This window comes from Cololabis saira, chromosome 1 (assembly GCF_033807715.1).
Source record: "Cololabis saira isolate AMF1-May2022 chromosome 1, fColSai1.1, whole genome shotgun sequence".
In the NCBI taxonomy this organism is placed as follows: domain Eukaryota; kingdom Metazoa; phylum Chordata; class Actinopteri; order Beloniformes; family Belonidae; genus Cololabis; species Cololabis saira.
This window is the reverse complement of record NC_084587.1, coordinates 21,632,517-21,683,258: the sequence shown is the minus strand read 5'-3', so window position 1 is coordinate 21,683,258 and position 50,742 is coordinate 21,632,517. Positions and strand designations below refer to the sequence as shown.

The 50,742-nt window shown below is 40.5% G+C and overlaps 3 protein-coding genes across 8 annotated transcripts in view; all 3 read left to right on the top strand.

The window, feature by feature from the left end:
• The first annotated feature begins 864 nt into the window (after positions 1-864).
• Positions 865-5,843, top strand: gprin3b (GPRIN family member 3b). 2 transcript variants are annotated; one of them, XM_061730634.1, is made up of 2 exons: positions 865-996; positions 3,070-5,843. In XM_061730634.1, exon 2 carries the CDS (start codon positions 3,154-3,156, stop codon positions 5,269-5,271), a length of 2,118 nt encoding a protein of 705 aa, XP_061586618.1. In that variant the 5' UTR covers positions 865-996; positions 3,070-3,153; the 3' UTR covers positions 5,272-5,843. The 2 variants fall into 2 exon arrangements, with proteins under 2 accessions (XP_061586618.1, XP_061586609.1); XM_061730625.1 differs by having other exon boundaries at positions 873-1,304.
• Positions 5,844-19,383: 13,540 nt separating this feature from the next.
• On the top strand, positions 19,384-43,529 carry zgc:154142 (uncharacterized protein LOC555481 homolog). The gene is made up of 25 exons (XM_061726498.1): positions 19,384-19,516; positions 22,468-22,592; positions 23,544-23,637; positions 23,876-24,016; positions 24,147-24,244; positions 25,167-25,293; positions 25,725-25,934; positions 27,517-27,732; positions 28,793-28,933; positions 30,915-31,160; positions 31,265-31,450; positions 33,179-33,282; positions 33,450-33,550; positions 34,378-34,655; positions 34,876-35,039; positions 35,143-35,326; positions 35,431-35,649; positions 38,110-38,244; positions 38,343-38,564; positions 38,688-38,870; positions 39,578-39,690; positions 39,780-39,874; positions 41,332-41,621; positions 42,205-42,365; positions 42,876-43,529. The coding sequence occupies exons 1-25, from the start codon at positions 19,384-19,386 to the stop codon at positions 43,074-43,076; spliced, it is 4,167 nt and encodes a 1,388-aa protein (XP_061582482.1). The 3' UTR covers positions 43,077-43,529.
• A 2,501-nt stretch (positions 43,530-46,030) lies between these two features.
• Positions 46,031-50,742, top strand: part of fam13a (family with sequence similarity 13 member A) — a 61,776-nt gene continuing 57,064 nt past the window's right edge. For 2 of the 5 annotated variants that reach the window (XM_061718015.1, XM_061718008.1), the window contains exon 1: positions 46,031-46,289. In XM_061718015.1, coding sequence (XP_061573999.1) covers positions 46,263-46,289 — 27 coding nt within the window. In that variant the 5' untranslated portion in view covers positions 46,031-46,262. The remainder of the gene's footprint in view (positions 46,290-50,742) is intronic. The other 3 variants (XM_061718028.1, XM_061718021.1, XM_061718035.1) reach the window with 3 other exon arrangements.

Below are 50,742 nucleotides of genomic sequence, written 5' to 3'. Positions count from 1 at the left end.
GGAGAGTATGTATTGCTGTATTTGACATCTTTCTCTTCCCCGGTCTTCAAAACACCGAATGAAGGACTACTTTTGGGAAGAATTGTGTTTTATCTCTGCAGTAAATCTTGAAGAAACAACGCCGAGAAGCTGGTCTGACAGCACATGATGGTCCAACATCTTACTGAGACACGTTACATGGTTTTCCCTCTTAGCCAGTGTCGATTATATCAAAAATATTAATTAAATGCATAAGTCCCAATAAAAAATCCTAGTTTAAATCTTTACAGACAATTTTGGACCAAGCTTTGATCCACAACAATTTTTGCTTTGGTTTGCCTCTTTAAGTACAGAAAGCACGACTGCAGTTCTAAGGTTGTACATGTCTGGAAGCTGTCCCTAACACTGTTTTCTTTTTTTCAGTCAGTTTTAGAGTCATGAAGGCTCTTCAGACTGTTTATTAACAGCCACCAATCAAGGAAATGTATCCACTGAGGGCAAATTAGTGATCACAGTTTTATTTGAACCTACTTCACCGCATTGGCCACATTTATCAGATGTGAATAGCCTGACAGACTTCCAATACCATCTTAGATTTCTCATCCTACCGTATTTATCTCACTTAGACTTTAACATGAACCAAGATTCATCCTCGAGACAGGCATATACCAAATCTAACCTTCAGTATGTCCTTGTTATAAAGTCATTTATCAATCCCTTAAGGCACACATAGAGGCAGTTGACTAACCCTCCCCTCCTCCTGCATGTATATTTGTGTCCATGAGGAATCTGAAATAATCCATTTGCAGTGCAGGTGACCCTCCTGTGGACGCCTGCGGCTGCGCGCTGCGTGCATGCTCTTCACCTCTCCCATTCATCCATTCATCCATTCATCCGCTGCACCACGCTGCCTGCCCTGCGAGGACCCGCTCATGCACCGCTCTGGGATACCAGATGGGAAACCACCGGCATGCCGCTTTTCATGAACGCCTCCCTCACTGAAAGCGTGAGCCATAGGTAACAAAGAGCTCGGAGGCAGCATCCATCCATCCATCCATCCATCCATCCATCCATCCATCCATCCACCCATCCATCCATCCATCGGTCGGTCGGCTGTGACTCATTGCGCACAGCCAGTCAGTCAGAGTGCTTGAATTTCTCACTTGACTGAGGAGGATCGATACCTCTTAAGACTCATTCTGGTGGAAGGCGGGGCTTGGTGTCACCGACATAGGGTTGAATTTTCCATATTCATTTCTAGGATTTAGTCTGATCTCACAAACACGGACGCGCAAAAACGGCGCCCTCCAGCACGGGACATCACGGTAAACCATCCTTTTTATTTATCTATTTGTACATGCATTTAAATCAGACTTGTATTCTGACCTTATAATCAGTGCATTTATGTAGTGCATTTATTCTACAAGGTCAAATCAACTCAGCAATTATGGTGTTGACCAAATGAGAGGCATGACATAGATCTTAATTGGCCTGGATAGGTGGAGTGCATCACTTGAATGCCGCATGTGTTGTTTTTTTTTTTTTTGCATCAATTTAACATTGTGCATGCATTCGTCTCCATCGCTGGACAAACTACTGCAGAGAAATAGGAGAAGAGAACAAATACAGGCACACGGGCGTTTAATTAACGAATACCCAAACACAGTCGGGATGTGCTTTCCATAAAATATGCGCTTTGAGGACAGACAGATTCGTGCAAATGTCTGAAACCTGTTCATGACCCAAACCAATAAACCGCTATTTTGTGTCTTTCGATCCTCAGCTGAAAATAATGCCATAAAAAAGCATATATGACATCAATTATCAGACATGAATATAACATAAAATTAACTATTTTGGTTGCTGTCCATCCCAAAGAAGAAACAATGAGACTTTAGTTTCATAGAAGATGAAACATCGCTCAACTATCGATCCGTGGTCCTTTTTTTCTCTTAAAGTAGTGCTTTATTATTGCAGATTCGTCTGATTCCCCATGTGTTTGATGTCTGATGAGTGACAGCGCACTCTTTGCAGTATTGCTCAGATGTCTTGGCATGTTCAGGAGTCAGACAGTGATGAGACCTTCATGAAGCCTTGGAGGGAAAATGTGTGTGACTGCAGTTCACAGTTTAGAATTTACATCACAATCATTACTGAATAAAAGAGGGATCTAAAGACAGATTTTTTCTTTTCGTTTCTTTTTTTTTAATGTCAAGGCAGCAGTAGGTCAGCTTTAAATGAATGCTTTCAGTGTGCAGTCGACTGACTTTTGCAGGATTATTTATAAAAGGTAAGCAGGGTAGATCAAAACCTACTTCTGGTAAACACACAATGCTCTACAATAAATGTTTAATGTGATTTTATTATTCAAATAATGATCAACAACAAACAGATTAATGCAATGTGTTTATGTGTTTACTGTTTGGTATTTATCACAGAACACAGTGATGGACGTTGGATTAAATCAAATTAGTATTACTGCCGTCTGAGGGTTTCATCTCATCTTTGAAGTTGCTTTTAGTGTCCCTTTATGTGCAGCAAAATACATTATTCAAGGTACATACCAACCAGCACTGATGCACTCCACCAAGCGTAGAATATATCTGCAGTTCTTCATCAAAATTTCTTTCTCATCTGCATGCACTTCCAGATGATACTTTGCTCCTTTTACTCACAGACTGGTAGCTTTGCTCCAATTTAGTGTGACACAGCACTTTCACTGCCTCTTTGGGGATATTACTGACTTTTTTGTTAACTATTCCCTTGTCCTTTGAAAGAGGTTAAAATATGTTGGAATTACATGACTAAAAAATATAGTAGCTGCATTTGATGAAATTAAGAAAAATATAATAATATAATATATAATATATAATAATGTGAAGTTTTTTGATAATTGGAATCACAGCTTATAATGATTAGATTAGGTTATAGGTAGTAGAATATTCTGGTGCTTGGCTCTTTATTCTACCAAAGATTATTTTATATCCGTCATACATAATCTAAAAGTCTTATCTGTGTATAATCACCCCAGTAATTTAATGATAAGTGTAAGGGTTAAACTGTGTCTCTGTTTCTGCTTTCTTCCCTCAGGGGACTGCATAAAGTGGCCGATTGCGCATCTGTCTCTGTCTTTGGATTGTGGCAATATTTAAAGACTGAAACACGGAATCCGACATGGGTACCAACCCAAAAAGGACAGTGACGGTCCAGATGGTGCCTCATCTGGCTGAGGTGGATTCACAGGGAAATAAAGAGTCTAATGCCAACTGGAGCAAAGATCCCCACCTCAAACTTTCTCAGGTTTGTCCAAAAGCCACACTCACAGCTCCTGACCAGCAGGATAACCTTTCTCTAATGACTGTTCCCACCGACCTCATCCCACATGTTCCAACAACAGCTTCCGAGGGAGGTGAGCTAGTCAACAGCACTGTGACAGACAAACCAGCACCCGGCAGTGGAAACCAGACAGAGTGTGAGGCTGTGACAGGTGGAGAGCAGCACCTGCCAAAATTGTCACCAACAGGCCAGTGTGTGGATGAGGCAGGAGGCGAGTTGAGGGATTCTAATGCCAACATTCAAAAGTTGAGCCCGGCTGGTGGAAAGGATGTGTGTCCGGCCGGTTTATCATCTGCTGTAACTGCAGCCTCAAAAGTCGACACGCATAACAATGACTGCAGAGTTAAAGAGCCGAACACAGCAGTGGGGCAGCAAGCGAAGCCGGCGTCCTCGACCAGAGATGCAGCGCCAGAGAGCCGTGGGAAAAAAGTTACTTCAGATGACAAAAATCTTAACATCGTCAGTGAGTTTAATAAAGAAGCATCTGGTTATCAAAAGGAAATTATGGGGGTTGTGTCAATTCCAAGCACGGATGCACCTACGCCACAGAAAACCGAAGCATCAGATCACTTACAAAGGTGTTCACCGAGCTCTGTTCATGTAGCGACGAATCACAAACAGAAACAGGAGCCTTTAACTCCCCTTTCTTCCACGACACCATTAAATGAGGGTGAAGTAACAGAAGGGATGTCCCCGAACGAGACTACAAGTTCAGCGCATCTAGAGAAGGATTCTCCAACACAAAAAGGACCACAAGACTCCCAAGATAAAAATCCGCCTGTGCCCTCACAGAAGGACCCCTCCACTCTGCTGCCGGTGACACAAAACATGCAAGCGTGTGGGCAGGTGGCTGAGGCAACCTGCCAGACTGTCACAGCTGTCTCTGTGCGAGAGCAGGAATGCAAGCGTTACAGGGAGGCTTCAACTATGACCTCGTCCCTATCGCCGGCCCCGGCCAAGAAGTGTCATGACATGGAGGTTCAGGCTGTGGCGAACACAACCAGTAAGGCCGTGGCTACAAGTCCAAGCCTGCTGCCCTGCGATGCGATCCGCAGGCCTAGCGCTGGCGCGGTCCACTGGGACGAGCCGCAGAGTTTGGCCGTGGTCTACCAGGTTAACGACGGCGTGGGTCTCCACCAGATCTACACAACACCCATATCCAGCTCCACTGATCAGACGTCAGAGAGACTCACTGTCGAGGCAGAGATGTGCCCTAGTCAAAGTACTGGTTTCCAGCAGCCTGACTCAAGTCTGGGAGCCAAACCGAAAGAAACGGGCTCGGTTCTGTGCAACATTCAGCCGGTCTATCAAATCAACATTGAACACAACAGTCAGAAGAAGCCGGGCGAGACAGGTGACCCGCAACATAAAAGTGCTGAAGCTCCTTCTCTCAAAGCGGGGACACCCCTGGGGACGGCCGCTGTTTCCAAATCTGGATTTGCTGACGGTAGCAACGCTGCGCTGTCTCAGGCTGTTGTTACGACCAAGACCGAGCAGGCCCTGATCACAGTAACCACAACAGCAGCAGCAGCACACCTCACAACCAAGTCAGATCATACTAAAAATAAGACTTCGAGGGTGACGAATTCTGGCCAGCAGAAGAAAGGGCCCCAGAGAAACGACAAGAAGGAGGACCAGTCAGGGAAGCAGAAAGGAAAAAGCGTCCATGATGTCCTCTGGGATGAACAGGGGATGACTTGGGAGGTTTACGGGGCTTCAGTGGACCCAGAATCCCTTGGTTTTGCCATTCAGAGTCACTTGCAGTGTAAAATCAGGGAGCAAGAGAAGAAACTGATAGCCCAGACCTCCTTCCGTAAGTCAATCTCGGCTGTTGATTCGCCGCAACTTGGTAAAAAGAACAAAAGGAGGCAGCAGAACATTTTCAGGTCAATGCTGCAAAATGTCAGACGGCCCAACTGCTGCGTGCGTCCCCCTCCCTCCTCTGTTCTGGAGTAGCACAGAACGGAGGTCGCCAGTGGCAGACTCCTCCCTTTCCCTAGAGGTCACCGTGTTTGTCCTCCCTTCGTCACGATTGCAATGCCAAGTGAAACAACGGGGCACCGATCCCCGTGAGTACGTATACTGGAATGTTGTAGCATAAAGAGTCAAAATATTTGTGGTGTCTGTGATCAAGCAAGATAGGATATAAAAGCATAAAATGGACATTTATAGACCTATTTTATAGAAATAGATGTTATCAAAAGAGAGAAAGGAGATTTTAACAAAGGCAATAATAAAAGGCATGCATCCTAGATTCAATGGCAGTTGTATGACTTAAAGTCCAGATTTGACCATAAATCACTAATCATGAGGTAAACAAATCATCTTATCATTTGTGCAAATATATATCAGCCAACATCTCATTATATTTGGTGCATTTTGCATATGTTTTTGAGGTGTTTTGAGACCCTAAATTTCTAAACTGGCTGTATTTTTTTCATGCATTCATTTGTTCTTGGCGTGTAAAATAAGGGAACTGTATGCATACGTAAATGGGCTGTCCAATTGCTGTTATTCTCTGGTTTTTCTATTAAAACAAGAAGAAAAACTATGCTGACTTTCACATATTTTTCATTTCTGTTGTGAAACTTTAAGCAGATTCAGTGGGACTCAACAGTGCCACTGCTAAGATAATAAGGGTTGATTAAACTGTGAAGCAAATGAGACGAACAAGAGAGAACAAGCAACAAATGATGAAACAGATCTAAATAGTTTCAAATCCTGGTTTTAAATGGATGTAAAGGTATATGTGTGTTGACTTACAGAAACTAAGCGGTTTTTCCAGTGTTTCTCATTGTTTACTTGTAGGAATTCAAGCAAAAGCTGATCACTTGAAAAACTAACATTGTGTGACCAGTTGGAATGGGGCATCATACATGTTGGCAAACTTAAATTTAAAACTTTACAAACAAATAAGAACAACACTAAATACGAACCTGTATTCTATAACAAATGCTAAGCACACTATTTTATGTTGAACACAATGATGATCAGCCTGTTATCAATATTATGGCAGAATGATCAACTAAATCTAGATGTCTAAGGGCCCGATTTACTAAGATCCTAAATAAAGAGTACTAAATTGCGTGTGCACTGAAAAAGTTTCCACGTGCTGTTGTTGTGTGTTTTGCGGGTGATCAACTAAGTTTGCGTGCGCAATTGATAACAGGTGCAAACAGCAGTATTTAAATGAGGTGTTGCGTTTCTTACGGTTTGCGAGCGCAAAATGAAATTTGACGAGTTGGAGTTAGAGATATTAGTGGAAGAGGCAAATTGTTGTGCCGTATTCAGCACCCCTGCCGTGAAAAGCACCCCCTCGTATATTCAATGATAAGTAGACCAAGAAAAAAAACAACACACTGACACTTCAATATATTTATATATACACACTCACACAAACACATACTTAGGAGTTTATATTATATATATTTACAAATATTATGGAAGACAACACAGTAAGCAGGCTATTAATTGATGACATCAATAACCATTTACTCAATTTTTGTTATCTGTGACTGTGATTGTGGGAAAGTATGACTATTGTGGAATCCATGAGCGCATTTAAACATGAATCATTAACACAAAACTGGACGCTAAACAGAACGTGACACAGAATGAGAATATCATTTTTGTCAGACGAGGGGGTGCTTTTCACGGCAGGGGTGCTGAATACGGCACAACACCGGGGTATGACTGCAGAACAAGTATAGGCGCACAATAAGAAACACTTTTTTCTCCATGAAAACACGTGATTTATTTATTATCACAAATAAAAAAATGAATGTGCCTCCTGTGGCAACCTTTTGCTGAATAATACTCGATTTAACATTCAAATAAAATATTTCTCCTTTTGCATGTGGAGAATTCTCACCACAAGTTGAGCCATCCCCACCCCAGTCCTCAAATCAGGCACCAATGGCATCCCTGCGTAATACTGGGCAGATTAGCACCTTCCTTTCGAACGTATTAAATACAGACGCAATCACAATCCCCGCAAAAACTTTCAGGCTTGGTAAATCTCATTGCGTGTGGTAAAAGGAGATATTTGCATTTTCCCCTCCCAGTATTTAGCGATTTCTGGCAGGTACGCCCCATATTGATTATTCATCAGGGCAAAAGTACTTAATGAATAGCGTGTGCTATTTTGCTCATTTGAGAGGCGCAGTCCTCTTTGCACGCTATTAGTAGATCAGCTTGCACATTGGTTTGCGGGTGATGTCAAGTTTGCACACGTTTTTACGCACGCAAACCTTTAGTAACTCAGGCCCTAAGAGTGGAGGCACAGGAATGTCTTAGATGAAGTCCAAAAAAAGAGGACAAATACCAAAAGATTAATCAATAACTCGGTAACATGGTGTTTTTCTCTAAAATCAGGGTGCTGGCTGGCTCGATTCCTGGTCTTAACCCTCCACATGTGAGTGTATTTGGACAAGACACAGAGAACCACGTTGCTTTTATTGGTGTGTGATTGTGTGTGGCAGAGAAAATCACTGAGAGAAAAACTACAGTGGGTACGGAAAGTATTCTGACCCCTTTAAATGTTTCCCTCTTGGTTTCATTGCTGGTATTTGCTAAAATCAAAAAAGTTCATTTTATTTCTCATTAATGTACACCCAGCACCCCATCTTGACAGAAGAAAACAGAAACGTAGACATTTTTGCAAGTTTATTAAAAAAGAAAAACTGAAATATCACATGGTTATAAGTAACCAGACCCTTTGCTCAGTATTGAATAGGAGCACCCTTTTGAGCGAGTACAGGCATGAGTCTTCTTGGGAATGATGAAGTTTTTCACACCTGGATTTGGGGATCCTCTCCAGTTCTGTCAGTTTGGATGGTGAATGTTGGTGGACAGTCATTTTCAAATCTCTCCAGAGATGCTCAATTGGGTTTAGGTCAGAGCTCTGGCTGGGCCAGACAAGAATGGTCAGAGTTGTTCGGAAGCCACTCCTCTGTTATTTTAGCCATGAGCTTAGGTCTTTGTCTTGTTGGAAGGTGAACCTTGGGCCCAGTCTGAGGTCCTGAGCACTCTGGAAGAGATTTTCTGCCAGGATCTCTGTACTTGGCCGCATTCATCTTTCCTTCAATTTCAACCAGTCGTTCTGTCCCATAGCATGATGCTGCCACCACCATGTTTCACTGTTTGGATTGTATTGGGCAGGTGATGAGCAGTGCCTGCTTTTCTCCACACATAGCGCTTAGAATTAACGCCAAAAAGTTCAATCTTGGTATCACCTCACAAGAGAATCTTATTTTTCTTAGTCAGGAAGTCATTGTCGTGTTTTTTGGCAAACTCTATGCGGGCTTTCATATGTCTTGCACTGAGAAAAGGCTTCTGTCAGCCCACTGTCAAGCCCCGACCTCATGATTCTCATTTGCTCTGACGTGCACTGTGAGCTGTTCGGTCTTATATAGACAGGTGTGGCCCTTTCCTAATCAAGTCCAATCAGTTTAATTAAACGCACCTGGACTCCAATGAAGGAGCAAAACCATCTCAAGGAGGATTAGGAGTTAAATTTAAGGAGTTAAATATGCTGGGTGTACATTAATGAGAAATAAAATGAACTTTTTTGATTTTGGGAAATGGCTGCGATGAAACAAAGAGGGAAAAATGTAAAGGGGTCTGAATACTTTCCGTACCCTCTGTACATACCGAGCATGAATATGAGCGTGTGAAGAGCTGAAAGTCTCTTAAAGAAACATTGGCGAGTGAAAACAACCTTGGGTCTATTAACAGATCTATTAACAGGTCTATTAACAGATGGGTGTAAACTTTCAATAGCGACCAAAGAGACGGGAATCTACTGCAAGAAGTTTTATATGAGAGTGGAGTATGTGTCGGGCAAAATGCTAATTATTGTTAACACAGGAGCCAAAGGGGCTATGTCAGAATAGATAGCTACTCTGAAAAGAATTTGAGACTCTACAAATCCTTTGAACTATACGTGTACATAAAGTGCATACAAACAACTGATCATACAGGAAGGTCTCCTGGTCCCAGCCACCATGTCACAAGTCTAACTACTTTCAATAGAAACAAGAAGAGGAGAGCTTTTGCCCTTTTCTTTCTATTTTGACATACATATCTAACCTAACCCATAGTTGAACTGCAATTTCACTTAAAATAGCAATTTACTTTTGACATATCCCAGTTTCCCCTGTGTTAATATTATTGCTGTTTTGCTGCAGAAGAAAATTCCACTCTCACTCAAAACTGCTTCAATTCACTCTTTTCTGTTTGTTTTTTTGGTCCCTGATGGAAGTTCAACTACTAATAGGCCTAGGGTTGTGTTTAACTCCAGAATGTTCATTGAAAGTGTAAAAGTGCTTCGAGCAGTGAGGAAGACTAGGAGGGCCTTACATAAATGCAGCCCTTTTAACATTACCATGTCTGCTACGGCTGCAGGCAACACGAGGGCTGCTAACAGGAGATGGAGGCTGACAGTCTGGAGCTGTTGGAGCTGAAGGTCGCTCAGTTTTACACTGTGTTGGAGAAATTAGCATCAAACAGAATTCTTGATCATTAACAGGTCTGAGTACTTTATTAATAGATGTAACTTTTCTCCCAACTATTTCCTTTTCATTGACAAAGAAGTGACTGTAGCCCTGCAGTTTCTTATTAAAGCCCACAGACAAAGATTGTAAACACTAATTCAGTCATGGAAAATATTCAAAATGACTTGCTGAGGAACACAGACAAACAGTTCAATTTAGCAGAAAAAAAATAGATAAAAATGTCAGCGTGAAAAGCTCAAAGGTAAACTTTGAGTGCAAAATATTGTACAGTTACTGTGGTCAGTTAACCAATAATCGTAGATAAGTGTGGTGCAGCAGCGTAAAGCTGTTATTAGAGTCAAGTAACACCCAAAAATACATGTAAAGTAAGAAGTTTTGTATCATCCTATGTGAGGAAACAGCATCGTCCTGGTAGTTTCTGTAAAATTACATAAAACCTACAGCTATCCTATTGAAATGTGCTATAAACCCATATACAGAACAATACTGTTGAAATAATAATAAATAGTAATTATTTATCAGTCAATGCGTTTACATGCACTAAGAGAAAGTCGAATTGTTGCCTTAATCCGACCGATATCACATTTTTAAAAGCCATATATACACCTTAGCCGCGCTGTAGTCGAAACAAACTGAAGCTCTTGAGATCTAACTATTAGTGCCAGATAATGCGTCGTAATTCCAGTTATTCCGGCATGTATACGCAACCCAAGCTTAGCCGAGCTCGTGACTGCCCCGTGCCTCCCCCTTCCTGAAGTGAAGACACTGCAAAACCAGAATATCAACACAGTAGGAGAAGAAGAAGACGACAAAAGTGTGGGTGGCACCACCTAGCATCGCGGAGTTATACGCACCTCACTCAATAATCAATTGTCTTCTCATGTACGTATACTTGGATTTCTGGGATGAGAGATGAAAACATTAAAGATAGGGTAAGAGATTTCTGGACGATATCATGTCTGGATGACGTCACATGCCCCACAAGAAAACACACTATGGCTAACTATGGCTAGTTAATGGATGGTAAAGATGAATTCAGTGCATGTGGGAAAAAGTTATTATGGGTAAGAAACTGTTGTATTTCTTACCCTGTCTTTAAATAAACTTAACTGAAACTGAAAACTGAAACCAGCAGAGACTAACGCAGCCAGGCAATACAGATTAATGTACAGCATTATGGGTTTCCTAAATCAAACAATTCCCAAAGAGGAAGCAGCTTATCCCATTTCACTTCAAGAGTTTCTGAAATTCTTCTGTCTGATTCACTGCAGTCTTAAGGATCTGCAATGTAAGGATGAAGTGCCCATTGCAGCCGTTCGAATATCTCTGTTTTCTCACACAATAAAGTATAAATACGCGAACGAAAGGCTCAGTCATGTGGAACGAGAAGTGTTGCCGCAGAGCAATTTTCTCCTTGTGATTTTCAATCAGACTCAAGAAAAATAGTCTTAACATTATGTTTGGAGTGGTCAAAAGAAAGAAGGCTTAGAACAAAAATTGCCGGCTTTAGTTTTATTTTATCCCCCCCCCCCAACATAGGAAATTGACTATTGTTTTATTGTACCGTCAGTAATAGAGATTTTAACAATATATTTCTGCTGCAGCTTATTGTCAAGAGGTTAGCAGACAAGATAAAGGACAGGATTGCAGCTTAATTCAGGATTTTGAAGCGAGACGAGTGAAAACAGGACAGTCACTGGAGCAGGGAGACGCTCAAACTGCATGTGATGAACAGAAATACTTGGGTATTTGAGTTTTGGAGCGATGTTGAGGATGTTGCAGTTCATTATGTCAAAGAGAGTTTGATTCACTTCCATACACTTCAGTTTATATATATTTTGCTAACTACAAACAAAAGTCATCATAAGACCCTTAAATTCCACATTGTAATTTAGGTATGATCCAATTCGCTCCAATTGTGTCCAAAATTCATATAATGCCAAATAATAATAATAATAATAATAATAATAATAATAATAATAATAATTCGGATAATGAGATGGACAATGGATGGATGGATGGATAATAATAATAATAATAATAATAATAATAATAATAATAATAATAATAATAATAATAATAATAATAATAATAATAATAATAATAATAATAATAATAATAATAATAATAATAATAAAAAATAAAACCCAGCCTACCTAAGGCAACCAAGAGACTGCACTGGATCTATATTATATATACTCAAAGTTCTTGTCCTGAGCAGGCCCGAGGTGACAGTAGAGGGGAAAAAACTATGATGAACAGAATGGAACTGAACCAGACTCAGGGAGGGTGGTCATCTGTCTCTACAGATTTGAGGTCTGAGATGACAGGAAAGATACATTAGTCCAGGGATATCTGCTTGTGAGACACAAGAGAATAATATATATTACAATAATGATGACATTATTATATGTACAAGTAAAGTAATAAGAACCGAGCTCCTACTATAAACCTTATTATACATTTAAAGGAGCTAAACAATAACTGGTTCCACAAGAGAGGAGCCTCACTCCTGAAGGCACTTTTGGAAACCCTATGCCATCCAGTCTGAGAGAAAAGTGCTCTGTTGGGATGATGTGGAACTGCGAGTTCTGTAAAATAAAAAGAAGCCCTGTAGGACTTTTCATGTCTGAAGATGATTTCTAAAATGTTATCCTGGATTTAATAGGAAGCTAGTGAGGAGAAAGTAAGCTTGAGGGAACGCAATATCTCCTGATAATCCTCATCAGAACTCTCGCTGCACTATTTTGGATCAGCTGAAGGCTGCTCAGAATAATTTTAGGACATCTTAAAAGTTGTCGTTGGCACCGTAGAGTGTCTATTTTCCAAACTCAAACTTTGCATAGTTCTGTGGAAGCCTTTATATGTTTTTTTTTTTTTTTTTTTTTTTTTCAAATTCTAAGCATTTAACACAGGAACATGTTTACAATCGCTATGGTCAGTTAAACCAAATGCAGGATCCCGATTTTGAGTTTCTAACTTGTAAAAATAAAAATGTATGTAAACATTCGAGTTGCAATTCAGAAGAAAGCTGTAACAGTGTTTTCGTCCGTGGGAAAATTAATTGTCAGCTATATTAATAATTGTGAGAGTTGGCTCTCTGCTTGTTTGTATCACATGACAGTGATTAAAATGTTGCTCTGGTTTTGGCAAAATTTCAGGATTTGCATGTGAGTTTTAGGGAAGTTGTCACTGATGTGCTTTTTAATAATTTATATAAACAATTTATGAGTATGTAGATGTTTATTGCTTGAAATAACTAAATGTCAAATTCATTAGTAATAAAAATAACTGTTAGTTAAAAACAAGGAAATACATTACACTGTTTGAAATGATAAGAAATAAACAAGAGCTGCCCTGACAGAGAGGATGAGGTATTGAAGCTTGTATAAAACCTGAGAAATGCTAGTAATGTCAAGGAGAACCTCTGAGTCTGAAGATCAGACCAAAGTTGGTTTTAAGGTTGTCTGGACAGACTATACGCACTGACAAGTTTGTGTGGCTATTTCATCATTGCAAGGCTTTGATTATTGGTGGTCGTGCCATAAGTTGCATGAAAGGTTCCTTAAAGTTGCACAAAAATCTTCATTAACTCAATTCCTATACTGATATTTGATCTGATAAGTCTTTATTATTTAATGTGTGACTTTTGGCCAGTTCTGAGACGTTACGTGTTATTGCTTTGTTGGAAGTGTTGGATTTTTTTTCAAGCGTACTTCTTTCAAAAGCCTTGATATTCACCGAAACACTTCCCATCAGTGTGAATGTTCTGTCCCGGCTGGTGTAACACTAATTCTGGGCGACTGCTGTTACTGTCTTAACAAGCATGTCACTTCATGTTAATGTCAGGACGTGATAGCAGGGACGAAAAAGTCCTCTCTACCCGTAGCAGTGCCGTGAAATGTCACAACGTGTAATGAATAACACAGTCTGAAGTGTCTAATCCCGGTGCCCATGTCTTTTTGATCCATTAGGATGAGAGGGTGCAGTGAGCCACTGAGTTGTGCTGCTCTGTCCCAACGTACCTGCTCAGATTTTTGTAGGATCAAGAGCCAGTGATGTATCTGGTGATAGCAGTGACCTCGCTCCACAATAAATAAATCAATACATGAAAGAAATAAAAATAAATGTGATTAAAGAGATTCTACAGAGATGAAAGAGGACGCAATGCCGATTTTTCGTAAATTCCTCTCTTCAAGTCACAGCTGAAAGTCTGATTCTTTCACCCCTGCTTTAATTACCTGTGCTTTCATTTTTAATTACCCCAAACTCATTGTGTCATTATAACAGGCCTGGGTTATCACTGGGGAAGGTTTCCTTTCAGAGGTGAGGAACAGGAAGAAGGATATTGAAGCCACACATTAACGGAGAGAGAATGAACAGTGTGAGTGTGAGTTGTATTGTTCACGCTCGGTGGCCCGAGTCACATGTCGCAACATTGCAGGTTCAAATCTGGCCCAGAACTATTGTCAATATTGGCAAGTTTCCTCCATGTAAACAGCATTACTGGTATCAACTCAAAAGACTGTTGCAGGATCACCTGTGGTTCGGCCTTTAACTGTTTTTATCGTCTTTAAACTTACAAGGTGTTGAAGCCTTAGGGTGAGAGCTCCAAGTTGTTCACATGGCAAACACAGAAACAGTTTTAAATAAACTATTATCTCACAAATATATAACCTGTAACCCTGTGCGGTGTAAGACAATGCTTAATCACAACAGTACAGCTCTCATATGCAGCATGAGCGGGAAATAATAATCTCTCAAGTGTCGCCACTTAACAAGGAAACTCCCGGCCCATGTGTCAGAATCTACAATTAAAGACTGATGGTCCATGAGAGGAAGCAGGAGCCTCTTGTTACAGCCTAAGGGCCTCCATTGACTCACGCTGAGGTGCTGAATCTAATGGCATCTACTACTGTGGCCGAGCTGATGAGCTCAGGGGAGACGGTGGTGCAAATTGATTTGCTCTTATTAGAGATTAAAAAAATCATATAAAAAAAGTGAGAAGGAGAGATGTTATTATTATTATTGCTTTTCTGCATGTTTAATTCAAAGAAATTGTGTATAAATTCAAAATCAACCTTTCGGATCTCATACCTTGAGTAACGGCGCCCGTAGATTGGATGCTTGGATGAGAAATTGAGGGCAGCAGCAGCAGCAGGATCAGGAGCGGCAGCATTTCTGAGCTATAATTGAAGTCGTGCAGACAAGTTGCAGCGGTATTGGGATTTGAAAGCTGCTTGCATTGACCCAGTTAGCTTAATAAACACACAAGCTTCCCAAATTCACATAGAAACCCTCATTGGAAGCCTTGAAGATGATGCAGTACCTGGAGAGAAGCAATTATCCAGACCGTCATCACGATTAAACATATCCTCTCACCGATACTTCTGGAACTTCTGTCCAGGGGGGTGGGTGTTTGTTTGTAATGAACATAGATAAAATTTTAAGATTTTGGAATGGGTATCCGGAGATTTTTCGTTCAACATCACATTATTCTACCATCTGTATTGGTTAAATGGTTTGTGCCTTCATCATGAACTTTCACTCCCCTTCCCTTCATCCCAGACACCCTTTTTCTCTCTTTGATGACAACAAAGCACCCAGAGTCTGTAACAGTGAGGTAATTAATGCTTCTGCTGGCGCCCTCCCTGCGGGACGATTTCCATAAAATGAACATCTGCTCCTCTCCCTTTCACGTCCTCATATTGTTTTAGTCTGATATCTGGTAGTTATAGCCACTCTTTTCCCACTGGCGTTTGTGGCCTACATTTGTTTGCAGTGCAGTCTTTGCCTGTGTGTGAGTGTTTGCTTGTCAAATAATTCAAGTTTTCTGCAGCAAAGCCCAAAGCTGCAGAACGACTCTCTTCCCGGCAGCGTGTGCTCGCCGTCTACTGACACTTTCTGTCTGCGCATCTCAAGGCAAAAAGGCAAGCTTATTCACGTTTAACCTTTCGACAGGGGAATGTGTGGGGTTAGATGCATGTGAACCATCATACTGTATGTGCACACATGCACTAAAAATCATGTTCCCCGGCTTCATTATTGCTTTATTATGGCTTATGGCTGACCGTAAATCACATCTCCAAAATAAACACAGATAAAGGTGAAACAGAAAAGAGGAAAGAGAAGTGAGGCGTACAGTAGGTCCAGTGATAGATACACGTATATGAAGGTGATGTAGAAACATTTAATTTAATCAACAAAAAGTTTAGGGTATCATTCTGCTTGAAGAACAATCTTTTCTATTGTCCTCAGTATACCCTAGGTTTGTTTTTTTTTTATATCTATAACATAAATCTTGAGGAAAAAATGTAGTAACAATGAGGACACAATGCTGCTTCATATTCTTAGCCAAAATGAGTCCAGAGGATCATTACGAAAATACCACATATGACTAAAGATTCACTCAAATATGAAAATCCTCCTCGTGAAACTCATTACTTCCAACTTCACTGCTTTTGTTACTATGGGCTGTTACTCCTCGGTGTCTGCAATACTGCAAAGCAAATTACAGTGATCCTGCTCTTCCTTTATATAAATAGGTGTGAGATGAAAATCTGCCTGTTCTGTTTCAAGAAGCAACCAGGAACCGCCTCCCCGTCTCCTTCAAACCAGTCTCCATCATGGCCCTAAGTGGCCTATTGCATGCTTTTTTGAAATGAGACCATGATTCATAAAATGGCCATGACACATTTTGCTTGTTAGAGCCGACAGCTAAGTCTGTTTTGTAGACTTTATTCTTCCAAGTGTGTTCTTGATTGATGACCCTAACCGTCAGTCGTTTATTCCAGGCTATTTGAAATCTCTTAATGATACATTTGATGAATGTCGCTGAACTTCTCAGCTTTTAAAAACAATCATAAATTTCAAAACTATTTATTCCAGAGTTTGGCACATCTTTCTGGGTTGAAGCTAATGCAGAGCTAAGACAGTGGCAGACCACTTGAGGCTGGCTCCAAAAGTGAGTCATTCTCTACTGACCCCCATGTTAAAATATCTTTGCAGCTGAAATAAACATATTTACAGCCTGGTTTTTTAAAAAAAAAGGCCAATACTTTACTATCGGCACTGACTTTTGATTGGAAGCCAGCACAGTCAATGGCTAGCTGTCATCACTTTAGCTGCTCAGCAGTGGTGCCTGTGAGCATAACTGTGGTGTTATTAAAGACCTAACAGAATTCATATTTGGTTGTGATGTTTATTTCACTAACAGAGCACAGTTACCTGAAAGGCTCCAAGACTGAAACTTAGCCGAGAGCAGGCACCTTGCGTTAACCGAGTGTCGGCTAAATGGCAAATATTCATTGGCAGCTCCACAGCGGTACTAGAGTCGATGGGCTGGAGAAGCCACGGCGGATCCTATGGAAGTCTGCTGGACAACAGTCAGTCATCCTGCAACGGCGTGAGGGTTGCCCTACTGCTATACCCCTACTGCAAAGGGTCTAACAAAGCCAGGTGACCACAGCTCCTAGCTAACCTCTGCCAGCTGCTCGGACAGATTTCATAAGGATGAATGTCGTGACCAGTGTTGTGCATGAACGCGTTCAAATGAACGCGTTCATTGAACACGTTCATTTCTGTGAGAACGTTGAACTGAACGCAACATATTTACACATAAAGAACTTGAACGTGAACTTGTTCATTCTGCAGATCATGAACTGGAATTTGATCTGTTCAGATTATGTGAGTTTCACTGTTTAGGTCCAATTATTACGGAATAATCCTTCTTATTTCACCAGCGGGCGGCGCGCACATTTAAAATGCTCGACGAGCCCGTTGCAGTCTTTACAAATGTAGGCTGATTTATGGTTCCACGTTACACCTACGTACGCGGTGTGCGGACCGTATGGTTCGCGTCACCGCGTACCTTACGCCGTAGTCTTCGCCGTCGATTTAACGCTGAACCATAAATCAGCCTTGACTGGTGAAGAGAGACGTTGCAGACGCAGCGTCAGCGAGCCGTCAGATGATGATCCGCTTATTATTATCTGCGGGAATTTTACACATCGTCTCCCAAAGAGTCTGACGGTAGGAAACTAACCTTTCTGTGCAAATTATGTCCACCTGCGCTGAGAAAACAAGTCTGAGCGTCTGCCTCGTCAACTTCAAATTTGAAACGTCATGTGGAGTTAAAGCATCCGCCCAGTGGGAGAAAATATCTGCGAGTCCTTAACAATCAAAAAAGTTCCAGAAAGACCAAGAGGTCTGATTTCCCAGTGACAGGTAGACAAATTGATAATGCACTACAATGTTGGAGATTTACAGCCTCTGAATAAAGTTGAAAATCCACTAGAACAATACATGATTGTATTCAGCAGGGGTCTCCAACCCTGTCCTGCATGTTTTAGATGTTTTCTTGCATCATCACACCTGATTCTAATTAATGGTCGTCATCAGCTTGTCATCCAGGTCTGCACAAGTCTGTTAATGACAGTCATTTATATCAGGGTTCTGAGGGGAAATATCTAAAACATGCAGGACAGGGGGTCCTGAGGACCAGGGTTGAAGACCACTGGTATACGGTAAACGGTTTAAGATTGGGGGGGATTGGGGGGGGCGTTTCATTCGTACTTCTCACCTAAAAATATTGAAATGAACTGAATTTGAACTAGTTCAAAATGAAAATAGTGAACTATGAACGTGAACTGTTCATTTTTAAACTATGTGAACTGAACTTTGAATTAGTTCATCAGAAGTATGAACTTGCACAACACTGGTCGTGACATTTGAGAAACAGCAGGCTTCAAAAGCACTCCTTAAAAAACCTTTATGTGACATCAAAGGGGCTTTGTCCAGTTCTTCTTATACATGCTATATGGACCATTTAGCTCTACAGCACAGGTGTAATCTGTTGGGCCATTCCCCTTTTTTTGGTTTTGTTTTGTAAATCGTGGCATTTTGTTTAATTACCAAACTGATTTCTGGGAAAAATGGACCATAATCTTGTTTGAAGGTCTAGTTTGGAACACCGCCCTAAGAGGTAAGACATGAACATTTGGATGAAGGTTTACTGATGATATAAAGATGATGACATCCAACAAACTTCCTGCTGAGCCCTGTTTGTGGCAGAGATATAAATAACACACAGGATAATGACTTTGCTGCTTACTCCAGAGTTATGATAAACTGAAATACATCAAATGATTCCCAAGACTTTGGCAAACACATAAGCCTATATTTTTTTTTTAAAAAGGAAAATAATTCCAATGTTGTATTTATTATAAGAAATCCATTTCAACTAACTGAACTGTGACGTACTGTAGATGAGCTGTTTAACTTCTACTTATTATTGTTCTTTTGAAAGTTTTCCAGCTGGTCCATTAGATGGATAACCTGTAGTGTGAACAGACCCTTCAGTTATGATAGATACACCTCATTCACAGCCATCCCGCTCCCCACCAGGGATGCAGCAGTACCACATCAGAGCGAGCTCCTTGTTTATCTGCGTGGTCAAAGTTCAGGTATGGTTTACAGTACCTGTGTGTTGATAATCAGTTGGTGGACTGCTGCGTGAGGGACAGTTTGGTACCACTCCGCCACCGCGACAGACATGGGTCGGCCCAAGATTCTGAACACCCTTGAAAAATGTTTGGTAATTCTCTTTGTGGGCATGATGGCTGTCTGCATGGGCCTCGTGGGCATTTACTTCATGGACAGGACAAGTTATTCTTCAGATATAAAAGGTAAGTGTTTATAATCAAAAGATGTGCTGTTCTGTTGTTTGCTTGATTTCTTTTTGTGTTCACAAGAATCAGGCGTCACACACACTAAAATAATTTGGGCTGTAACTTAGAAACTATTCAATTGTTTATATAATGACATTTTTTTACATCCATTATGATTAGGACTATCTCTATTTCTATATTTTACCTCAGATTTACAAAGTCTTTTTGTTTTTTTCCTTTTAAAAGATTTACAGTTATGGGTCAGTGTTTTATAGTTTATTATGGTCTGAATCCTCTTTATGTTTCACTTAGCTTTTTGGTTTTATACTATATACACACACACACATGTATGTATATATATATATATATATATATATATATATATATATATATATATATATATATATATATATATATATATGTGTGTGTGTGTGTGTACAAATTTTCCTTTGAAATATAAATTGATGGTCTTGTTTTGACTGACAAAGCCAAAGCGTTTGTAGAGTATAAAAGGAAATATTTGAGTTATGTCAAAATGTTATCTGCGTTATGTGCAAAAAGAGGTTTCCCCAACGTTTCCCTCAGCGCCACCGGCATGCCAACATTTGCAGCTGTAGGCTGTTTTAACTTCTGAACACATACCTGCACAACTGCTTCACCTTCAGCCTCATATGCACCTGTCTCTGGTGCTAAAACAAATGTTATATATGATTTTACCAAACCAAACCTGGTGTAAATGGGGAACATGAAGCATCTGCATGTCCACATTGTGGTTATTTGAGTGCTGCCAGATAGATTTAGGTCAAAGTACAGTCAGATTTGCGCCACACTAAAAACACAGATGACAGACTGGATGGATAGCGGGGACTATTTTGACACAATCAAGCCAGGCGTGGCATATCTTAGGCAGCAAGCTCTTCAAGTTGATGTATTGGAAGCAGATACGATGGGAAAGTTAAATAAACATTGAAAAGGATCATATTGTGATGGCTACATGATTAGCCCCTAACTGGCACCAGGGTGTCCCTACATGCAGTTTCTACCATCTGCCAGAAGCGGTTCAAGAAAGGACGTCTAACAGCCAGTGACTGTGTGACGAGTAACCAAGTCTCGCTGAAGTATGTGGGGAATAGAAACAAGTCAATGCAGCTGGGTCTGATAAATGCTTTAGCATAATGTGCGCATTAAGCTGCAGCGTCATCATTTGCCTGCACTGTGAGCAGAAGGTTGTTACAGCAGCACTCCAAGTCTCCCTCCCCTTCTTGGCAACAGTATTTCAGCATCTCCAAATAAAAACCTCCCAATGTCCCTCGGTCTCAGTCAAACACAGCATGTGGGTTGTGTGAGAGAGAAAGCTCAGATCATAGGTGAATTGACAAAGGGTTCATGGGTACAAATATATGAAAAACAAAACATAATATCAAGACTTAAAGAGACACAAAACGACTAAAAGCCATACAGATGGGATTTGGAGTGCTTGGTGTTGTCAGGTGAGTGCATTAGATCATTTGGATGATTCAGTCCTGCTTATTTCAGTTCGTTTCCTTTTATAATTAAATTTGATAACTATTAATTCATCTGTGAAAGGAAATGATATTGCTGCAGCCATTACTGAGTATTGTTAAGTTTTCTATATTTAGAATTATCTTTTTCATTTTTAACATAACTTTTGAAATAATCTTTACTACTTTACAACTTTGCTGGCTATGTAGTGGTTATTTCACATTTACATGTTGTTGTTTTGTGTCATATATTGTTCACCTTTTGTCACTTATGATCTATTCTATGCACCGCATCACTCGTGCAGGAACTAGTATCACTGAGCCACTGAGCTTGTGTCCATTTGGTCTGACCAGTAATCTGTTCAAAGATTAAATTCATAAAGGCTCCAGTTTAAACATTTCTGGACTTAAAATATCTGTAGCTAACATTCACATCCCTGATTGAGGCATCATATAGAGTCTGTATGTCATTGGATCGGGGTTGTTGTGGCTGCACATCACAAAAATGTGTATCTGTTAGACAAAGTAGTATGTGCTCAATCGTTGTAGATGTTTGTTACAAATGTGGGTCTTTTCTTCTACGGTATATGTTCAATGGTGAATATAAGAACAGGATTCAAGAAGTGGAAAGGCTTAGTATTTAATAGCTTCTACATGAAAATGAACAAAAAGCAACAATTTGTCTGAGTAATAACCAAAAATCTGTAGTCTTTCTTTACCATATTCCAAGCACATTGAGTTACTTCCTTCTCCATTTGTTTGTTTGATTGCAATGGAATTAATTTGTTTCCAGCATCACATGTTTTCTGCTCCCTTCAATACAAGTGTGTTGCATATAAAACGAGCTACGTGTAGTTACAGATTTGCAGACTGATGTCATTGTCTCTTCGTCTCATCAGTACATTTATCAGCCATATTAAGATGTCATGCATCTGTCCAGCCATCGTCTATTACGGGTTATTCTATCTTAGGGTCACCTGTATCTGCCGGAGGCTTTCTTTGGGCGAAAAGGGAGGGGTACATTCCAAAATGTACATATTTGTATAAGGCTGAATGGAAACATATCCCAGATTTATTAATATTGAATCCGGCTGTGCTCCAGGCTCATTACATAAGCTGCTCATCCCACCGGAGGAAGCCTGCTGCTAGCGTCCATAATCAGTGCTGTTACCGAGGCTTCTCTGTGGTTTTTATTCATGACTACAAAATAACATGAGACATTTTTTAATCATTTTTAATTTACCAATAATAATAAGTGAAAATCAAAACTATCCTGAGTCTGAGGTGGTGGTTGCTGTTTATACAGGAATTCATTTCCAAATCAGCTCTGAAGCTCATGAGCTTGTTGTTCTCAAGAAATGAAAGAAAGACTTTCCTCTACAGTGAGTATCATGACTGCTTTCCAGAAAGATCTCATGTCGTCATCATTTCCAGAAAGATAGCTCAGCAACCATTTTTGTGCTTCAGCGCCACAGTGCCGGGGTCTCCAGGAGCAGACGGGAGAGTCAGGCACCTTCACCAGCGGGAACTACCCCAGCAGTTATGACAACGACAACATGTGCACATGGATCATCACTGTGGACCCTGACAAGGTGATGGAGATCATCATCACTACCCTTCCAAACACTGGAAAGCGCCTCTTTAGAGTTAACATTTCCTTTAAACCATCCGTCTCTCATGCAGAACTAATAATTAATTAGATATTGTTCACAGATAAATTATTTCTCCTTCAAAAAAAGAGTTACAAGTCTAGTGACTTTATTATTGGCATGAAAAGTGTCCATCTTCTTCGTTTGTTAATTCTCATTTCAAATACAGGGTACAAAGCATGGATGCAGTATCACTTTAACACACAAATACAAATGAAAGTCTGCTACAAAATATTTTTTTAAAAGCTGGAACAAATTCCCTGCTCCAGTGTGTGTTTAAAAATATTATAAGCACTACGATCATTTCAGGGATAACTGCAATAACAATAGTCACTTATTTTGTTGTCTTTAATAATTCAACAGATGATTTAAGATATTTTTTCTCTCGAAAACCAGTTTGAATTCCTTATTTCTGCTTCAAAGAGCTGCGGGGATCAACACAGTTCAACCGTGTCGGCTTCAGACAGAGTCTGCGCCTGTTTTCTAACCAGTTCTTCGGGTTACTGTTATGGAAACCGTCTAATGTGAGGCCAAGCAATGAGGACAGCTGGGACAAATGCAGTGGCAGCATCACGGACAGATGGCTGTCTTGTCTCCTTCACTTTCCTCAGCTCTCCTCTCCAGACCCAGAGGAGGAAATAAAATCCTTGATCTCGTTTTTCTCTGCCAGGATGGCTGCTTTTCCTGCATGCCTCACTGAGAGGCTGTTTTTCCTCTCTTTTCCCCCCCCATAATTTCGCTGTTTTTTCACACATGAACATACATTTGAAAAAAGATCACAGTAGCATATGTCACACGTGTTTTCACATGCATTTCACACTGTGTATTTGCTCAGTGTGAAATGTGTGAGGAGAAAAAAGAAAGCTGAAGCATCTCTGCATGTTCCTGCTGCAGGTGATTCATTTGTGGTTTGAGGACTTTGCTTTGGAGGAAACCAAGCTCTGCACGGCAGACTTCGTCTCACTGCGAGACACAACGGGACACATTGGTAAATATTTTTCCAACCTGAACAGGTGGGTGGGGTTATGCAGCAGACATGCAATTTCATCCACTACTTTTTCTTGTTTGGAGCCATTTTAAGCATGGATAGCACCTTTTAGTTGTATTTTCAGATGAAATAATTAAGATTTGACTTGAGGAGTCCAAACAGAGTCACAGAGTCAAACTTGCTTTTTTTTTGCCTTTTTAAACTAAGCACCTTTTCCATAAATGTGTGGTTTCTCTAGGTAAATATTGTGGCTACACCAAACCAAAGCCTATGGTATTACTTTCAAACAACCTAACAGTCAACTTCATCGCCAATGACAGAAACACAGACCAAGGCTTCAAGGCTCATTACAAAGCCGTGGCTCCAGAGCTCACATCAGGTAAGACTGCGGAAGAAAATCTCTTGCAATAGTTGAAAACTGCATTGGCTCTGACATGAGAATGAGGATTGCACTGTGGATAACCTTCGGTTGTCAGTGCAACTGAAGTGTCCTTCATCCCTGCTGCCAGAAATAGTCGGCGCTGGCGGTTTCCTCCAAGGGGATCAGGGCAATCTGACGACACCAGGCTTCCCGGAGCAGAACTACATTAACGGAGCCCTATACCAGGTATAAACACACTCAAAAACAACCTCAGCTCAAATCTGACAACTCCACTGTGACATTTGTATGAAACGCCGGTGAAGTAAAACTGAGGATGAACTGCAAGGAATGTCACAATGCACTATGCCTCTGACTGGAAACCTGCACCCTTATTTATCTTGTAACACCTCTAAATTACATTTTATAAGAAGTGAAGAGGCAAACCTAGGTTTATACTAGCATTAGGTACAATATACTAGTTAAATCTGACCACTACAGATGACCAGTTGGAGGGAAATCGAGTCAGAGACAACTAACTTTAATTGATTCTGCAAATTTAACTGCAGTTCATTACTTGGAAGATGTCTTAAATACAATAAAATATACGAGAAAATAGAGACTATGCATAGTGTGTAAGTATTGATAAACGTGCTCTCCACAAACATAAAGATCTGAGATTTTCACTTCAAAAGAAATCCATTAGATTCAGATCTTCACAATGTCATCTCATCATTGTTTGTGGTCTCGACTTTCCTCTAATTACACAAAATCAGAATCAGTTTTCAAGAGTGTGTTTGTACGCTGCACTTGCATGCACACCGTACCGTGGAGTAAAACCCGTCATCATCATTACACACAGCTGGGCTTTAGTTTGACAGATCACCGTCTGGTCCTGCAACCGAGAATCTGGGATGGAATTATTTAGGACTTACGGTACGTTGAAAGGCAGCCTCTTTTACCGTGAGGCAAGAGAAACAAACAAACGATGATGTTTAGAGCTGTTTGTAACATCAATTAACATTGATTTTTTATGTAACATCGATTTTTTTTCCACCTTTGTAGATACATGGTGGCTGTAGCTGTTACACCTATTGTTTTATCTTTTCAATTACCTGAAAACCGTGATAATTGGGGTGTGTATTCATTTTGCTTTTCTTTGTTGTCACAGTGGAGAATCACAGTGCCTGAAGGCGAGAGGGTCCGGCTGACTTTTACATCCTTTGACCTCGTCTCTGATCTCTGTGGAGACTTTGTTCAAGTTTGCGACGTCCACGAGGCTGGCTCGTCTGTAATAGGTATCCACACTGCAGCACATCCAGAATTCAGTGCAAAAGACAAAAAAGAAAACAAAGATTTCTCTAACCAACTTGCATAATGAAAAGGGATGCTGTATATTAGGCACACAACACTATTTTTATCATTACGGTTAAAGCCGGATGTGCAAAGACCTGGAAAATATGTTAGAGGATGTGATGGAACTATGGTTTTGCTCAGCATCCACAACTATGTCAGTCCATGAATAAAACATGAGCTCAATTAAAAGTTTGAGAAGCCTTACAACAGACAGAGTTTCTGGAGTCTATTTAAAACCTAATGAATTTAAATCGGTCTGCACAGACTTCATTGTTACTGTAGCATGAATGATTTCCAAATACTAGAAACTGACTTTTGGGAGTGTTCTTGTGCAAACCTCCGTGTTATGTTACGTGCTCAACATTTTTCACAGGTAAATTATGTGGGGGGAGGATGCCGAAGCCAGTGGAGTCCAAAGGCCACGCTATGGTCGTTCGCTTCAAATCTGACTGCAATCTGACTTCACGAGGCTTCAGCGCAACTTACACCAAGTCTAGCCTTGCACCCGTCATTATTCCCACCACGACGGCCACAGTCACAGCGAGATCCACCCCACAAACCCCCCTGTCCCCGACAACTCCTGGTGGGTATTTTTCCCGAGCCTGGCACACCCCCTTTTTCATGTTCCTCTTGTTCACTTGAAATGAATGCATGGTGTTTTCCAGAAAGAAAGATTTGTGGAATTTTTTGAGCCTGAGAGGAAGCAGTCAAAAAAAACATTTTCTTTATTAGTATAGTGTTGCTGCGGACTTCACTTAATAGAATGTAGAGTCTGATCTTTTCAGTTTTTTAATATACAAACTCAATGTTTTTTTTAACCAACTGAACCCAGGAAGCAAATGTGGAAGGGGACTGATGAAACTGTCAGAACTGGCAAAGAAAGCAGAGTATCATAGATAATACCATTAATTAAAAAGCACTAGAGACATGGAGCCGATGAGCTGTGCTGCTCTCAGATGTGTAAATGAAATATGTCTTTGTAAATGTCATAGTCATGTGACGTTTTCTTCAAAATTTGCCTTCCTGCAAGACAGATCTTTCATGATTGATTAATTTGACAGAGCGACAAAGGTATTAAATAAATTGAAAAAACTGTATAATTAGGATAAAGTATTTAAAATCAATAATTACACGCACACACACAAATCTATATAGATTTAACAGTAAGCAGAAGAGTAATCAGTGTAGTGTGGACAGTACTTTGGAGATTCAGGCATTCTCAGAGCAGGTTTTAAAGATACTCCCACCGGCTTCTGTTTCACAGGAAATGCTTTAATAAACAAACGCAAATGACTCTCAAACAGAAGATCCATGGGGATCTTAACTCTTTTTGAGCAATGGATTCTTAAAGTTAAAAAAATAAAGGGTTCCTATGGATGAACTTCTAATATAATGATTTGTGCGTCATACTGTTGGGTTTTCTTTTTCTGAAAAAATAGGGGATTAGATGTAAAAACTGACCCGAGGCCTTTAAACTTAGTAGTTCTGGCCTGAGAAGCAAAAAGCAAAAAAGACTAATCAAAAAACAAAGTGTTTTTCCCTGGATTCATAATCCGACCCCAATGGCTACAGCTTTCACACTTTCAACGATGTCAATAATACAATAATTGTCTCCTGAAAGCTAATACTGATGTATAACAAAGTGTAATATCATGATCTAAATTCTCATATGACGTTCAGTCTTGTGATTCTGATGATAGTCTTTGCAGTGGTACTAGTGACAAAATGATTGTTATCCAGTTGAAATATGAAATGTTTGATACTCAGACTGTGCGTCAGAATGTCCTTGTGCAAGACACTGAACCTCACGATGCCCCCAATATGTTCAAGCATATAGATAAGAGGCACTGTATGAGTGTGACTGAGAAAGGCACCGTGAAGCACTTTGTAGGACCTGGAGAAGATAAGATGAAAGATTAAAAAGGTAGACGGTATTTATCATTTTTGATTATTTTACAGCAACAAAGCAGGATCACAATCAGGTTTTTGCATAGGAGTAGAGATCTGTTCATCACTGCATCTAGGCTGAGAGCAGATGGATCAGTTTCAGTGGCCAAGCAAACCCCAGTAAATAGCAATCAAATGCAGAGAAAACCCTGCTTTTGACCCACCGTTCATTCTCCTGAAAACAATTAAAATAATATGGTTGAATTGTTTCACTGCAGGGAGTGAAGGTCCAGTAATTCTTCATGGACGAAAAGGAGTAATCCAGTCCTTGGGTTTCCCAAATCCGTATCCTGCTCATTTAAATAGCTCCTGGAGGATATCCGTCTCCAAAGGATTCCTGGTTAAGTTCAAAATCACAGACATGGCCATCTCTGGCGAGACCGGACAGTGCAAAGAAGATCGGCTGATCGTCTCAGACGACTACAACATTCTCGGTGAGTCATGAACTTCATATTTTACTCCAGTGGACATGTGTTTGTCTCTAATTGATGAAGATAGTCTCACATCTCATTCCAATTCCAATTTATGCTGAAAGCCAAGCAATTCCAGGGCTAAACACACTTTTTATTTTTACTGTATTTACTCTATTATCCTGTTTCATTCAGATCTGTAGAATAGAGTGTTTAATAATATGCACTTCTTTTCTCATTAGTGGCCTTTTAATTTAATGTGTAACCCCTGACTCAAGCACGGGAGGCTAATATACATCTGTTAATGTGTTTTCTCGAGCTTGGTGGATCTTGTGGAGCCAACAACCCTGATACTGCATTTCTAAATTGCTTCCCCTCTTGCTGTAAAACCGGTGATCAAGATCTTCTTTGCGAAGAACCCAGCAAACTATAAATTACCTCTCATTACTCACTTCACTGGCTGCAGTGGGGCTGATACAGCTTTATCTATTGCTGAGCTCTCAAGGACTGAAGCGCAGCGGTCCAGGCTCACACTCCCTGTGCAACACTTACAACTAGGTGATGAAAGTGTCTTAGCCGAGTGTGCAACTGTTTGTAAGCAACACTAGAACTGAGAGGACCGCAAAAGGATTCAAAGAGTTATCTGATTGTGTATTTGCGATGCTGTGTTTCAATTTGCATTTTAAATACTGCGACTAATACCAGCATTTGTTCTCCCTCATTGATATCCCTGCACATACTGTACTGTAACAAGTGTTTTTGTTTATCTGTGGTTGTATTTAGCTAATTTCCAGACTGGTTAAGGACTTGAATATTTCATATTAGGTCCTGTAAGTAAAATATTAGAATTGGAGGGGAGTGCGTTTTTATGTCACTGTAATGCAAGAGATCCAATGACATGGTTTACATGTCGTCTACCTACAATCTTATTTCATTAATCTTAAACATAAGCATTTTTACCTAACACTGGACAGCTTCCATTTTCATTCATTCATAACAGCACCAATACCATCCCCATTCCTGACCTCGCTTTCTCCATTTACTTCTGTCTTTCACCCGTATTCTTCCTCTTCTTCCTTCTCAGGTACACACTGTGGCTACATCCTTCCCCCACTGGTGATAAGCGCCAGCGACACAATATCTGTCACCTTCATGTCCAACGGTCGCCTCACTGACCGAGGATTTTCTGCCAAGTGGGAGGCTGTGTATCCTGAAGATATTGCAGGTACTGAGGACTGATATATGTGTAAAGGAACACTCCCATGCACACACACACACACACACACACACAATGAAGAACACTCTGACTGTCCAAAGCATATATATCTCGTTCAAGCGATTATGTGCCTCATCATAAAAACGCAAAACATGAATTACAGTCTTGTAATTGCTGTTGTAACAGAATGGGATATGGCATTGTCCTGCTGAAAAGAAAGACCACCCCTGAAAAAAGCATATGTTCAAATGCTTTGTATATTTTATGGTCCCTTAAAGATGTCCATGTTACACATATCCAATGTAATAATGGACCACCATCATCAATGATAACGTTGGACCTCTTTGATGTTCTGAGGCAAAATAATCTCTTTATGCTGTTATCTTGAGATCATGACATCTGTGAGCTCCTGAAATACTCTGATTTATTAACCCCAGGGACATTTCCACTATCCCTCAGTTTAACCTCAACAATCTTTAGAGAAGGTGTTCATGTTTATTTTAATATGTGTGGTAGAATTTTAACAATAGGCTGTATTCTAAAGATCAGGAGATCATCCATCCCTCCATCCCTCCATCCATCCATTCCTCCATCCAGTCTCCAGGGTCTGCTTAAGTCTATCCTCACTGTCCTCGGGAGAAGAATCATTTTTCACCCTGCCACTCCACATTTTTGTCTAAATGTGATTACATCTGCTCCATATAGATCAAAGTCACCAATATAGTGATGGCTAAAGGTCAAGATTGGACATAAAATGAAAGGAAGTATTTTAATGTCTCACATCACAGTGATCAAGTCCATCTTTTATACAATGCCTGTGGTTTTACTTGACATTTTTGACGGCAGTGCTGAGCTATGATCAATGATGACAGTTATCACAAGCATTCCCGTACATCAAATTCCATTACAGAAATGGTATATTTCAAGAATCAAAGCCATATAATTATTGCTGTAACCCTGCTCCCTGTGTGGAAATGTCCCTAGATACTGTGAATCTTTTACAATTTTACATTTGGTGACACTGTTTGGTGGTGAACCGCTTGTAATGGTTGCGTTTATTGTAGGAACATAATTGCAGCCATGTAAAATTCGACAAGGAGAGGCGTAAAACATAATGAAAAAGATGTCCAAAAGATAATAAAAGAGTCCAGAAGGTAAACATTGCAACAGGGAGCAGGGAAAAGACAGGATCCTTTAAAAAACAACAACAACAATAACAGGAACAAGCTGAAGTGCTATGCTCTCTAGGAAGCCAGGTGGATAAACAGCTAAACCATTTATTACAAAGGAGCTAAAACAATCTGACAGAGAACAATAAGAACCAGAGTATATTTACAGATTCCAACCAGGCTTGGATGGCAGGAACTGAACGGGCAAAGGCAGAAATCAAAACCAACAGAAAAGAAAAAGGGAAGAACAATGTCAGAATAATACTGGAATTGAATATGAATCTGATAAAAAAATAAAAAAAAACGTATAAGAGCAGAGTTTGAAAATAATGAAAAACCCCAACCATGAACCCAGCCTATTTTCACTACAGTCTCTCTGGGATGATGCCTTTACAGTATATCTATTCCTATATTTGACCAGTAATATGACACCATTTTTCTAGTACCTGTTAAAACATGTTGCTCACGCCAAATCTAACTGGGATTTTTTTTCTTTTTAAAGATAACTTTTTGCTATTTGTCTTGGACTGGACTTGTTTAAAATATGGGTTTGAAATCATTTACAAATGACTATTTTAATGTACACTGCATGGCAAGTTGCTATGCTGTGCAAATGTTGCAACTGTATGTATCGTCACTTATTTAATAAAAAAAATGTATATCATCACAAAATAACTTAAATGGAGCCCTTGCTTTCATTTAGCCATTATGAGATTATTTTGTGGATTCCACAAAATTTTCTCGCACAGATAATTCAGCTTATCAACATTTGTCAAATCATGCATCTCATATACTTTCTCTAATTCCACTTCTTCTTTCAGAAATTCAGGGCTGTGCCTTTTCTTCTGAAAAGGAAACTGGGGTCATCAAATCCCAGAACTGGCCTATAAGTTACAAGGTCAATACCGACTGCATGTGGAACGTTGTTTTACCTTTTGGGAAAAAAATCTCCCTGACATTCACCCACTTCGACCTAGAAGCCAAAGATTCCCAAGAATCCAAGTGCCATGACAACGTAATGCTATATGACATCAGTAATTGGACTAATACACTGATTAAAAAGAAAGGTGAGCAGGTTTATTACACATGAAGCTTTTGCCTTTTTGTTCGTCATGATATTTGATAATGCATTTGTTTATTAACTATTAACAAGTTATTTCAATGCATTTAGGTCCATTTTGCGGAACGACCCTGCCTAATACATTCCAGACAGAAGGAAACAGACTGGTGATCCGTTTTCAAACAGACTTACTTGCTGAAGGCAAAGGCTTCCGGGCCTACTGGACTACGAACCCCAGTCTGTCTGCTCCCACTGAGCCGCCTGCTCAGCCCAACCCCTGGGACAGCATCTCCATAGGTAAAGTATCTCTGTGTTGACTACAGATATATTGAGGTAGGGTTGAAGCTATGCTGATTTGTATTTTGATATCAAAAATGTAAAATTGAAAAAAAAAAACAAAACGTGTTTAAAAGCGTTGAGCTCTTAAAGCTTTGTGGTTTACCTCAGCTCTAGAAAGCATTTTAGCCCATTTTAGCACCTTGTTTTGGTTGCTGGTTGTCTGAACCCGCCCCCATTACAGTGTACTGCTGACAGTTGCAGAGAGCAGGTGCTTCAGAAAGAAAAGAAAGATCTAAAAAAGAGATTTCAAACGAATGCTGCTGTTGATCCACAGCTACTTTATATGTAAACTGTGAGCACATTTACAATTACAACCTTAAAAGCCTATTTGTGTTGTGCCTTTTGTGTTGTGGTTTGTTCATCATCATAATATTGCTGTTATCATTTGCCGCACATTCTGCCACAATCACTCAGTAAGTTAAGAGTTCCTAGTTAATTATTAGGTAAAAAATGGTGAATACTTTTCAATTTTCTCCTGTTTCTAGACACAATAAGCAATTTTAAGACATGGCCTGATGCTTTGGGGAATGAACGTGAAATTCGCGAATTTCTAAAGTCTTTTTTTTTTTGTTTTTTTCTATAATATTTTTATCCTGATTTTTTTCGCCCATTTTATCACCCAGTGCTTCTACCTAAGTGACAGTTCTGGGCATTGCCATCCTCTACAAACCCAGGGAGGGCCCTGCACTGAGCTCAGGTCTTAACCTGAGGAAGCCAATGTAGCCAAGTCTTTTTTTTTTAACAGCACTGTTCTTACTGGCTTCACCCTCAAACAATTGCCCCAACGATTTACCAATTTTAGTATACCACAGCACCTTTTTACTTGCAACTTAAATGTGTTTAATCAATAAAACCATCACAGACGATGTAATGCTATCATACATCTACCTATGTGTTAACTTTACTTACAAATGTCTCTTGAGCTTTCTTATACACTGTCATCATGTTGGCAGAGACTCCTTTTTCAAATATGAAGAGTTTCTGACACTCCTTAGGAAGCTGCTGCACAAAAACCTACTATTCATCTGATTCCTGTTTCTTCTCCTCCTCATCCCCTCCTCACACGCCCTCTCTCATCTCCCGTGTGCAGCTAAAGTAAGGTGATTTGATGTGCTGAGAATACAATGTGAAGTCACCTATTGCCTCACTGTCCTTTCTCGCCGCTCTTCCCCGAGGGATGAGCCCCAGGTGGCCCGGACCGCTGCCAAACCAATTGCTCAAATAGAGTTTTATAGATGGACTCTCCTGCTTATGAGATTTTTTTTAAACCCATCGTTTGGGAGAGCTACGCCATTTGTCATGTGTTGGTACTTCGAAGAGAAAAAATATGAGATTGCCTAAGTGTTTTAAGGGTGGCTAAAATAAATGTAGATCTGAACAGTATGTTCAGCATGCGGTGATGATTTTTGCTTTGCAGTTTGCTGCAAGAGCATGGTTGCATGTAGATATGACAAATCCATGAGAATAGATCAATGTCAGTAGAAACCTGAGGGACATGTTCACCAGGTCACTGTAACCAGCAATGTCATCTGTGTTTGCTGAGAATTCTTTTTTTTTTTAAACCCAAAAAAATGTGAATCATTGTGTCTGGGTCTGTGAGTGACAGGGCTTGCTCTGCAACACAGTGCCTTGCCTGTCAGCAGCAGATTTGACGTATTCATCTACACACAAGCAAATCTCTTGCAGAGTGGCCGAGTATGTGCGGGAAACCAGCCATTTCTCCTAATGTTGGCATTGTGAATGGTGAGGAAGCCATACCACACTCCTGGCCATGGCAAGGGTCCATACAGGTAAGAATCTGCTCTAATAAATGTAGGCTAATAAAAAAAAAAAAAAAAAGTTTTAAATCTAAATTTACCAGGACTGATGTTGCTTGATCAACATATCAGAAATGTCAGCTTTTCCAGTTCTTTTCTGCATCTAAATTCACTGACTGACTGTGTGTGTGTTGTTTCAGGTCCGGCTGGGCGGTCCCCCAGAGCCCTCCTTCTCACACGTCTGCAGTGGGACTCTCGTTCATAAGAACTGGGTACTTACAGCAGCTCGCTGTTTCATAAGGTGAATAAGTGCATGCAATGAGTGCATCAGGAAATACTCTAAAGAAAGCAGTGGAGAATACATTCAGATTTTCTGCAAAGGCTTAAAAAAAACAGCATCCTGGAAGCTCCATCCCTTCATTTTCTATAACTGCTCAATCCTGTACAGGGTCACGGGGGTCTGCTAGAGCCTATCCCAGCTCATTACAGGGGAAAGATGGGGATACACCCTGGACTGGTCGCCAGTTCATAGCAGGGACACTTATATAAACAAACAACCATGCACACTTGCATACCTATTATTACCAAACAGTACCTATGCCAATTTAGCACGTCCGTCAACCTAACAGGCCTGTTTTTGGACAGTGGAAGGAAGCAGGAGTTACTGGAGAAAACCCATGCAAGCATGAGGAGACCATACAAACTCATGCAAACCCGGGAGTCAAACCAGGAACCTTCTCGCTGTGAGCCGACAGTGCTGACCACGAAGTCACCATGCTGCCCTACTGGAATCTCATTTGTGTCATTTCAAAAGGCGGCTATCTGTGTCTAAGCTTTTACCTCAGGCTCCCGGTATAACAGTGTAAGAGCTGCACCTTGTTAGAGATGCTTCAGCGCTTTGGCTAATGGTCCACAGTGACATGCAGAGAGATGCTGGTGCACTGTGGAGCCTGTGAACTATGTGAGAGACCATTTTTTGTAAAAACAGGAATTCCCACAGGCAAAAATATATACTCCCCATATCCTGTTTCTTCGTGTTTGTCTACATAACGAACTACCAGCGACGTGTGTGTCTACTGTACTTTGTAAAGTGTGATTAGTGATTCATTTGCCAATTTTCTCCATCAGATATGCGGATGAGCTGCAGCGCTGGCGCATTTGCCTCGGCAAACACAACCTGACCTTCACTGAACCGAGTGAACGGTGCATCAAAATATCTGACATTTATTATCATGAGGCCGTCAAGTATCCCACTGTGCCCCCGGTGGAGTTTGATATTGCCCTGGTCAAGCTGGATGAGGAGGTGATACCAAGAGATGAGATATCATATGCGTGTCTGCCATCGGAGGAGGAAGTTCTACCTGAAGGAAAGAAATGCTACGCCACCCGCTGGAGAGTTGAGACAGGTGCTGTTTCTGCTTCATGTTCAGCCCCTATTAGCAGCCTGCATGTTTATATCGATGTAACAAACTGCAGCCTTAAAGGGATATTTTTTGTCTGAGATGCTCAGACCGAAGCTTTTGCACTGCTGGAAATTCTAGCTGCATAGTTTGCATGTCATCTGCTGGACATAATGTGGAACTACACAGTTTGGTAGAATCAGTCTGGTTTTATGTGTTTTATAAGGTGAGTCTCTGAACGCTAAGACGTCGGAAACCCTCCACCAGGTCGCCTTACCCGTTGTGCCGTATGACACCTGCAAAAAGATGGATTACTGGTGGTTCCAGGTCAAGACATCCATGATCTGCTGCGGTTACACCGAGCCGGATGAGCTCAAGTCTGTGTGTCAAGTAAGAAAAAAGAAACTCCCACCAGATTGGCTACATTACTCTGGCCGGCAATGAAATTGCTATTGTTTTTTTTAAAGTCATCTTTATTTTGTGACTTGGGAAGGGAGATTCAGGCGGCCCACTTGTCTGCCAGGATACACCTGATGCACCCTGGGAGGTTCATGGCATAACCAGCTTTGGCCCTGTAGGATTTGTTATGAATAAGAAGCTGTCCGTGTTCACCCGCTCCTCTGCCTATATTCCCTGGATCACAGGTGTCATCCGCAGGGATATTTACCATCAGCAAAGTATGAATCCAGCTGTTTATGCTCACACTCTTTGCTCACAGGGTGACAAATGTAACAAATTCAGAGTGTGTTGCTGGTTTTCATCTTCTGTCTTCTCTGAGTAGCATCTGGTTGTGGAGGGCCGAAGGAGCTGACAGGTACAGGTGGTACCATATCCTCCATGGGTTACCCTGGCAGCTACAGCAACAGAGCCCACTGCCAGTGGAGCATCCAGGTGCCTGAAGGCAAACTGGTTCACCTCCATTTCCACAATTTCTCTCTGGAGGAGAGTCAGATGTGTAGGAATGACAAAGTCACCCTCACAGACCAAATAGGAAGTCTGGGTATGTGAATATCTCCTAAAGCTTTCTAATTTTGTACAACATGTGTAACATGGCTGCTAAACTTTTTTTACCTCTATCTTTCTTCAGGATATGGCTCAAACTAAAAGCATGACTATAGCCAAATAAATGAGCCGAAATAGGCTATAAATATCTTAGTTTCTTTTTTTGCAACAACTAAAATGTGATTTACATGAATATAAATGTCACAACCTGGTTTTTTGGCCACAACGAACCCAAAACGGTTGAATGCAGTGCAACAAATAAGTGGGCTGCAGTAAGAAATGGAGTGAACCCCTATGCAATTGTTTCATTTGTATTGTCATGGGTGTGTTAAGATATTTAAGTCCAAAAGTTACGCTCTTGTACTTCCACTGCGAGACCAGAGTGGGTATACAGGACTGTCTCAGAAAATTAGAATATTGTGATAAAGTCCTTTATTTTCTGTAATGCAATTAAAAAAACAAAAATGTCATACATTCTGGATTCATTACAAATCAACTGAAATATTGCAAGCCTTTTATTATTTTAATATTGCTGATTATGGTTTACAGTTTAAGATTAAGATTCCCAGAATATTCCAATTTTTTTTAGATAGGATATTTGAGTTTTCTTAAGCTGTAAGCCATGATCAGCAATATTGAAATAATAAAAGGCTTGCAATATTTCAGTTGATTTTTAATGAATCCAGAATGTATGACATTTTTGCATTACAGAAAATAAAGGACTTTATCACAATATTCTAATTTTCTGAGACAGTCCTGTAAGAGCCATAATATTATATGAAAACTTTCAACACAAAATATCATTTATATTGATTTGATCCAGACCCAAAGTATCCATCCATCCATCCATTGTCCACCGCATTATCCGAGTCCGGGTCGCGGGGGCAGCAGTCGGAGCAGGGATCCCCAGACTTCCCTCTCCCCGGACACTTCCTCCAGCTCTTCCGGGGGGACTCCAAGGCGTTCCCAGGCCAGCCGAGCGACGTAGTCACTCCAGCGTGTCCTGGGTCTTCCTCGGGGCCTCCTCCCGGTGGGACATGCCCGGAACACCTCACGAGGGAGGCGTCCAGGGGGCATCCTATACAGGTGCCCGAGCCACCTCAGCTGGCTCCTCTCGATGTGGAGGAGCAGCGGCTCTACTCCGAGCTCCTCCCGGGTGACAGAGCTCCTCACCCTATCTCTAAGGGAGCGCCCCGCCACCCTGCGGAGGAAACTCATTTCGGCCGCTTGTATCCGGGATCCCGTTCTTTCGGTCATGACCCAGAGTTCATGACCATAGGTGAGGGTGGGAACGTAGATCGACCGGTAAACTGAGAGCTTTGCCTTTCGACTCAGCTCCCTCTTCACCACGACGGACCGATACAATGACCGCATTACTGCGGCCGCCGCACCGATCCGCCTGTCGATCTCGCGCTCCGTTCTCCCCTCACTCGTGAACAAGACCCCAAGATACTTGAACTCCTCCACCTGAGGCAGGAACTCTCCCCCGACCTGGAGGGTGCAAGCCACCTTTTTCCGGTCGAGAACCATGGCCTCAGACTTAGAGGTGCTGATTCTCATCCCAGCTGCTTCACACTCGGCTGCAAACCGCCCCAGTGCATGCTGAAGGTCCTGGCTCGAGGGAGCCAACAAGACCACATCATCTGCAAAAAGCAGAGATGAAATCAAGTGGCTCCCGAACCGTACCCCCTCCGGCCCCTGGCTGCGCCTAGAAATTCTGTCCATAAAAATAATGAACAGAACCGGTGACAAAGGGCAGCCCTGCCGGAGTCCAACACGCACCGGGAACAGGTCTGACTTACTGCCGGCAATGCGAACCAAGCTCCTGCTCCGGTCATACAGGGACCGTACAGCCCTCAGCAGAGGGCCTCCGACCCCATACTCTCGGAGCACCCACCACAGGATGCCACGTGGGACACGGTCGAAAGCCTTCTCCAAGTCCACAAAACACATGTGGACTGGTTGGGCAAACTCCCATGCGCCCTCGAGCACCCTGCGGAGGGTGTAGAGCTGGTCCAGTGTTCCACGACCGGGACGAAAACCGCATTGTTCCTCTTGAATCCGAGGTTCCAGACCCAAAGTAACTAAAGTTTATTTGGAAATTGCTGATTCACAACAAAAGTAATCATCAGGCACTACAGATAAACCAAAGAGGTTTACTACAAGTTCAATACAGTAAATGTGATTCTCTGTAAATGAATTTACAGCCAGATTAAGTCCAATTCAATACTAATATTTATATTAATTGAATTCCAATTCAGCTGTGTGTGTTCATGGTCTTACTGAGCTTGAAGTTTTCTGTGTTATCCGGCTTCATTCCACTGTCCAAAAACTTGTTTAAGTCTTCTCGCCCATTGACAGCTGAGATGTAGCCCAGTTCTAAACTAAAGTGCTGGCTTTAATGAAAAAGAGTTTATCATAAACAGTTTTTACATCTCTTTTTACATGTTTCTCTTAGGAACCCACTGCAGTCACGTCCCCCCGAAAGATGTGGTAAGTGATGGAGACACACTTCACGTCAGCTTCTCCTCCGATGACAAGGTGGTGGACACAGGTTTTACCGCCACCTGGAGGGCAGTGGACCCCACAGAGGGTAAGACGGGAAACACAACTGAGCATATAGTGCTTCAGACAAATTACGCTTGTTTCATTTTTGGTTTTTCTTCTCTCTCCCCCTCCCCCATACCACAGCTCCCTGTGGAGGAAGTTTCAGCAGCAATCAGGGCGAAATCATGTCCCCAAATTGGCCAAATGACTGCGAAGCTCAGATTGCTTGCACATGGCGTATCAGCATTCCTTCATCAAAAAGTATCCATGTAGTCTTCACTCACTTTGATTTGCAACCTGTTAATATATTAGGAAACTGCGTGGACTATGTGGAGGTCTTCGGTGGAGAAAACGTGACATCACTGGGTTGGTCACCATGTTCCATCTTATACATTCATATGTTACTCTTTATCCTCCATAGTTTATAAGTCACCGTGGTGGGAAAGAGAAAACACATGTATATTTCTGGTATATTTTCTGGTTCCACAGGCCGATTCTGTGGCTTTTCCCCACCACCCACCTTCACCATCACAAGCAGCACAGTAGTCATCCGCTTCCTTAGCAACGGAGCAAATCAGCAGAGGGGATTTCGTGGGTATTGGACCACTGATCCCAGTGTGATTCCGACTTTACCTCCTCGTCGTCTGAACCCATGGGACAACATTACCATCAGTAAGACCTATGAACACAGTATGATCATTTACCTTCCTGTAGAGACAGTGCGTGCGTGTTGGGGCTGCCAGTAGTCCAGATCTGTGTCCTACTGAAAGTAGATGGCACATTGTGAAGAGGAAAATATGGCAAAACTGTAAGAATTAGTGTCTTCATCTCCCAAATGGCTCAAAGGGGCAATTAAAAGAGGAGGGTTGATGTAAACATGCCTCTCGGCTGTTTTTTTGTTCTTTTAATGCATTTGTTGTTGGAATCAGGCACTAAATTTTCTTCCGGGTTCGACATATAACTGGTCGGTTAATGAAAACGCTAACAACCATTTAATTAAGAAATAACTGGAGAGGTTGTGAATGAAATCATTATATAATTTTAATTTCACTTCCATGTCCTTTTCGGACATGGAAGTGAAATTACTGTGCTGTTTTTTTTTGTTTTATGCTGTTTTTTTGTTTTTTTGTTTTATGCTGTTTTTTTGTTTTATTTTGTTTTGTTTTGTAAAATTGTCTTGATCGGCCATTTTGTATTATTATTTCTGTTTTACTTGTTCATATTTACGTTATATATAATTTGCATGTTCGGAATAAATCACTAACTAACTATCACTAACTAACTAATTTTATAAGCTCTGATTTAACTTTACACATATAACATTGGTCTGAACGCTTGATAACAGGCAAAAGTTTAGTACCTCTACCATCTTATTTTAGCCTGGCCAAAAAACTGTGGCAACCCGGAAGTGACACCAAATACAGCCACTCCGAGGGCGGTTAATGGGGAGGAGGCAGTCCCCCACTCCTGGCCCTGGCAGGTCTCCATGCAGGTATAGTGAACTCCTGCTTCTCTGTGTTCCCCGTTATCCATGACAGACAAGAGCTTTTACTGTGAAACTGATATACGTCTTCTCCCCAGGCTTCACCAGTGTTCCCTGTATCTTACGTACATGCTTGTGGAGGCTCTTTAATTCATGAAGAATGGATCCTAACAGCAGCTCGCTGTTTCATGGCGTAAGAATTAGAAGTACCTCAAGTCTTTAAATGCGGCATATGGAAAATCTGTGTTTAAGATCATATAATAAGGTGTTTGAAGAGACTACAAATTCATAAATACTAGCATACACAACTTTGCCACTTTGTTTGTGGCCATGTCAGTATAAAAATATGTATATCAGTAAGTTTTTTTTTATTTTTATTTTTTTTATTCATATGCACAATGATAAAACAGTAATTATATTAACAATACAAGGACAAATAATTGTGCAGGACAGGAAAAAGAAGCCCGAAGGGCTTATAAAAAAATCCTCCCCCTCAATACAAAATCACAAAAACAAATCAATCAATAGAAAAAGAAAAGAAAGAAAAAAAAAGGTAAAAGAAACAAAGAAAAACACAGTAAACACACAAACAAAAAATATCCATAAAATGGCAATTTCATTTCAATTAGAATAGCCTATTCATTTTGCCTAGATAAGGGATACCCCACCAAGCTGGTCCTAAACATTTTTAAGGATGATGCAAACTTAAGAGACCTATTTAAAGAGTTCCAGAGTTGAGGGCCATGAAATTTGACAAAGGATTTGTGACTGGAGGTACGACAAAGAGGTTATTCAGATTTGCAAGGTTCTGTGACATCACAGACCCAGAGTGGAATATAATGGTCCAATTCCCACACCTTTATCTCCACCTAGTTTCACATCACACTTTACTTCCTGTACATGTACCTTGAAAGCGGGTTGCGCAAAACCGTACCCCAGTTTCAAAAGGAGCACAGACACCCCATAGAGCAGAGGGGTGGAGATAAGTCAAGTGGTTGGCTCCACCCCCTAAGACTGGCTGCTTTGAAAAGAGATGTTGTAACCTGAGGTCCTCCATCTCTGCAGTTTTTGGACCAAAGGACCATTTCAAATAAACTTCACTGTGACATAAAAAATAAAAAAAACTATAATGTGCTAGTTATGTTTAGGTGATTACAACCAGTAACAATGTGAGCATGTTGGGTAGTTTTCACCCGGACTCCCCTTAACCCATTGTTTAGCTGTTCAGTCTGCAACTAGTAAAACATAACTATTGTGTTTTAAACAAAAAAAACTCCACTGTACAGTACCTGCTCCACACATGGGCATATACAGATTAGCTGATGATCAAAGTGGAGCATTTGGCTACTAAAGAAACGATTCATATTGGACGTGTAATGTTGTCAGTAAGTCATGAATACATAAATTAGGGGGGAAAAAATTAATAAATGTACCTACAGTAGCAAATTTAACAACAATAAATTTGTTTTTCCTGCCTAAATGACCAAAAAATGTGAAAACCCAGAAGTAACACCAAATACAGCCTCTCCAAGGGTGGTTAATTGGAAGGAAGTAATCCCCACTCTTGGCTTGCAATAAAACCAGAATAAAAGCTGCTCTCAAACAATTACATCCTTCATTAAATCTTTCCCTCACATTTATTTTCTCCAGCCCACTGAATAAACCCTCCTACTGGCGCATGTGTCTTGGGAAGCACCACATGAACTCCTCCATGGACGTCCCCTCGGTGGAGGAATGCTACATGGTGGATGCAATAATCCGCCACGAAGGGTTTGTCCACGATCAGGATCGCAACGAAGTCACCAACGACATTGCCCTGGTGCATTTGACTAAGCCTGTCAGTATGACGAGGGAGATCAGCCCCATATGTTTACCAGAACTGGGTGCCATGAAGCCCGCTGGAACAATGTGCTTCGTCACCGGCTGGGGAGACGAGAGAGGTACTAGCAGTCACACAAAACACTCCTGTGGAAAGAGGCTATAGTTGGGATGGTGATTTGAGAACTAGAGGTCACGTTAGTGATGAAATTGTGATGCTTTTGTTCACTTAAATGTTTTTGCATCACTTTTCATTGCAGCCAGTTCTAGGGGATGGAGCCAGCCACTTAACATAACTCCACCCCTTTTATCCACAGTGTAAATGTTTCTTTTAAATCGCTGTTGCAGCTTTGCACTACCCACTCCCAAGGAATAAAACACTACTTGATGTGAATGTGGGTGGAGATAAAAATCCTAAGCTTGGATCATTTCAGTCTGATCAGGATCTGTAATATCACAAGCATATTTTCAGATTCAGGCAGGGTTGTAGGTTGTCATAGTTTTTTATTTGATATTTGGTATCTATTGTTGAATAGAGAGAAGAAAAAGAACATAATATTTTTTCTTTACAGTCATTTTATGTGAGTGTGTTGGTTAATTTCAGCAGTGATGTCAATGATAAGTGGAGGGTTACTTAATGTTGTAAATGTGTCATTGTCTATCCCTTCTACAACATAAATGTTTTAATTTTCATTACCATCTCAGGGAGCCCCTCTCAAAAAGTGGCTGAAAAACTAAACCAGGCAGCCCTTCCCATTATGGACTTCCAGGCCTGCAGTAAGCCCGCGTATTGGTGGGACATCCTCAGGCCCTCCATGCTCTGTGCTGGCTACGAGTCCCCGGATGAGCTTAAGTCTGCATGCCAGGTTAGAAAAGAAATTCAGAAAATTGACACACTCAACAGAGCTTGAGGGGGGAAATTCAACATCCAAGCGCCATCCTCTTTAAAAAGCTTTCCAAACATTATATAACTGTGTTGGCCTCTCATTATTAAATGGGCTTTTATGTAACACCCTGCAAAGTGTTTTGTTTGTGGTCATTCAGCCTTTACTTAAAATGATTGCTGCCCATTTTACGGGCATAATTGGACAAAAGTACACAGGAACATTCATTATTTGCTACAATGAGCAACAATTGAAGCAACAAGATGGAAGTATTAGAAATCTCGTGTTGCAAAATTTGCAGACAAACTTAAAGAAAAAACAATGCCGACATTTTCCTCGGGGTGTTGTCAGTTTGTTTTTTATTGAAAAATAAAGATGGCCCTTTATCAATTCTATGGGGACAGACGTGATTTATAGCAATTGCCAGATTTTAACATCCCCTCATGCATCATAAGCAGTCTTTGCTGATTTGCTTGTCCTGCTCTCCTCCAGGGTGACTCAGGCGCTCCTTTCGCTTGCACGGCTGCAGGAACGAACGCAACATGGGAGGTTCATGGAGTCGTCAGCTTTGGACCACAGGGCTGCGGCAGAGACAGGAAACCGTCAGTGTTCACCCGAGTCTCTGCCTTCAGCGACTGGATCAGTGACAGCATCAAGAAATGTATCTATGAAAGTGGCAAAACCCTAAAATAAAGCTTCTCACAGGGGGTTGTTGCTAATTCCTGTTTTAACCTTGTCACTCTGGATTTGGACTCTGTCTCATGGTGAAACTTTAATACCACAAAACAGGATGTTATATTTTAATATAGTATTTAGTATAAAGAGTATGTATTCTTGTGCTTTTTAAATAATGTTTAATATGTTTAACACTGCACCAAAACATTTATACCAAAGTACATATTTAATCACATTTATCAATGAATGTATCTATAAATGTCATTGTTTATTTATCTCTCCTGCTGTTCTGTTTTACTTTTGGTTAAATTAAATGTTTAAATGAAAATGATCATTACTGTGACATTTGAAGAGGTTAGACTTTAATTTGTCCAGAATCGTATTAAAGGAACACAAAGTATTCCTTGAATCTGTATATTGATAGTAGTTTCCAGGTTTTAAGGACTTGTAATACTTTGTGACTGGAAGGAGATGCCTTTTTTGTTGTTGTGTTGTTCTCTAATAAACGTTTACACTCTCATCATCTTGTACCAGACTTAGGGGTTTCCTTTAGAATCAGAATCAGAATCATGTTTATTTGGCCAAGTCAGGTCAAACAAGACATGGCATTTGATTTTCGCTCACTGTACAGTAAATAGGCAAATAGGCAAATGACAGCTCTTATTAACATATATACAATTTAAAAAAAGTGAAAGGTGCAGTTGTATGAGGTAGACATGGTTATTGAAAGGTGCATTGTTACAGCATAAGATTGTGGTTATTATTATTATTATTATTATTATTATTATTATTATTATTATTATTATTTTTATTGCACAGTGGACAGTGCACAGTCTTTAATTGATTTGTCTACAAGAAAATAACCTCTCAACTTATCTATTAACCAATCGTCAAAAATATAAAGTTGTTCAGCTCCAAATCTAAAACTCAATTAAACAAAAACTTGATCGACATGATAGAACTGTATTTTTTTATGAAAGACAAATTTTAGGATAAATAGCTGTTTGAAACTATGTTATGTTAAAGAAGCAAGAAATAATGCACTGCCTGAAAACATTCAAAAAATGTTTCAAGATAAAGAAAGACCATATAATCTAAGATTATTTTATTATTTATTTTAAACAACCTTGTTTACGTACTACTCTTAAAAGCATGTGCATATCAGTCTGTGGGGAAACTTTGTGGAATGGTGTGGATGATGAAATCAAATGAAGCACTAACTTTATACAGTTTAAAAACACATACAAGAAAGCAACTCTTGACAAGTATAAAAATGGGGACCTCTAAAGAACTCAATTTGCCTTCCATATGTATTTCTTTGATTGTTATTTTGTTCCTTGTTGGATGGATCATATACGATACAAATATAACTGCCTGCCTGCATTCATGGCTGGTCATGGATCATCGTAGAGGTGACAGGGTTTAATTATGCCTTGATCTTGTTTATTGGTTGTTTGTGTTGTATTTATTTTTTGTTATTTTGTATTTTCTTTCTTTTCTTTTCTTTTCTTTTAATTTTTACATTTTTATATGGCATATATGATGAGATATTGTGAGGAAGGGACAGGACTAAATAAGCGTTCTGCTTCCTCCTGTTCCCTCTCCAACACATTGTTTTGCTGTGTGTTTTATTTTTGGATGAGACTGTTAAATTGTTTTGCTTTTTTAATATTTTGATGCTTTTAATTTGATAGGTCTTGTTGTGTTCGAGACAAAGCCAACAATAACTATGGCGTAGAGGAAAAGGACTTGGGGGTTACGATTGACAGTACATTAGAATTCCAAACCCACATCTCAGATAAGGTCAAGAAGGCCAATTCCATGTTGGCTATAATAAAAAGAACTTTTTTAGATCTTAATAGTGAAGTGCTGTTACCATTATATAAAGCTCTGGTGAGGTCTCATTTAGAATATGCTAACTCTGTTTGGAGCCCTTACAAAGTTAAATACATTGAAAAAATTGAGGGTGTTCAGAGAAGAGCTACGAAACTAGTCCCAGGTCTGAAAGGGTTGTCCTATGAAGAGAGACTAAGAGCTCTGAAACTGCCAACCTTGTATACAGGAGACACAGAGGGGACATGATCGAAGTATACAAGCTTGTACATGAGATATACGATGCCACAGCCGAACCTATTGTTCAGTTCTGGAGCAGTATAAACTGAGAGGAAACTCTTTGAAGTTGTTCCCTCAAAAGTGTCACTCAGAGAAGAGGAGGAACTTTTTCACACTGCGCACGGTCCAAGAATGGAATTAACTTCCAGAGGAAGTCGTGCAGGCCCAGTCTGTGAACTCTTTCAAGAACAGACTGGATAGGTTCTGGTCAAACAAAGACTTTTTGTACGATTTTAGAGCTGATAGGTGATGCAAAATGGAATAAATTAATCTGTGTATGATTTTATGAAATGTTTTGAATGTAAATTTTAGTCCTATGTATTTATTGTACGGTAAGTTATTCTTGATACCGATGTAAAGGACATGTCAACGGTCAATTTATTATCAAACTTATTAAACAATTAAACTTTATTAAAATAAACAATAAATAAACAATAAACGTTGCATCAATTCTGTGAAAAGTATAAAATAGTTTATTTCCAGACAGATCTTCTCTTGTGTTAAGCTTTATCCCTCTCTTCCACCCCTCCTCTGGCAGCAGATGAACAACTCAGCAGGACGGGGGCTGCTCAAGTTTGGGGTTTTAAGCCCTTCGTCACGTGACCGGGCCGCGCAGCCAATGGGAGAGCTCGGCTCGGGTTTCAGCCCAAGTGTTCGGAGGGGAGTAAAGGCTGATTTATGGTTCCGCGTCACACCAACGCAGAGCCTACGCCGTAGGGTACGCGGCGACGCGCACACTCGTAGCCGTAGGCTACGCACGTACCTACGGCGTAGACACCGCGTCGATTTAAGGAGAGAGGAAGAGCCGGGGACTAATCTGCGTCCACGGGTCGGGGTTGATTCCGCCGGCAGGGACAGCACTTCTCTGCACTCTCACCTGGCCTGGATTGCCCTTGTTGCGTTTTCAGAGTATCTATCTAGATGGCAAATTTCAGCACCAGAGAGATCCACAGCACTGGAAACAGCTCCAGAGAGAGTCCCGGGAAAGAGTGAAGAGTTGGAGAAGGAGGAAGAGGAAGAGGAGGAGGAGGAGGAGGAGGAGGCAGGACAGCTGCAGATCTTTCTCCACATCTTTGCCTCTTCCGTGGAAGAATGGGGGCAGGAGCTATGACCGTCTGTGTGAGTAAAAGCAATCATGAAAAACACTTCCCATTCAACTCTGGCATGAATTTGAATCCACTTTTATGCACTAAAAGGTCAGAACACACACTGTTTTGGGATGGCTTTGACCAAAATCAGTGGCGTCAATTCAGTGGAAGCTAAGGTATGGCAAGGTTACGAGTCACAGAACTTAACTAGAGTATCAATCAACACGTCCAGCAGATACTCATCACAGAAGTCTGCTATGTAGTTTATCTGTGTGGTCAAGAAAATTGGAACTTTTTCAAATGCAGTCTCGCTCACTGCAAAAACTCAAAATCTTACCAGGAATATTTGTCTTATTTCTAGTTAAAATGTCTCATTTTTAGTCAAAAAAATCTCATTACACTTAAAACAAGAGTCATCACCAGAAAAATTACTTGTTATTTTACCATGTTCACCTGTTTCAAGTAAATTTTCACTTGAAATAAGTAGAAAAATCTGCCAGTGGGACAAGATTTATCTTCTCATTACAAGCAAAAAAATGTTGTTCCACTGGCAGATTTTTCTACTTATTTTAAGTGAAAATCTACTTGAAACAGGTGAAAATTGTTTTTTTTTAGTCTTGTCTTAAATGTAAAATGAGACTAAAAATGAGACATTTTAACTAGAAATAAGACAAATATTCTTGTTAAGATTTTGAGTTTTTGCAGTGTATAATAACTAGTGAAATCGATCATGTTGTTCTTATTTGCATTTGTAGTTATTCCATAAATGTATTTAAAAAAACAAACATTTACATTTAACCCTTGAAGCAAAGGTGTGGCGGCTGCCATACCTTGCCATACCCAATTGACACCCCTGAACTCTGGCATGAATTTGAATCCACTTTTATGCACTCAAGGTCAGAACACACACTGTTTTAGGATGGCTTTGACCAAAATGACTTTCTTTTTTTTTTTTAAATACCAAAGAGAGGCAATCATCTTTTTCCTGCGGTGAAAGGAACTTTCCTTCTTTGTAAAGGCATCTTTGTTCACCAGACACTTCAACATACAGGGTCTTAATAAACATGTAACTAATGTTACTTATGTTTGCTTTCATTTAACAAAAAAGTAGCAGTCCAAGTGGAAACACGGGGGATGAAAAACACCCAGTGTTCCCCATGTTTTCCTGGTTGCGTGTCTTTCCAGTAAGTGATTCAACCCTGCAGTGAGGTCATTGCACAGAAGGTTCTTATTGAAAACAGTGTCTTGGAGACCTCTGCTTTGACCCTTGGATGTTCTTGCTCCCTCCTGGAGCTGATCAGCTGTTGCTCGGGGTTGGTGTGGCTCCTGCTACCAGTTGCTCCACCGGCCACCCACATACTGGGAGCTGAGAGGAGGAGCAGGAGCAGGGTGGAGGAGGGTGGGGAGGCCGGCACATGCTGGGGCTTGCTGCCCCCTTCATGAGCAAAATAAAAGCTTCAAAGACTTGGGTACTCAGTTTACTTGAATGACTTCCCAAAAGGGAAAAGTAGTTGTAAGTGCCAAACTCTGGGAGATACCTTTACATAGTGGCGGGGGGGAGGAGGGGAAGAGCATTATTAGAAAGAAAGACTCACAATACACAATAGAGGAAGCAGGGTCCTTGGAGTAAAAGTCATCCTTTGTTCCTGGCTGCTGTGGTTCACTTGCAACCAGGGGCGAAAATCCCGGGGGGGACAGGGGGGACAAGTCACCCCCATTAGTAAAGCTTTCCCCCCCTAGAATAATTTGAGACAGAATTAATAATTTTGGAACAATGCAGTAGTATTTAGTAGTGATGCACCAACATGAAAATTGTGGCCGAAACCGAAATCGAAAATAATAATAAACAGTAAAATTTCATTACACTTAAAACAAGACTCATCACTGGAAAAAAAACAACAATTTTCACCTGTTTCAAGTTAATTTTCACTTGAAATGTTGTTTTTTTCCAGTGATGAGTCTTGTTTTAAGTGTAATGAGATTTTTTTTAACTAAAAATGAGACATTTTAACTAGAAATAAGACAAATATTCTTGTTAAGATTTTGGGTTTTAGCAGTGTATTATGTCAGATGTGCTGTATTATTGCCACCTTCCACCTAATACCATTGTTTTGTATTGCTCTAAGAAAGGTCTTCTGCCTGTTTGCGAGATAGAGATGAAAATGTCAAAATGCTGTATTAAAGGAAGGCTAAAACTTTTATTCCTTGTCCCCCACTGGATTTATTCTCTAAAATTTTACTGTTTATTGTCCCCCCCAACTATGAAATGGGATTTTCGCCCCTGCTTGCAACTCAAAGCGATCTGACTTGCCAAGAAACAACTAAAACTTTGATTTTAAGTATTTTTAAGTCCGCAGAAAGAGTTTGGAGTTTAAACTGCTCTCTGTTTAGCTACCTTTCCCTCTGAAATAGAAACAAAAACCTTTCAACAGATGCATGTCACAGCCAAGACTTCATGTGTCACAGCTAAAGCTGCCATATGTACAGTATGGTCTGCAGTGATTGTATCTTACGTATCTCATATCTTAGTTTAGTTTAGTTTAGTTTATTTGTTTTCACATATAAAAAAATTTGTAACACAATATAAAAGATTTGATTTTAGAGCTTTTTTTAATTGATTGGATGAGAATTGCCATAGGTATGAAGGTAATGGGTTCCATATTTTTGATCCTCTGAAACCAATATTAAACTGAGATTGTGATGTGCGAGTCTTTGGGGGTCTGAGGTGATTAGAGCTGCGTGTTGGATAGGTATGTACTTGTGAGTTGTGATTAAAAATATAATGGAAGAAAGGATGGAAGATTATGGAAGAATCTCCTGTGGTTATTATGTTATTTTGCATACATCCTGTATGTTTGAAATTGTAATGTACTAATTGCACTAATTGTTAAATGCTTCAGTGGGATGTCCTCTTCCCTTATGACAGCTGTGATGTCATCGCCGTAGGTTGTGTCCATATCCCGACTGTGTCAAGTCATCGTGCGAGTGTGTGTGCATGTTAGTAAATACGGATTTAGTGGGCATCTGTTCATTATGACTCAGTCAGACCTGGCTCAGACCAGATTAACCCTTCAACACTTGAGGTAATGAGCACGAGAGGAAGCTGCTTCAGTTAGTTCTTCGTAAGTCACAGAATATTATAACCAGCAACCGACTCCTGAGGAAATTGAAAGGTGTTAAACGGTCAAGGAAAACACGTCTTTGAAAAGCATTTGTTAAAAGTTGATATTAGAATCATTAAACCAATATATTTAACTGTCTGAAGTGGAAAGACTTGAGAAGGAGGCGGTACATTTGGGGACATTGGAATGCCTCGAGCATGAAGCCGTCAAATTGAAAATTCCAGCATGGTAAATAAGTATTTAACATTCACCAGGCAGAAGCTGTTGATTATTTCTGAGCACTTGGCAGGCAGCCTGAATACGGTTTGCACATACAGTAACACCCTGCTTGCAGAGGCTCATCACCTACTCATTTAAGCACGAATGCATGTTGTACTAATATGGTTGTAGTGTCTGTCGAGGTCAAGATTTGATATCTTCACCATCTGAACAGCTCCTGTGATGTGGGCTTTCATCCGCTGGCCCGACTCTGGCACGGGACCACTCTCTTTCAAAATGAATAAATCAAGTGGCACGTCTTCAGTAGCCGTCTCTCAATTCACAACAAAGTACAACCTATTCACAATAAAACAGTTAAAGTTTGCAAAGTTACATTCAGTCTAAAAATTACAATCCATTTCAGTCGAGTTATATTCCCATTCATCGTAGTTCAGGTAAGTGAAGTGAAGTAAAGTTTATTTATATAGCACCTTTCACAGACAAGGGAATGCCACAAAGTGCATCATAAAGAATAAAAATAATACAATAAATGTAAAAACACAATAAAAAATGAAAAGATACAGATAAATTAAAACATTAAAAAAAAAACTTCTGAAGTAAAAGTACATAAAATCAACATGATGGTCATAAATCAACCGTCTCAGGTAAAATTCAGAACCATTTTTGGACATCCTACTATTTCAGTAGATTCCGTTTTAATCCAATGTTGAAGTAACAAATACATGAATTTGTTTTTTTTAACTCCGAGATAAGATTTTCCTCATTTAGGTATTACGAAGGTGAAAAAAATAAGTTCTAGTTCTGTGTGATTTAAAGGACAAATCCTGGTCAAAATAAATCAAGGGTTCCTCACAGCCAAAGTAAATCCAAAAGAATTATCATCCAGAGTAACAAAAGAACTACACGGAGCATCTTTAAGGTGCTTGGGTCCAATTACAGACCCGGTTGCTCCCCGATCATAAACAGAACTGTGTCACGTCATCCTGTGCATCAGTTCACTCCCTGAAGTGGTAAACTCTGGAATCCTGGTACTTCAAGCATCACATGGCACAGCTGTTGCTATGACTACAACAGTAAAACGTACTCCTTATCTCACTGTGTTCAGAGCTACGGGAAGCATTTACCTGAAACCAACCTCTCTTT

What these genes read in the sequence shown, in the direction of transcription:
- gprin3b (XM_061730634.1), top strand. Translation starts at nt 3,154, where the DNA reads ATGGGTACCAACCCAAAAAGGACAGTGACGGTCCAGATGGTGCCTCAT.
- zgc:154142 (XM_061726498.1), top strand. Translation starts at nt 19,384, where the DNA reads ATGGGTCGGCCCAAGATTCTGAACACCCTTGAAAAATGTTTGGTAATT. An exon ending in AGACACAACGGGACACATTG is followed by an intron (nt 23,638 to 23,875) that starts GTAAATATTTTT and finishes TGGTTTCTCTAG; the next exon opens with GTAAATATTGTGGCTACACC. An exon ending in CCTGTCCCCGACAACTCCTG is followed by an intron (nt 25,935 to 27,516) that starts GTGGGTATTTTT and finishes GTTTCACTGCAG; the next exon opens with GGAGTGAAGGTCCAGTAATT.